We start from the raw sequence: 62,500 nt of genomic DNA on the forward strand, positions 1-62,500 counted from the left end.
TTCATTTCTGTTAGCTACCCGTCGTGGCTCATCCCGTGTCCTAGGTTTAATTTAGAATGTTCTCTTGTAATTTACTGTACTTACTGTACTAACGCCATGTTGAATGGTTCATTAAACATGGAGGAACACTGGAGGCAGATTTTTCTTTACAAAAGCTCTGCAGATTTCTGTGTAATGAGATTGGCAGGAAACGGTGTAGCTTAGCCGACATTAATGTGAAGACTTTGCAGAAGAGAGAGGTCATTATTTTGGGGTGAACATAGTATGGCGGTCATATCAATGTGTGTCGAAGGGGCGGAGCTTGCTTTTGGTACATGAGGTATTTTTAAAAAGATGTCAAAGAATGTTATTTTTATATTCCCATCTTGGATAACATGGAAGTTATTTTTGGCCGTAAAAACATTTGAATAAAATGAAGATGATGAACTTGCCGTGTCCCTGTCTTAACAGATTGCAGAATGGGTTCAATACAGTACGGCTCAATACACACAATTGTTAAGGGGATGCAGACCAGAGAAAGACTTTCGTCTTGTTTATATCAGGGTCCCCCATTTTCATTTCATCAGGACATTATGACATACATAATGACAGCGCCAGGGTACAAACAGACTCTACTCATTAGTCCCTGCGGTCACCGTTGTATTTCTTTTAATTATTCATTGTGATTTTTCGACTATTGTGTCCCTGTGTCTGATAAATGGTTACCGCTTGCTGTGCCATAAACTGCCACTTGGGGTCAATAAAGAGCAACTTGACAACTTGACCTAGATACTAGCACAGTAGACAGTAGTATAGGCATAGATGGTACATAATGATGTAGGCCAATATGTGGAGCTTTGTACAAATACACATCTTTTCATTTCAAATTGTATTGTTATAGGCCTACGTTACTGTCTTTATTCATGCTATAAATACCTTCAGGTAAACATGACGACCTTTCCGTCCAGAACTAGAGCGACTGCCATGCACCGGTCAGGAAACAATTATGAACGGAGTGAACAATGAATATCATCAACAACTTTGCTTCAGGCACGAGACACCCTTACTGCACAATATACACAACATATAACACTGCATGGCAGCATGTATGGTGTATATATATATATATTTACTGTATACATCTGTCCACATCCGTCTGTAAATACCTGCATACAATCCTTTTTATATATCTAGATACCATATCTGCACACATCCTTTGCCTTACTATAGCAGTCTTTATACCTGTATCACACATTAATACAACTCTGTACATAAATCTGATTAGCACTATACTCCATAGTACTCATTTATATATTTTATACCTAGTTATATATCATGTGTCTGAATATCCTTCTATATATCTACATATAATATAACCCATGTAACTCTGTATGATAGCATGTACAATACTGCTGTATATATTTATTCTTAACGTATAATACACACACATCTATCCACATACCTGCATATATAATCCTACATATCTGTACTAGTTACTATATATATATATATAAATATATTTGTACATATCCCTTACCTACTCATACTCAATCGTTTTAACATAGCTATAGATACTATATCTGTACAGAATATCCTTTACCTACTACATAGTGTCTTAATACCTGTATCAGTGTACATAATACCAAAACTATTTACATACATCTCATAAGCACTACACTCAGTCCAGTTTAATCACCTGTACATTGTATATTACTATTACACTTTACTGTTACATTTGCACTCTGGTTGGATGCCACACTTCTTTTCGTTGTACTGTACTTGTGCTGCATGATGACAATCCATTTGAATCTAATCTAAAATGTTGGCCAACAGCTCAATAAACCAACTGTGTCCATCTTCAAAATCCTCAACACCTCCTATTTTTACATGCACCACTGCTGCCATCTGCTGGTGAGACCGAGTTAAATAAAGTTTTCAATCAATCACTGCAGCTCCCAGCGCGGCGTGCTGCACCTGGATTCTGGATCCTTCTCCACGCGGGACGACCAGGTGGCCCTATGACTCATAGATGCTATGACTGACAGGTGGCCTTGTGCGCACGTGTTGGCTAGCGGACCTATCACCGACAGGTGGGCGTGTACGGTATGAATAGGTCTCTCGCGAACCGAAACGAATTATCCATCTTCTTGTACCGTCTCGTTGGTAAGTCATGTTGATGCTAACTCTGAAAAGTTTATACATATTATAATTTGAGCAGCTATAAGTTATATATAAGTGTCAAATTATTTACAAAGTAACGTTACCGGTCATTAACATGAGTTGACTTGATAAATAGATGGATGTATATATGTTTTACACGACAAGTTAGCTAAGTTAACCATCGTTTCTCTTGCTAGTTCAACTACAGACTGTTCAACCATCTTGTGTAGAATGACATCGTATCAGGAGGTGAGTCAATAACATTACATTATAGTAGTGCTATTCTTCTTTTAGTAACAAACACCTAGACTAGTTAACACAATCCAAGTGAAATGAGAGACATTCACAAATGTTTCGCTTTTTAGACATTTTATTTGGGGCAAAAGAAAACCCCCATTCAACTATATTATTACTGGGTCCATTGGTATAGTTTGACTATCAGAGTACACGCATTCAGACAGCGTTTGACACGATTCCCAGCGTCGTGTTTAGCCGCACTGTATTATTGTACAATTTGTACCCATTCTGCGAAGTTTTCAAGCCATATGAACGCCATGGCAGCAGGGGGCCGCGCGCCACTCGGAACTAGTGTTGTGACGTCACGTCGCGTGGTTCTCCCGCCTCGACCATGATGACATGTCCTATTTGAATATTCATGACGTTCCTTAACCTTAACCTTCTGTGTGTGGTAGTGAAAGGGTTAACCTTCTGTAGTGTGGTAGTGAAAGGTTAACTTTCTGTAGTGTGGTAGTGAAAGGTTAACTTTCTGTAGTGTGGTAGTGAAAGGGTTAACCTTCTGTAGTGTGGTAGTGAAAGGTTAACCGTCTGTAGTGAAAGGTTAACCTTCTGTAGTGTGGTAGTGAAAGGGTTAACTGTCTGTAGTGTGTTAGTGAAAGGTTAACCTTCTGTAGTGTGGTAGTGAAAGGGTTAACCTTCTGTAGTGGTAGTGAAAGGTTAACCTTCTGTAGTGAGGTAGTGAAAGGTTAACCTTCTGTAGTGAAAGGGTTAACTGTCTGTAGTGTGTTAGTGAAAGGTTAACCTTCTGTAGTGTGGTAGTGAAAGGGTTAACCTTCTGTAGTGGTAGTGAAAGGTTAACTTTCTGTAGTGTGGTAGTGAAAGGGTTAACCTTCTGTAGTGTGGTAGTAAAAGGGTTAACTGTCTGTAGTGTGGTAGTGAAAGGGTTAACCTTAGTGAAAGGTTAACCTTCTGTAGTGTGGTAGTGAAAGGGTTAACCTTCTGTAGTGTGGTAGTGAAAGGTTAACCTTCTGTAGTGTGGTAGTGAAAGGGTTAACTGTCTGTAGTGTGGTAGTGAAAGGTTAACCTTCTGTAGTGTGGTAGTAAAAGGGTTAACTGTCTGTAGTGTGGTAGTGAAAGGTTAACCTTCTGTAGTGTGGTAGTAAAAGGGTTAACTGTCTGTAGTGTGGTAGTGAAAGGTTAACCTTCTGTAGTGTGGTAGTAAAAGGGTTAACCTTCTGTAGTGTGGTAGTGAAAGGTTAACCTTCTGTAGTGTGGTAGTAAAAGGGTTAACTGTCTGTAGTGTGGTAGTGAAAGGTTAACCTTCTGTAGTGTGGTAGTAAAAGGGTTAACCTTCTGTAGTGTGGTAGTAAAAGGGTTAACTGTCTGTAGTGTGGTAGTGAAAGGTTAACCTTCTGTAGTGTGGTAGTAAAAGGGTTAACTGTCTGTAGTGTGGTAGTGAAAGGGTTCATGCTCACTCAGATCAGATTTTTTTTGTTTGTTTGGCTGTTCACGTTATTAATTATTATAATTTTGTTCCAGCATGACCATGCCGCAGTATTTGCCTGCGTCCACCTCTTGTTTGATGTGGTCGTTTAAATAGAGAAGACATGTGTAGAACATGAAAGGAGAGTAGAACATGTTTGTTCATTTAAAAGTATTACAAAATTGTATGTACTTATGTCATGAGGTGGTGAGCAACTTAACATTACACTCTGATTATTGCTGTGATGTACTTTTATAATTAAATAAATACATTTCATATACATTTGAAATTCATGGTTTGTTGTGTTCTTTATCAGTAGTTTATATAAATGTATTATGGCAATTCATGATGTATTTTTGTAAGTTTGGGTCCCCGGGGAAACACCAAATTTCTCTTTTGGGTCTCGAGCTGAAAAAGTTTGGGAACCTACTTATCAGACTGTAGAGACTTTATTATTCATGGCTGGGAAGATTCCATGTGACATAATAAAACACAACACTAGGTGGCGATGATGATCCGCCTGGTTGCAATTGACCATGAAATGGAAAACAATAGGAAGAAGAACTTGGGTCGTGGTGCCAAAGCCTCCGTGTCTCAGCGTGTGTGAATAAATGAATATAGTGTCAATAAGTAATGATAATTATGTCTGAGGTAATGGGAAATAATGTTTTCCGAGGAGACTGAGAGGCGGTAGGTGTTATCTGTGTATTAGCTAGGCGTGTATCGGAGAAGAAGCGGACATTTTGAAACAATGTTATCCCCACTAATGTTACTGACCCACGTGGCGACGACGCTGCTCTTTAGTTTTATAAACTGTATAAAACCTTGTATATCTTCCTGTACATTTGATATTTGACTGTATATTTTAGAAAGTAACTTGTTATATATACATATTTTAGAATGTATATCTTTGACTATTACTTTTGAGTTGACTAGCTAAATGTTTATCTGTGTGGACCGGTGCTGAATTTCCTTCGGATTAAAAGTGCTTCTATTCGTAAACGTTACGTTGCAATTCGAAACGGCCCTCGTGTAAATGTACAGTAAATGTCCTAACTCAATAATACCTGAGACCCTCTTCTTGGGACCAACTTAGTATGGTTTTGTCGATATTCCAATGGCAATGGTTTTGCTTGTACAGTTTCCCCACCCCACCTACAACCAACCAATGTACAGTTTCTACGTCAAATGTATATACTCTCTTCTCTGGACTCTTTTTGTATCACAAACTGTACTGTATTTGTAAATCTGGTATGTCATAAATGTATAGATGTACTGTCTATCTGTATGTCATGTGTGTCATGTTATGATGAATTGAAAATGGGGGACCCTGATGTAAACAAGACTAAAGTCTTTCTCTGGTCTGCATCCCCTTAACAATATTGTGTGTTGAGCTGTACTGTATTGTATCCATTCTGCAATCTGTTAATAAAGTTTTCAATCAATCACAGGATAAGACTGTTGCAGCGATGGCAAATGACAACCTGGACCTGCCCCCAGCCTTGGACCTGCCGCCAGCCCTGGCACCTTTGACCGTCTATGATGCCGAAGACGCCACCCATTCATTTATTACGGACCAGGTACGTTTCACTTTTCAGGGTCGAACGTTTCGTATGCACTCCTCTGCACACATTCGCGTTGCTTTGCACGTTACCCCTGCACATTTTGACAACCTAGGATGGCTTAGAGTAGACAACAGAGTAACAAGAATACCTTGAAGACTCTGGCAGGAGCACTCATTCAAGGATACTACGACTATGCTTGCACCTCATGGTACCAAAGCACCTCAAAGGCACTAAAAACAAGACTACAAACATCACAAAACAAACTGGTCAGACTACTGCTTGGCCTTACTCACAAAACCCACCTTACCCCTGCAAATTTTTGACAACCTAAGATGGCTTAGAGTAGACACTAGACAGAGTACAGCAACTTGCAATAGGCCTGGTCTACAAGATGCACTACACCACTGGGATACCCATGTACACGTCGAAATACTTCCCAAAGGTCGGTGAATTCCACGCCCACAACACCAGAGGGAGTTCCACAAATCATGTTCAACCCAGATTCGGCTTAAACAAGGGACTAAACACGTTTCGTAATTATGCAACAATAATGTGGATTAATTTGCAGGGGTAAGGCAGGGCTGTACGTTAACTTTTTTTGCACATAGCACTGGTGCTACAGAGGTTGATAGTTTTGTAGCACAGGCCAAAATCTTGTAGCACAAGTATAAAACGTGTTATATTTGTAACAGTCACAAATGTGCCTATTGTATTTGTGTTATTTAGTTGCAGTGCCATGTTTGGCTGTCATTTAGTATATCGCCATGTGTTATTATTACTATGATACTCATATGCTATTTTCAATTAATATCATAAACAACATAAGGAATATTAGCATAATTTTGAGTGGACTGAAGGAATGAGTCAGCGTTAATAGTTTTAAATGCAAATAATTTATTGAAACATAGAAGTGGGGTCGGTTGGGACACACACACACACACACACACACAATGGGGGACCCTGATGTAAACAAGACAAACGTCTTTCTCAGGTCTGCATCCCCTTAACAATTGTGTGTATTGAGCCATACTGTACTGTACCCATTCTGCAATCTGTTAAATAAAGTTCTCATTCATTCATTCACACACACTGTTTCAACTCACCACCCCCGCATCATATTGTAGTCTAGTCTGTCTTCAAATTTCCACTCCTCTCGAAACTTGTTTATTTGAATATCAACATTATCTGTCCATCCTCAGTTTACTATAATATACTCCTGTCCTGACTAGTGACTTCATCATCTTTCCAAACGCACGCACGCACGCACACACACACAGGGAAGGGGAGAGAGTGCCCCCCCATTTCCCTTTCCACACTGTGTCTGCTGGCTCTGCCTGTGATCAGGATTAGCTTGTTAGCTTGCTAACGTTGTAGTGATTGTAATGGTACATAAACGTTAATTTCGGGCGATGTGCGCATAAAGGAATGGCGACGGTGCAAAGCATGTAGATGCATTTGACCCGTTGCGAGAAGAAAAAAACACCACGGACTTATTTCGGGACGTGTAGGCGCACTGCTGTGTTAACGCAGCAACCGACCAACGCGCTGCTCTGCTTGCAGAAGGCGCACGGATAGGGCGGATATGACTCGTCGAGTTGTCACAAGAGTTTTTTCAAAATAAGATTATCATATGCACCTGAACGTTGCTAGCTTTCGGAGCCTAGCTGGAGCTGCGCGTGGGCAGAAATGAGACCCGCTACAGGATTTTCAAAATAAGAGTATCTATATGAACCGAATCCCTATCGCACCAGTGCTACTGAAGTAAATCCATCCATCGCACAGACCGCTGTTGCTGTAGCACGTGCGAGATATATGTCGCACTGTACAGGCCTGACCAACGCGCTGCTCTGCTTGCAGAAGCACGGATAGGGCGGATATGACTCGTCGAGTTGTCACGGAGTTTTTTCAAAATAAGTATCATATGCACCTGAACGTTGCTAGCTATCGGAGCCTAGTTATTATAGCTGGAGCTGCGCGTGGGCAGAAATGAGACCCGCTACAGGATTTTCAAAATAAGAGTATCTATATGAACAGAATCCCTATCGCACCAGTGCTAGTGAAGTAAATCCATTCATCGCACAGACCGCTGTTGCTGTAGCACGTGCGATATATATGTTGCACTGTACAGCCCTGGGGTAAGGTGGGTTTTGTGAGTAAGGCCAAGCAGTAGTCTGACCAGTTTGTTTTGTGATGTTTGTAGTCTTGTTTTTAGTGCCTTTGAGGTGCTTTGGTACCATGAGGTGCAAGCATAGTCGTAGTATCCTTGAATGAGTGCTCCTGTTAGAGTCTTCAAGGTATTCTTGTTTACCAGAGAGGAGATCCGGTACAAGAATCTTGTTCGTTGGTTGACTTTTTTTGATTACATTGGATGCCATTTTGTCACATGCAAGATTTACCTCTAGGAACCTAGGTATGTAATTTCATCTTTCCTTGTGACAATAATGTCCCCCACTGTAACAGAGAAACCGTTTGCCTTGCTGAGTTTGTTATTTGATCAAAAGATAATGGATTCTGTTTTACCCAGGTGTAATGATAGTAGGGGTGGTGGTATAAACGGTATACGGTATGAATTTGCGCTACGGTATGGATTTTGACTATACCTTGTAACCGGTAGAGCAGCTCTAAAATAGCAATGACGTGACATAACCACAGCCAGGGCTCCCCTAAAAATAGATATGTGCGAACTGGAAAATATTATTTAGGAGCAAGTTTCAAGTTCAAGTTTCTTTAATAGTTGTCATACAGAAGTACAGAATACTTTTATACAAAATGCTTCTTACTGTTACGCTCCAGAGACTGTGCAAGACAAGATAGTATGAAATAAAATAACATAGTAAAATTAGAAGTAAAAAAAATGAGGTCACAGTGTTCAGTTTAGACATATGTACAATGTTCGATGCAGAATAGACATAACTGAGTTACCATATAATATACAATACTGTGCAGTGTACTAATATACAATACTATATAGCACAGAGGCTTTGTGTAGTGGGCCTGTCAACGCGCAATTGTCATTTCATTATAGACGCAGAGCAGAGTGGACCTTCAATTCTAGAAGCAAACTAGCTCTTCCGCCCTGCGTTTGAAGGCTGTGTGACAACGCGCAGTTTCTATGTGTAATGTAAACTCTGTGACGAGTCTAATGGTCTAACATGCTTTGCATCCTCGCCATTCTGGAATGCCCACGTCGCGCTAAAACCTTATGTAATGTTAACTGTTGATGTAGACTCAGAAAGCTAACGTTAGCTCCACTCATAGCAGCCCCCTCCCTCTCTCACTCTCTCTCTCTCTCCATCCCTCCCTCTCTCTCTCTCTCTCTCTCTCTCTCTCTCTGCTAACAATCCTGATTCGATTCTTGAACCCATTTCATTAAAAAGGAAGATATTGATGGACATTAGCTATAGCAGGGGTGGCCAACCAGTCAGAGACTAAGAGTCACAAAAATTACTGTGGTACCACAAAGAGCCACACCATATACCAGCGTTTCTCAACCTTTTTTTTCAGTCACGGCACCCTTCATGTGTTTATAGGTCTCACCCTCTGGCCTCTGAAGTTGCTAATGTCTTTTTTATTTGGGCCTCACAGGGTTAACCTCTTAAGCCCGAGATATACAGTAAAAGTGTATATTTTCAGCATTACGTTTGTTTACCAATTATTTTAACTGTTATTAGTGAAATATAAGATTATAGAAATCTCAGGGCATTGAGTCGGAAACCGGCGCATATTGACAGGAGGAAGTGGCACAGCCAAAAGTGAGTAGTCTTTTGAAGGAAGAGACTCAGGGCTTTCAAATTTAGAAAAACTACCCTACCCAGCTCACACCAGCCCCTGTCAATCATCTGACTTCTGGATTTACTTTTTAATTTCTCTTATTTTTTGGGATTATCTCCCACAAACCTGAACGTTATTGCCATAAAACGGAACGCAGTTAGTTTCTCTACCTTCTGTGAACGTCTTGCAAAAAACGGTGTTGCAATATGATGAAAAATGGTGGAGAAATTTACATTATAAAAAAGATGGCAGAATTCAGTACTGTATCTACAAAACCTGTTTAATCATCTTCCCTTTATTCATTTACTTAGATTTTTCAGGTCTGGTCAATTTTAGCATGGTGTTATTCACAGTCAAAGATAATTTTTTTAATTTTTTTGATATTCTCCTTTGGTTCCTTACAATTTACTCAAGCCTACTAACAGACACACTATTTCTGACACTGATCCATATATGTCCCTAGATTCAGATACCAAGAACATGCAAATGGACCATTTAAAAAAAAATTGTAAATGTTTATTCTACGTCCTTATGGAATGAGTGACATATTTTTTTTTTTTTTTTTTTTTTAAATGGATGGAAGAGCCGCACATTGACGGGCAAAGAGCCGCATGCGGCTCGCGAGCCGCGGGTTGGCCACCCCTGAGCTATAGTATAGCTCAGCAGCTGTAACAGAATCATTTTATAATTTTTTATAATTTATGTTTTAAGTTAACGACAAAAAAAAGCCAGCGGTGGACCGACATAACAAACGCTGTCACTGTTTACTTGTGTAACTAACTAAGGACATGATTCCTTTTCAAACTGTCGATCAAAAGGGCTTTAAAGACATGGTCAAAACTTATAATTCTTTTTATTTAATTTTATTTATATTTTTTATGTTGTGGGACTTGTACAGCACTTTGTTCAACTTTGTCAGTGCTGTAAAGTTTAAACCTTTTTAAATCTTAGACAAACAAAACACTTTGCTTTCATGAAATATTGTAAGCTGTCATTTGAGGCTTTATAAAAGCAGCACAATGAACACAAATCTGTCAGTGCCGAGTCCGACCTCATCTTAAATAACAAACGGCATTGCTTGTTGTAGTTAACAAAGAGAGGCAGAGTTGATTTTGCAAAAAATAAATCATGTATATAAGTGTATATGATCGGTATACATTATGCTTCATCATGCGTGAAGGAAAGGGGGGGGGGGGGGTCGTTTATAATTCCTTGATCGTCAGTAACTGCTTTATTTAGTATGGGTTGATATATTGATCAGATGGTTTGCAGTGAAATGAATAAACAATCGGGCTGAAAATAACGTTACTGTCCTCTTACCGTTCGCCGATGAGATTGGAGGAAAAAGATCCCAATTATTTGACGCCGATCTCCTAGATCCATTTCCGGTTTGTATGGCGCAATAAACGCCGAAATCATATCGATTATTAAGTTTAGAAAGCGAATAGCGATCCAAATGCACTATAGTGTTTGTCTGGATCCACGTAACAAGATGTTACTGCCGGAGGGATTTCCTCGATGCACCACTTCCGGTTTTGGCGAGAGTGTAACTCGCCCGACCATCCACCAGGCGGCGGTATTGAGGCGTTGCAATTAGAGTTGTTCCGATACCAGTATCGGAAATGCCGCCGATACTGCCTAAAATGCTGGTATCGGTATCGGCCGATACACGTAAATTGTAGCCTCCGATCCCATGACGTAATTTATCTCCTGCGGAGAGTGAGGATTATAAAATGAAGGTGTTTTAAAGTGTGATGCTGTTTGTCATTTTAACAGCAGATACACTTTCTTAAATTCCATTGTCCTCGACAGTGCGGTGTGACGGGGAGCTCGGACGGGATGTGTTTTGCTGGTGTTATGATAGCATTAGCTGAAAAGCTAGCTAGTTGGAACAACATCCGCCCGTTACATCAAATCAGATGATTGCCTGTCCTTTCTCCAGGACCTGACACTGTCCGTGACCGTCTATCAACAATAATGCACCCACGGTGAATCGTATTTAAGTTGAGTAGCTACTGACTAGCGTTAGCTGACTAACGTTATCAAATGTCAATGCGGGAAGACGAGCTAGGTCAGCTAGCTTAGCTTGATAACGATACCGTGTCTAAAGTTGGTGCTATTCATAATCCAGCAATAATGTCTGCAGACCTGCAAGCAAAGTACAGCAAGTTCCAAAGGATAAGAGTCTGAGGCGGAGTCTCAAAAGAGAATGTTGAATATTTATTTTGCATAGAAAATCACAACATGAATGCTCTATCTGCTACTAGCTTACAGACTGAGTATATCTGCAGAGCCACTGGGTAGCGAGTGCAACACCGTCTAATGTCCGTGCGGATCATTGGAGTAGGGTATATCTGCAGTGCTGCAGCCCCATACTCATTGATTAATGATACAAATCTATACAATCACCTGTTGTTGAATAAATACCATTACTTTCTAGTTATTACAAAAAACAGTATATATAAAACGGTATCTGTAATAAAAAAAAAAAAGTATAATTTATAATATATATATTTTTTTATATATAATGTATGCACTGGTATTGGATAAGTATCGGTATCGGCCGATACCCAAAGCTTAGGTTTGGAATCGGATCGGAAAGGAAAAAATGGTATCGGAACTCGGGGTCCCGCTGCAGTCCGGAGGATGGCTGGATGAATTATGAATGCCATGGCGAAAAAATTAAATATTGATCCCAAAAACGGCGTAAGTTGTTCTTGACGTTCAACTCATGACGGGCAAAAAAACGGCGTAACTCGTTCTTGGCAACCAATGTTTTAACAAAGAAAGGCAGAGTTGATTTTTCAAAAGAAAAAATCATATATATATATTTTTATAATCGATTTTTATTTTCATATTTGAATCCCATGCCCATCGAACGAAGCTTTGAAGTATTTAAGACAGCCCTAGTAATAGCTGCCATACCAGTGTTTACCCCTTCAGAAGAATACAATTTTTTTTTAAAGATAAATGAATATACCGTGATATATACCGTTACCGTCTATGCTTCAAATTATACCGTGATATACATTTTAGACCATACCGTCCAGCCCTAAATGATGGTTTGTTTTTGTTATCAGCGAGCCAGGTGCAGATTCTACCGAGTTCCGAGCTGAGGGCTTTTTCAACTTGTCAGAGACCAGCAGGGCTGAGTCGTCTGTGAACAGGAACAAGTTGCAGTCACAAGCTGATGACATGTCATTTGCATAAATTACGAACAGTAAAGGTCCTAGTATGCTTCCTTGTGGAACACCACAGCTCACTGGGGGGTGAGGGGGGGGGGGGGTAGTGTACCCTTCACCTCCACCACCTGTTCTCTCCCCTCAAGGTAGGATTGCATCCAGCACACTGAACTATCAAAACCAATTGCTTTTAGCTTATCAATCAGAATGGAGTGATTGACAGTGTCGAAAGCCTTTTGTAGGTCCAGCATGATCATGCCGCAGTATTTGCCCGCGTCCACCTCGCGTTTGATGTGGTCGTTCAAATAGAGAAGGCATGTGTCAGTGGAATGGGATGTTCTGAAGCCAGATTGGAATTTGTAGATGAGCTTTTTTTCCGCCAGGTACTTTTCGACCTGTTCGTAGACAATTTTTTCCATGATTTTCGAGATGGAGGTAAGAATAGAAACAGGGCGGTAGTTGCCTGGGTCTAATTTGCTGCCTTTTTTGTGCAGGAGGGTCACTCTCGCAATTTTGAAATCTTTGGGTACGTGTCCCTGTTTTATGGAGAGGTTTATTATGTGTGTGATGACTGGGGTGATGGCGGCTGCTGAGTCTCTGAGGAATTTGGAGGGGATGTTGTCATGGCCAGTGGCCTTGTTAGGTTGGAGGGCACTCAGTTTTTTGAACACCTCATCTGTTACCATTTCTAGTTTGAAGTAGTCTTTGCGAACCCCTAGATTTTTGTAGTAGGCTAGGATGTGTTCTACTCCAAAATTCCCAGAGTGGGAGGGTAGTTTATTAACCAGTGTTGTGGCTATGTTCAATCAGAGGTTGGTAATTTTTTCTTGGGTAATGGAAATTCTTGTGTGCAAAATGGTCAGTGTTGCTTTTTGCTTCAGCCTCAGGCGAATATAACACATGCAATGGTCTTATACTTTCATTTTATGTTTAATTCACATCAGCCTGCTAATTTCAACATGTCAAACAATTTAGCTTTTGGCAGTTATTCATTGAATTGTTTATTGAAAACCTTTATTTATCCCCGAGGGGAGATTCAGATGTCCTTTACAGCATAACTGCAATTTAAAAACAGTTACCGGTAATACATAACATACACTTATTAGTATGTGTTAAAAACAAGATGGACAAATACATAGGGATAGAAATAGATAAAATGGAGCTAAAAGTGGTAAAGAAAAAGAAACCAGTACAATCATGATGTTAAATAATTAAATTAATTGGTTACAGTCCACAACCCAGCTTCTCCAGTCCACGGCAGTTGGCCCGTCCTGGCCCTGCCTGGTTGTGGAGCCTGAAGCGCTTTGTGGTATGTTTTTATCCACTTTTTCTCCCATCCCAATTTCGTGTCGTCCAATTCAACCCTCCCCTGTCTCGAACGCTGTTTCTTGCCTCCCACAAGCCGGCTGCAATGTGGACGAAGTCATACATTGCACTAGGCCTGCCACGATAACACATTTAGCTGGGCGATTAATTGCCCCCGAAAATATCGCGATAAGCGATATTATTGCGACCGGTTAGAGAATTTTTTTTGAGAAATTTATTTCCCAAAACTTTTATTTTGAAGCCCACCGCTCTGTCTTTTCCGGTTTTAGACTTTTATTTTGAAGCCCACCGACCGGACCGGAAGTATTGTTGCGATTATCCTAAGCAGAACATATGAGCCGACAACATGTCTCGTCCGGTTGTTTTTGAGCTAATAACAAATGTTGAGATTGTTGGTGAACAACTAACTTTAGGTTAGTTTTAACGTTAGCTACTAACGTTAGATGCAGCTACTACAGGCAATCAACGATGAGGAGGAAGCGTCAAAGCAGTATATAATAGAATAGCTGTGGTGCGTAGGCACTGCAGCACGACTCGAAACTACCGGAGTGTTATAATAAATTAATTCATGTTTAACTTGTCCCCGTGTCCAGTCCTTTGACCAGCCCCACCCGTTCATTGTAAACAATGATGCATGTAATTGTATTAACGTTATTCTGTGTTGTACTTGTAGCTATGCTATACGTTGTATTTCGTTTGTTAGCTAATGTTGTTAGCATGGAATGAGAATCAAAGCTCTATCTTTCATCTTTATTTAGCAGTCCAGTTTCTCCGGGCAGTAGCGAGTAACTACTTGGGTCTAAAAATAGCTAACGTTACACTACAAATAATGCTACTTGGTTAAAAGGAGCCACACTATTGAGAAATGTAGTTAAGCTGTGGCGTTGCCCCACGGGGCTCCCGTGCTGTACTCTAGTAACGTCAGCGACCCGCCTCCCAACACGGACAGTGACTGACAAGCGGCACTGGTTCCGCCTCATTAAAACAAACGCGCAAATAGCAATTAATCGCGCCCGTCAAAATCATTGCATTCATTTTAATTATCGCAGCAATTAATCGATTTATTGCTTATCGCGGCAGGCCTACATTGCACGAGTCCCCTCCGATACTCGAGGTAGCAGCCGTCGCATATTTTCACCTGCGCAGCGCGGTCTTTCAGGGGTCTGCGCTTTGGAGGGGCACCGCCCCCGTCGCTTCTTGATTCTACTGCGCAGGCGCACCAACCGAATGAAGGAATGAATAAACTTTATTTAACAGATTGCAGAATGGGTACAATACAGTCGGCTCAATACACACAATTGTTAAGGGGATGCAGACCTGAGAAAGACGTTTGTCTTGTTTCCATCAGGGTCCCCCATTTTCAATTCATATAGACATTTATGACATGCACAACATGCATGACATTTATGGCATAGGGACATATAGGTATTTAGTACTGATACATTTGTGACATAAACGGTATTCCAATATACAGTACTGTTACCCCTAGATCCTGACAGAGTATATACATATGATGGGGAGGGGACTGTACATTAGGGGGGGGTGGGTGGGTGGGAGAGAAATATACATACGACGGGGAGGGAATATATATATGCGGTGGGGAGGAGACTGTCTATTAGGAGGTGGTGGGGGTTTTGGGCATTTACGGTGGCCAGTTTCGAATTGCAGCCTCCCGTAGGTGCTCTTTAAGAGCGGTTTTGAATGTGGGCAGGGATTCACATTCCTTTACAGCGTTGGGTAGGGCGTTCCACATTGTTGTGGCATAATTGCGAAACGTGTTTAGTCCCTTGTTTGAGCCGAATCTGGGTTTAACATGATTTGTTGAGCTTCCTCTGGTGTAGTGGTTGTGGTATTCACTGACCTTTGGGAAGTATTTTGACATGTACATCCCGGTCGTATAGTGTATCTTGTAGACCAGGCCAGGGCTGTACGTTAACTTTTTTTGCACATAGCACTGGTGCTACAGAGGTTGATAGTTTTGTAGCACAGGCCAAAATCTTGTAGCACGAGTATAAAACGTCTCTAAAATCTCAAACAACCACAAGTAGTGCAGTTCATTACTTAAATAGTTATGTGACTGGCAAGGGACATGAATCTTGCATACAGGGCACACAAAATCCAAACTTTAACAAGAAATGCTTTTCAGACAAATTCTTTCTTTATTTGCCCATAATCTGTAAAACAAAAAAACAAGGACATAACCATATAACTGATATAACAGAAGCAGTCTGAGACCAGGCAGCGCTGGTGTGGATTACAGGGAAAGCTAGAAACCAACCTAGAAACAACTAGAAACCAACATAACAAATAGATATAATACATACAAACACCTGTGTACATATTTGTGGAACCAAATAAATAAATCTATTATAATTATTCGTGTGTGTGTGTGTGTGTCACAGTTCCAGCATGTCTGCTGGCCACTTTTTCAGATTTGGCCTCCTGGCCCTCTTGGAAGACGCCAACCATTTTGCTGCTACATTAGGCTTGTTCAAGATGGGATAGGCGGACGCAGATCTGCGCAGGTTTTACTACGGCCTCGCCAAGCGTGTTGCATGACGGTTAGAATGTTGTCCGATTTGCTCTGAAAACCTGACTAGGCGAGGCGCGGAACTCCCGCGGGAGCGAGCCACGCACAGCCTTCAGAGCGAGGCTCCACAGTACCTCTCAGCCGGCTGCTCCCGGCTGGGAAGCGACTTGCTACGGTCGCGCAAAGCGCCTATTGGCTCAGAAAAGTTGTCAGTCACCAGCCATGTGACAGCCAGGGAGTTATGAGACGTTTGATTGATTGAAGACTTTATTATGTTATGCGTTATCAACTTATCATCATATCATCATGATAAACTTCAAGCTGTCAGACACACACACACACACACACACACACACACACACATACAGCAGTGTGTTGTGTGTGCGTGCGGCCAGGAGCGCGCAACAAGATGGTATACATTATGGTATATGAATAGTATATTCCACTGTAGCAGTATATGGTGTGCTGTACATTTGAATCTGATCTAATTTTGCACACGGCCATCGCATTATAATGAGCTGGACAGGTGTGTAATGTGTGTGTGGTGACGTGAAAGCGTATCTGCCGCGTGAGACTAGGCGAGGGGCTCTCGTGAAATCGGCAGTGTCCGCCCTCTTAACTCCTCCCCCGGCTTCACTCGGCTACTCTCGTCTACTAGTCCAGGGGTTCCCAAACTTTTCAGGCCGGGGCCCAGAAAATAAGGCGTCAGAGAGCCGCGGCCCAATGCACATCGTCAGGCTTTTTTTTTTTTTTTTTTTTTTTTGTCAGGCGACCGATTTTTTAAGCCAAATATCACTTCAATCCTATTAAGTTAGTTCAAGTTAGTTATTCATTTATATGTGCTATTTATGAGAGGGCTAACTTGTTGCAAAATAATAATGATAATAATAATAGCCTCATTAAAATACTATTGTTGCTTCGGTTGTTTTCAACGTTTATGTGCATAATCTGTTATTTAGTTTGAAATGTTCGTTGAAATAAGTAGATTTTTCGTTTTTGTTTATTTATTAAGTTAATATAAAACCATATAGTCACATTTTAGAATACAATAGAATAGAATTTTAGAATACAACTAGAAACACTGTCCTGGCCTGCTTCTAAGTTCAGTGACCTGACAAAAAAAATTTAAATAATTTTTTTTAATTTTTTTTTTTTAATTTTTTTTAATCATCTCGCGGCCCATCCGTGGCTGCTCGCGGCCCACCTTTGGGTCGCGACCCCGACTTTGGGAACCACTGTACTAGTCGAGGCAAACCGAAATCCATCTTGAACAAGCCTATAGCTAGGGTTGAATAGCTCCAATGGACAGCCTTCCGTGCTGATGCGGATCAAGTCTTCAGCAGTGGAGACATGGAGGCTGCTGCGGGTACTGTTCTTAATCCGGTTTTGGGCTGAAAATCCACGCTCACACTGAGCGGAGGAGATCGGCATCACAAGCAGTATTTCAGCCAAGTGCAGGAAGTTCTGAAATAAAAAATAAAAAGGAGTAAATCTCAATTAATTTATTCTGTAGAGTACACATGACTTTGTAAATTCTGAAGAATATTAAATATTACAAACCTTAAAGTCTGAACGATATGGCTCCTTGGTGAGCAGTGTCTGCCACAGCCCTAGGTATGACTTGTCTGCAAAAGTTGTACTGATGAGAGTCTTCAGCTGCTGCCATTCCTAAAGGACCTGCTCCGACTGGCATCCACCACTAGGTGTCAATAGAGATACAGGGAGAGAGATTAGGGGAGAAATAAGGTGTAGAAACATTTAGACATATACGAAATGTGTGAAACTTAAAACATTGAACATGTTATAGATTAATTCAAATAAATATTGGTCATACCTCTTACTAAAATGAGAATTTGCAATATTGGCCTATCTACTCACTTTCTGAGAAGTTCTGCAAAGTGTTGGAGAAGAGACTGAACCTCTGCCCTGCCGTAGTCCAGTAGTGCAGCTCGACTCTCTGGCCATGCGTCATGGTTACATTTTGAAGCAGTCGACTACACCTTCCCCTGACTGACTCATCACGCAGCTGAAGCGTGATCTGATCTCCTCGACTGCCATGTCAACAGCTGCTGCCACATGCAGATTACTGAAAACACCGGCATCCGTCAAGGAAACTTGCCCTTTCAGCTCCATGCCCTGAAAAGCATGTTAATGTTAAAATTGAAATACCAATAACAACTGAAAAGATTATTTTCTAAATATGTTCTTGTATTTGCTATTGTATCACACCTGAAAGGTAACACTCTCTCCCTCAGACTGACTGCTCAGAAACCTCTCCAACATCCCTCCTGGCTTGTGCCTCAACTTCATCCCTTCCAGTTCAGACACTGTTCTCTTTAGCTCAGCAGAAGCCTTTGGTAGGATCAAGTCGTTTGCCTGAAGGATCCGGCTGAGGCTCCTTAGTTCTGCAAACACGTCAGCCATGAAGTGGCTGAAGGCGCAGAACTCTGCACGTTCCATCTCACACTTGACCTAAAAAATAATTTCAGAGATTGCAGAAAATTACATTATTTCTAGAAACAACATGGTTAAGAAAAGATTCAGCAACCCGAAGCAAGCATTTATTTTGAAATATATTACCTTCTTAGCCCTTCCTTTCACCTCAGCAGAGGGAGAGGATGCAGCCAGGTGGGTCATGTGCTGCAGGGTTGCAGCATATTGGCCGCTGTCCTGTTCATCCTGTCCTGGTTTGAGAAGTGCATGCAATGCAGCTCAATATGAGGAAGCCAGCGTGTGCCTTTGACGCTGGAAGGGTTACTGATATTGACTCCCAGCATGTTGCCCACTGCCTGCAGCTCCCTCTGAGATGTTGGGCTATAGTGGTATGTTTTCCACAGCAGGTGGAGGAGGTCATAGAGTTTAGCTACCATTGGCTCCTTTTTTTGGACAGTCAGCAGCATGGCCAATTCCAATCTAAATGAATGGCAGTGTAAAAGTAGGTTTGATTAAAAAAACAAGTGGTGTGGCGCTTCAAAGTCTGAATGTTTCTATAATACAATTTACCATGTAGTCTTTAGCCTAATTAGAGAGGAAAAATATTACTGTTCTGATGAGGATGATTTAACAAGAATCAATCATGAAATTATACCAATTCTTGATTTTATGTACAGTTGGATCACATTCAATGTATCAAATGTACCTGTGAGGCATGCAGTGCCACGGAATGACATGCTCCCCGACCTCTTCTTTGAGCAGGGCAATGACACCTCCACGATGTCCCATATTCACCGCAGCTCCATCTGCTCCGAAGCCAACGAGCTTTTTCATCCATCCGGTCTCCTGTCCCAGCTGCTCAAAAGCAGTCTTGGTGGCTTGTAGTGTTCCTTGAATGAGATCCATGCACGCACACGCACACGCACACACACACACACACACACACTTAATCAGAAATACAAGGAACTCTGCATGAATGAAAAGTGCTTTATAAATAAAATGAATTATTATTACCTTATTTGCATATTGTCTCGTTATTAGATAGATAATTAATACTTTATTGATCCCGGAGGGGAATTTAAGTAGCCAGTATTTAAGTATTGAAAAACGTCATAATAGTGTCTACTCACCTAATGCATGGGCATGCTCTAGCTCCTGTTGGCCGATCAGTTTGTTCACTGGTTTTCCATTTTTGATAATCCGAATGTAGACCATCTCGCATTCTTTGTTTGAAGCGTCAGTGTCCCCATCAATCATCACGGACAGGTAGCGGCTTCCTCCAATTTCATCCACCAGGTCCGACTTCATTTCATTTGCTATTGTCTCGACCATCTCTCCACATCGGACGTGGTTGTCATACGATGGAGTTATATCGGCTCCGTTCTTTTTACTAGAGTTCCGATACCGATACCAGTATCGGAAATGCCGCCGATACTGCCTAAAATGCTGGTATCGGTATCGGCGAGTACACGTAAATTCTAGCCTCCGATCCCATGATGTAATTTATCTCCTGCCGAGTCCTGCGGAGAGTGAGGATTATAAAATGAACATGTTTTAAAGTGTGATGCTGTGTCATTTTAACAGCAGATACACTTTCTTAAATTCCATTGTCCCCGACAGTGCGGTGTGACGGGGAGCTCGGACGGGATGTGTTTTGCTGGTGTTATGATAGCATTAGCTGGAAAGATAGCTAGTTGGAACAACATCCGCTTTAACGTTACATCAAATCAGATGATCGCCTGTCCTTTCTCCAGGACCTAACACTGTCCGTGACCGTCTATCAACAATAATGCACCCACGGTGAATTGTATTTAAGTTAAGTAGCTACTGACTAGCGTTAGCTGACTATTACTAACGTTATCAAATGTCAATGCGGGAAGACGAGCTAGGTCAGTTAGCTTAGCTTGATAACGTTACCGTGTCTAAAGTTGGTGCTATTTATAATCCAGCAATAATGGCTGCAGACCTGCAAGCAAAGTACAGCAAGTGCCAAAGAATAAGAGTCTGAGGCGGAGTTTCAAAAGAGAATGTTGAATATTTATTTTGAATCAAAAATCACAACATGAACGTTCTATCTGCCACTAGCTTACAGACTGAATAGGGTATATCTGCAGAGCCACGGAGTAGCGAGTGCAACACCGTTTAATGTCCGTGTGGATCATTGGAGTAGGGTATATCTGCAGTGCTGCAGCCCATACTCATTGATTAATGATACTAATACAAATCTATACAATCACCTGTTGTTGAATAAATACCATTACTTTCCAGTTATTACTAAAAACAGTATCTGTAAAAAAAAAAAAAAAAAAATTTATATAATTTTTTATTTTTTTTTGTATGCACTGGTATCGGATAAATATCGGTATCGGCCGATACCCAAAGCTTAGGTATCGGAATCGGATCGGAAAGGGAAAAATGGTATCGGAACATCTCTACTTTTTACACAGTAAAATTAGTGGCTTAAATTTTGTGAACGGTATTTCTTCCTTGGCGATGCAATATGCCACATTCAGCTTCACCTCGCGCAGATCAGCATCATCCGCTCTGGTTGCCTGTTTAGTCAGTGAGTGCAATAGGGTCCCGGCCCGCTCGGGGTTGTGTTTAGAGTTGAATGCATCCCGGGCAAGAATGTGTCGATGGGACGTATTATGCTTGCTAACATTATCCCTTTTTAGGATATTGTTACCCACGACATATGGATTTTCTGATCTAATCTTTTCGGGAGCCTCTCGGCACCAGTGACGGAACAATAGCTGCTCTTCCTCGTTAAAAATTAGCCACGGAAAGTAATTTTTCCACTCCGCGTTATATCTGTAAACCTTAATCTTCTCCTTCTCCTGTCTCGTTTCTATTAACGGTGGTCCCTCTCGGGCTCGTTTGGGGTTTTGTACTTCTTTTGGATTTAAAACCTTAAAAAAGCGCTTCATCTCGTCAGAAACTGTCTCTGTCACTGTACATTGAGCTCGCACCTGGCTGCTGGCTCGCGGGGATATTGTTCGCTAGGGATTATGGGATTTGGTGTTTTGATATGGACTCTACGCGAGACGGGACATTGTTTTTAATCGCACGAGACTACAAATACCAAGTGGATAGCGTGGCGCTGTGGTCCATTTATATACGTCACACTTTTTTTTTTTTTTTTTTGCTTGTCCACGGGCCATCGCACCCGTGCTAGTGAAGTCAATTCATTCATCGCACAGACTGACGTCAGTGTCGCACGTGCGACATATATCTCGCACCGTACAGCCCTGGACCAGGCCCATTGCAAGTTGCTGTACTCTGTCGTCTACTCTAAGCCATCCTAGGTTGTCAAAGTGGGCAGGGGTGAGGTGGGTTCTGGGGTTCAGGTCAAGTAGTAGTCTGACCAGTTTGTAGGAGTCGCTGTCCACAACGTCCGATCCCCACCCCTCAGTTTTCCCTCCCCCTAATACTGCCAATTGTATTAGTACGGACGACCAGCCAAACTGAAAACAATGTGGAGAGCTGGGCTCGAACCCAGCATCTCCAGCATTGGTGGTGAGTGCCTTGCCCACTGCACCACCTAGCCGCCCAAAAGACTATTGTGTAGTCTGATCCCGGCATAAAATACTATCACTGATGTCATTACACATTAACAATTTAATGCTCTCTTTCTTTACCTGCAATTCGAAACTGGCCCCCGTAAATGTCCAAACCCCCCCTCACACCCACCCACCCCCTCCCAATGTACGGTTTCCTCCGCCTCGTATGTATATATTTTCTGTTAGGATCTCTGTTTAACAGTACTGTATATTTGCATATCTTGTATGTCACAAATGTAACAGTACTGCATACCTGTATGTCATGTTTGTCATAAATGTCATGATATCTATGTTTCGTATGTCATTATGAATTGAAAATGGGGGACCCTGATGTAAACAAGACGAAAGTCTTTCTCTGGTCTGCATCCCCTTAACAATTGTGTGTATTGAGCCGTACTGTACCATTCTGCAATCTGTTAATAAAGTTTTCAATCAAACCTCACACACACACACTCTTTTCTTTCCTTCCCTCTCTCTCTCTCTCCCTCTCCCCTCTCCCTCTCTCTCTCTCTCTCTCTCTCTCTCTCTCTCTCTCTCTCTCTCTCTCTCTCTCCTCTCTCCCCTCTCTCCTCTCTCTCCCTCTCTCTCTCTCTCTCTCTCTCTCTCTCTCTCTCTCTCCTTGTAGAAGGACGTTGAAGATATCAGGCGGTACTTCACTGTGACTGAGTGGACCGGCCTCTGTACAGCGGAGAAGCAACGCTACCATCAAGTGAAGGAGAACCACCTGTTTCTTAGATCCCTAGGTATTAATAGTTGTTATAGTAACAATATTATTATAGAATGAATGATCTTTATTGTCATTGTTACAGTGTTACAACGACATTTTAAATGCAGCCCTAGGTGCTAGCCGTCACACAGTCCTAGACAGAGGTGCGTTCCTCATATCAACTCTGATACGCTAATTAGGGCTGCACGATTTTGGGAAATAATCTAATTGCGATTTTTCTGACAGATATTGCGATTACATTTGCGATTATAATTTTTTTTTAAGCAGCCCCACAGAGGTTTATTGTAAAATGCGGCTTGCATCTGGCCTACGCGGTGGGTCTGTTCGAGACACCGAGTCTGAAAATGTTTCTTTTTACCTGGGAATCGATACCGGTACGGTACCCAACGGTACCTTTTTTTCTGTACTTTACTCTCCCTCTCTGAAGTAAACTTCACAACACACAATCTAAAACCCCTTACCTCCCTCTCCCAAACTGTTCCTACAACAATTATTTTTATGTTTCATGATCATGTATATTTATTTTGCATTATAATTCTTTTTGTGTTTTTAAATATCAACATTATCTGGCAATACTATCAAACTCCTCTGATGTCAGACCAGATATGAGACGCGTGCACACACACACAGAAAAGGAGAATGGCTTAAATTATTTTAGAATACTTCAGCTAATGAAGTTAAATGTTTATTATCATCAACTATCCAGTTCGTTTTTATAGTGCAACGTTTTTCTACATTAATTGAACCAGTAGAGAGGGAGAGATCCCCCCCCCCGAGCCCCGCTCCCCCCCACCCTTTCCTTACTCAGCTCAGATGTTTTCTCTGTCTTGAGCAGGGTTAGCTAGGAACAGCTTCCTCAAGCTTCGCACCTTGGGCATGGAATGGGCTACAGGACAATTACTCTCTTGGTGAATTAAAATCTGTATTACATAACTTCCTACAAGAAGAATGTTGCTGCTTTCTGTAGTCGGGTCTCAACTGCAAAATGACTATTACCCTGTATTATACACTTTTACTATCATGTAGACTATTCTGCTTTGTGTTTTTGTGTTTACATGTGATGTATTGTATATTGTATACATGCACATTTATTATGTTCTTGTGTGATGTATCACACATTTTATTGCTGTGATGTATTGCAAATGTTATTGCTGTTATCTTGGCCAGGTCTCCCTTGCAAAGGAGATCTTGTATCTCAATGGGACTTCCTGGTTAAAAAAAATAATAATATATATTTTTTTAATTGCAGGCTTGGCGATTTGATAATTGCATCATTCCAAATCGCGATTTCGATTAAAAAACGATTAATCGTGCAGCCCCAACGCTAATGACGCCACGTGCACGCACGCTCCCGCGCATGCGCATAAATGTTCCCTCGCTTAAGCACAGACTAAAGACAATGCCTAATTGCCTCTACGAATGGAATGTAACACATTTCATTCACAAGTTTTGTGCGATTGTATCTGAGAACGTATTTAACACACCTGACGACCGGTGCTATTGATATGCAAAGTAGCCCAGGTGGGTACTTATGGCGAGTGAGTGCAGCGCATTCCTGTGTGCACGCGCTTCTGCTCAAATCTTTGGGTGCACGGAGTGCAACCCCGTCCCATGAAGAACGCATCCCTGGTCCTAGATCATAAAAACACAGTCCTAAACACAGTATTAAATATAAAAACAAGAGTAAGGCATAATAGACATAACATAAACATAAACAGGGGGGTATAAAAGATAATTGCACTATCCCTTAGTGGTGGGGGGGGGGGGGGGGGGGAGATTGTTGTTTGAAATAAACTTCAGTCTGTTATTCCGGGTGGGCATGACGCTGAAATTAATAGTAGTAGGTAATATTTGTGGTAGTAACAGTATTATTAGGAGCAGTAGTGATGGTAGCTAGTAGTTGTTGTAATAGTAGCAGTAAAAGACTTAGTAGCAGTTGCATTAGTAATGTTAGTAACAGTAGTTGTAATTAGGGATGCCCCGATCACGTTTTTTGACACCGATACCGATCACCGATCGTCTTGAGCCATATCGGCCGATATCGATCGTTTTTGATTAAAAAAAAAAAATTATATATATTTTTTTATATAATTATACTTGTAGTTGTATTATCTGCGAGACATCGCCACCACGCAACAAGTCAAAATGCTCGCTATCGCCACTGTCTGTGTATACTCTGCTTTGATCAAATTACATTATTGGGCGCTTCGCGCGCTCGGTTGAAACACACAAAGGTATAGTGCCCTTTTCAGCCTCTGAGCACCTGCCCCTCTAAAGTCCTGTGCACTTCCCTGCTCCTCCACACGACACACCTTTGGCAAAGTATCGGCAACACTTTGACCTTTAAATGTGACTTTAGGCTTCTGTCTGTCTCTCCTGCAGCCCTCAGTCCCTCTGTCTTTCTATCTCAGGATTCGAGTCTAAACCTCCAGCCTTCATGGCTAAGTCCCACAGGGTGATGCTTCCTGTACCTGAGTCTTCAGGGGAGGAGGAAGACTGGACCCCCCATCTGGAGAGACAGCATGGTGAATACAAAGTGGAGAGAGAACCCATAATAACATTGTTAAAGCTAATTAGCCTAATCAAAAAGAGTAGCCTATAGTACATTTACACACACAGGGAGAATAGTTTATAGCAGACTTAATGATTTTAGAATATTTCTGCTAATGAAGTGAAATATTTATTATCAACTATCCAGTTAGTTTTTATAGTGTAAAGTTTGGCTACTTCAAATCATTGAACATACAGAAAGAATTGGGGGGGGGGGCTCAGACTCAGCCCCTCCCATTCTCACCCTTGCAGCTGGAGTGGACGTCAAGATGTAAACTCAAGTCCAATGCAAGTGAAACACTGGAATCCTAGCAGAATCACTAACTGGTTTAAGTTATTTATATTTACTCGTTAGATGCCATGTTGTGCATGTTATGACTTTGAACTTTGAAGACGGCATATAAGTAACTACGATGCGTCGGTCATGAATATGCAAATAGATGAAATGTCACGGTCGACATCGACGACGTTGACTCATCGTTGCAGCCCTATTGTGATATGTTATATGCTACGATATATACTATGTGATATGATATGATATATGATATTATGTATGATCTATGATGTAATATGATATGATATATGCTACAATATGATATGATTCCTATAATATTAACAGGTCCTATGGTGAGAGCCCCTGTCAAGGTCAAGAGGTCAGCCGGAAGGAATTCTGCTGCACAGTCTGCTACTCAGGTCTGCATTGACTCTACACAGTTATATGTATAACAGTTTTATATTGCTGATAGACAACAAATAGACCATTTTGAATTAAATAGCGCCAGGACAAGTGTATTACAATAACAACATAAACAATATGTCATATCACAGCCAAATGTGTACTGGAAAACTAAATGCAGCCAAATACTGTTATACCATCAAAACTGAAAAATATGGTGATATGAAACTTGGGCCACATCGCCCAGCCCTAATCTTCATTGGTAAGACATAGGGCTAGGTTTCCAAAAATCAGACCTATCCCTTTAATATAAGATCTAATTATAATTCATTACATTTATATAGCTCTTTTCTCACACTCAAAGCACTTTACAACATAGGGTTAGGGAAATTGCCTCCTTCACCACCACTGGTAGCACCCAACCTTGGGCTACGCAGGCTCAATGGCTGCCATACACTGGCACCCGGCACACATCACACTACACAATGACTACCATACACTGGCACCCGGCACACATCACACTACACAATGACTACCATACACTGGCACCCGGCACACATCACACTACACAATGACTACCATACACTGGCACCCGGCACACATCACACTACACAATGACTACCATACACTGGCACCCGGCACACATCACACTACACAATGACTACCATACACTGGCACCCGGCACACATCACACTACACAATGACTACCATACACTGGCACCCGGCACACATCACACTACACAATGACTACCATACACTGGCACACATCACACTACACAATGACTACCATACACTGGCACCCGGCACACATCACACTACACAATGACTACCATACACTGGCACACATCACACTACACAATGACTACCATACACTGGCACACATCACACTACACAATGACTACCATACACTGGCACACATCACACTACACAATGACTACCATACACTGGCACCCGGCACACATCACACTACACAATGACTACCATACACTGGCACGCATCACACTACACAATGGCTGAACGGCTCAGGAGACAGGGAATGATATCGGCCAATTAAGGGGAAGGGATGATTAGGAGGCCTTGATGTCGGAGACCTGATTGGGAATTTGCCCAGGAACGTCGGGGAACCCCCTACTCTTTACGATTCTTTAACGACCGAATTCAGTCAGAATTATGGGATGTTGTTATATGTCCTGACTTAACGGACTCTCTCTCTCTCTCTCTCTCTCTCTCTCTCTCTCTCTCTCTCTCTCTCTCTCTCTCTCTCTCAGCAGCAGCAGAGAGGTGAGCCAGCTACACCCATCCTATCAGGGGAGGATCAGGGTTATACAAGAGGGAGGAATTTGAGGAACCTTCCGAGGGTCAGTTATGAAGAACCGGAGCTTCCTGAGGATGATCACTATTTCTGTAAGTAGAACCTGGTATATTTTATTTATTTATTTAACATTGAAAAAATATATATTTATGTATTGACTGACTATCTCTCTCTCTCCTTATGTCTCCGTCTCTTTTTCATCTCTCTCTCTCTCTCCTTATGTCTCCGTCTCTTTTTCATCTCTCTCTGTCTATCTGTCTGTGTAGATTGTTACGCGTGTAAGGAGTTCTACCTCCACCAGTGTGATGACCATGGTCCTCCAGTCTTCTACCCTGACGTGGAGGTGGCTCCAGGAGTGCGAGACAGGGCCAAGAAGACTCTCCCTCCAGACCTCCAGGTATTGTTTCCTTTAGATCAGGGGTGGCCAACCAGTCAGAGACTAAGAGCCACAAAAAAATTACTGTGGTACCACAAAGAGCCACACCATATACCAGCGTTTCTCAACCTTTTTTTTCAGTCACGGCACCCTTCATGTGTTTATAGGTCTCACCCTCTGGCCTCTGAAGTTGCTAATGTCTTTTTTATTTGGGCCTCACAGGGTTAAAAGTACCCTGTGAGACCCACGGTTGCAAAATTACAAAATCACTTTTAGCCATTTAAAAAAAATAATGTTTATTTAAAAAATGTTAAAGGGGAACTATTTTACTATTTCTTTCACTATTTGGGCACTTTTACACAATTCCTGTGAGTCTATGGAACACCTAGGTTTTTTTTTTTAAATGCATTGTTTTGTATTTAAGCATTACATCACACGCAGGAGTGGTTTGTGACCAATAAACCATGCCTAGGGGTGGTTGTTAGGCCCGAGGCGCAGCCGAGGGTCGTTAGACCCCCCTAGGCATGGTTTATTGGTCACAAATCACGACTGCACGTGGTGTAAAGCTTTTATACAACTGCCAGATTCATCCAACCTTATTTCTATACAATAAACACACATTAATCGAAGATTTATTGAAAAAACCATCCGCCAGAAAAAGTAGTTCCCACAACTCCATGTGGAAGCAGCTTGAAGTGCATCCAACCAAACTAACACATCCAACTGTGTATTATTGGAATGATTGAGAGAAGTTGCCTCATGTGGAAGCAGCTTGAAGTGCATCCAACCAACTAACACATCCAACTGTGTATTATTGGAATGATTGATTGAAAATTTTATTACCAGATGCAGAATATAAAGTAGGTAAAACAAATTAAAACGTTTTCTTTGCCCTATAGGAAAAAAACGTTTTCTTCGCCCTATTTTTTTATTTATTTCTTTTAGCCTAAACTTAACCAGTTGGAAACCAGGGGTACAGTAATAAAATTAGCAATCAACCAATCAATCAATTCAATAGACCATGCTCACTTAAAACAGCGCTGCTTCTCTCTCAGTCTGACTCCCCCGCTGTTGCAGACAGGAGTGTGTGTGTGTGTGTGTGTGTGTGTGTGTGTGTGTGTGTGTGTGTGTGTACGCCAGCGTCGGACAGTGAGAGTGAACGCTGCAGTGCAGTCAGTGGGGAGGAAGTAGAAATTTAAATCTATCAATTAATCAATCAAACAATCCGCGATTTTTCTTTTGTTCTAGATAGACTCAAGACCCATCAATTACATCATCCAACATTGTTTAAAGGGCTAACACATTCCCCTTGACAGAATCGCTTCATATTTAGTCGTTTAGTCGCCATTAACATATCCATTTGTAAAGATTTTTGGCCACCTTCTTGTGATCCGGCGGAGTGATGTGATGTGGGTCGGTTGTGGGCGGGTCCTGGGCCAGCAGCGTGGATTGTTGCCAATAAAGACGTGTAAAATGACTGTTTCAGCCAATCAGAATCGAGAAATTTGCATGCCGTTGTATAATTCTAATCAAGTACTAAAAACCGCATTTTTCTACCTCAAGCCGTTTTGAGGCTGGGCTCCAACCACTGTGTGGCCTGGTGCCAACTGCCACATCAACTGCCACATTATTATGCAGCTGAGAAATCTCTGACATCACAGATATGCACATTTTCAGATGACTCAGTTCAGTGAGGGTGAATATTGTGAGAGGAGAATTGGAAGAATTCGTCAATATGAGAATTAGAGACATATATCCTATTAATATAAGTCCACATAGCTAAGAAACAATGGTAAACACTGAAAAAAGCCATTTATAAGATAGTTCCCCTTTAAGCACATGTATAGTCAATTGGTCCTGTTGTTCAGCCTCACAATGCTATTTGATAGTAAATGTGTTTATATGTCCCACCATCTGGCCTCTGAAGTTGCTAATTTCTTTTTAATTTGGGCCTCACAGGGTTAACCTCTGAAGCCCGAGATATACAGTAAAAGTGTATATTTTCAGCATTATGTTTGTTTACCAATTATTTTAACTGTTATTAGTGAAATATAAGATTATAGAAATCTCAGGGCATTGAGTCGGAAACCGGCGCATATTGACAGGAGGAAGTGGCTTTGGTTCATTACAATTTACTCAAGCCTAGTAACAGACACACTATTTCTGACACTGATCCATATATGTCCCTAGATTCAGATACCAAGAACATGCAAATGGACCATTTAAAAAAAAATTGTAAATGTTTATTCTACGTCCTTATGGAATGAGTGACATAAAAAAAAAAAGGTAAAAAAAAAAAAAAAAATTATTTTTTTTTATGGATGGAAGAGCCGCACATTGACGGGCAAAGAGCCGCATGCGGCTCGCGAGCCGCGGGTTGGCCACCCCTGCTTTAGATTATCTTTAGGTAAATTGCAGTAAAACACAAACTACATTTTCTGGTATCCCTTCCCACTTTATCCAATCAGGAGAGAGAACCCTAGATATTCTTCTTTTACTTGTTTCAAGCACGTACTTGTTTTTATTTCTTATTTGTGTCAGACCACTTTTGCACTGGGAGACCCATGTTACTGACCAGACACTCAGCCCTGTTACTGACCAGACACTCAGCCATGTTACTGACCAGACACTCAGCCCTGTTACTGACCAGACACTCAGCCCTGTTACTGACCAGACACTCAGCCCTGTTACTGACCAGACACTCAGCCATGTTACTGACCAGACACTCAGCCCTGTTACTGACCAGACACTCAGCCCTGTTACTGACCAGACACTCAGCCATGTTACTGACCAGACACTCAGCCCTGTTACTGACCAGACACTCAGCCCTGTTACTGACCAGACACTCAGCCATGTTACTGACCAGACACTCAGCCATGTTACTGACCAGACACTCAGCCCTGTTACTGACCAGACACTCAGCCATGTTACTGACCAGACACTCAGCCCTGTTACTGACCAGACACTCAGCCCTGTTACTGACCAGACACTCAGCCCTGTTACTGACCAGACACTCAGCCATGTTACTGACCAGACACTCAGCCCTGTTACTGACCAGACACTCGGCCATGTTACTGACCAGACACTCAGCCATGTTACTGACCAGACACTCAGCCATGTTACTGACCAGACACTCGGCCATGTTACTGACCAGACACTCAGCCCTGTTACTGACCAGACACTCAGCCATGTTACTGACCAGACACTCAGCCCTGTTACTGACCAAAACATGTGACTCACCCACCAGTTACTATGACATTGTTTATCATTACATACAATTTATCTATGTATGTAGTCAATGTTTAATAATTTTCTTTATTTAATTTTTTTTTGTACCTTTTTTAATATGCTTGAATCTCAACAGCACGGTCTGTTTTTTGTAAGCTTGGTATCATTGTAAACGAGGGCCACCCTTAACACTTTCAGTGCCACCTGGTGGCGCCAGACTTGGTGCTTGAATGCCACCATCCACTTCAATGTTAACGTTAATATCGCATAATCTATGTTTTAAATTATGGCTATGTGTCTAATCTGCCCGTCGCTTATCAAAGAATCATTTTCCAGTCAGTGCTGTCAAGGCAGATTGGTTTTTTATCGCTTCATTTCCGTTTGAGAGCATTTTGAAAAGCACCCGTTTTGAGGTAAAAAACAGCCCATTCTGTGATAATCGTCTTTTACTGAAATATTCCAGAACGTAGATATTTGTCGGCCTATTTATGAATCGTTTTCAAATAAACGCTAGATGATCAATAGTATACGTACACGCACGCCCATTCGAGGCGCGCGCTGATAATAGCCGTGTTCATTTCCTCATGGATTTTACAGTGAAACCGATGGAGCACATTTCACAAAACGGCTTATATCTTCATCAAAACGAGTCTGATTATCCTAACACTGATAACATAGATTCCTTACCTGACATCAGATGGTATCCAACTGGTATATTCCAATTCCTGATCACCATTCGAAAAAATCGATAAGTGTATAGATCTAACGTGTATACAGTAGAACTCATACTTGCCGCGGCACAGAGTCTCCAGAATGAACTCTGGTAACCCCGGCTGCATCAGTGGACTGGAAAATGTGGAATGGAATAATTTTTTTTCCCCCATCCACTTTCATTGAGTCCATTCCAAAATCCCTGATGTCATCTGGGAGACGATGGGGGGCGCTTTTTTCACATCTGATCGCCGGCGGTCCTTGGGTAGACTAGGGTAGGCTTGCGCGTGATGCAATATGATTTCAGATTGCTAAAAAAAAAAAAAAATCCGAGAAATCTCGTGAGTGGCTTTCAACGTAACTATTATAAATCCGAGAACTCGTGAGTGGCAATCAAAGTGTTAATGATTTCCCGAGATCTAAAATAAAGGTGTATTTATTTATTTTTTATCTCAACTTATCTGAACAATGATAACATTCCATTGTATCTCAACCTGTCTGCTGGTATGTCTTCCTGTCTGTGTCTGTCCAGGTGAAGAGGTCTGGAATACCAGGGGCTGGTCTAGGTGTGTTCTACTCTGGGAACACAGAGCTGCCTATAGGAACACACTTCGGTCCATATGAGGGAGACAAGGTGGGGGAGGAGGAGGCTGCCAAGAGCGGCTACTCATGGATGGTGAGGAGGGAGGGAGGGGGAGGAGGGGAGGGAGGGAGGGAGGGAGGGGAGGAGGAGGCTGCCAAGAGCGGCTACTCATGGATGGTGAGGAGGGAGGGGTATTGTTGAATGAGGCCCAATGTGTCTGAAAGTGCTTGATTGATTGTCGATTGAAAATTGTATTAACGGATTGCAGAATGGGTACAATACAGTACAGCTCAATACATACAATCGTTAAGGGGATGCAGACCAGAGAAAGACTTTCGTCTTGTTTACATCAGGGTCCCCCATATCATGTGATCCCCCCCCCCCCCCCCCCCCCCCACCCTCCTCAAAGGTTGACGCATCATGAACCAAGTGCTCTTTTGTATTGAGTCTGTTATGGAATGATGTCTGTGTGAAATGTGTTGAACGTCTTGTCTCTCTATCAGATTTTTGACAACAAGGACAAACACCATGTCGACTACATCGATGCAGAGAGAGCGACTCATTCCAATTGGATGAGGTAGGAAACTCTTCTGTGGTTTAAAAGGTACAGACTAAGGGCCCGTGTCCACAGCCAGCTTTTTATGAGTTGCCAGCTCCTTTCTGTCATTAATTTCTATGCTAAAGACGCGACAGGCGCGCTCCTTATCCCAGCGCCTCACGTTTTAGCGCTCTCGGCGGCTAGCGTTTTTGGGCGGAGCGCTCCCAGTGTTATGGTTCGTAACCGACCTCAAACGCAACGGCACAGACGGGTAGTTCAGAGTTAGCCAAATACTAGGGCGTATTTATTTACTGAGTCAAAAAAGGGTAAAGTACAATTATCAAACAAACAGGGAGACTGCCTTCGGCAGAGTCATCTGCGGCTCTGCAGAATCCTCCTAGTGATAGCGGTGGGGAAATGGCATGTGACGTTGTAGCGGCTCTGCAGATACTCCCAGCTTTTACTCAAGGTGGAAAATGGAGAGAGAGAGAGAGAGGTATCAGAAACAGTCCAACGAAACACAGAGGCAGTGTGGTTCCCTCCTCCCTTAGCTGTGTCCAGAACCAATTGACAGTGACAGTCTTCAGTGTTCCCCACAACACACAATTAGCCAATCCAGAGGGGTAACGAAATCTTCAGTGTCTCTTCTAAAACACACAATCAGAATAATACAGAGGGGTTTGGTTCCACTCACCCAAGCGCAACGCGTAAAGCGGGAAAACGAGGCGCAGCTCCAAACGGGGAACAAGGTTCTCAACAGCGGTTCTCCACAGAAAGGTCCTGGAGAGAAAGTAGACCAGGAACAGCAACGGGGAAAAAGCAGGCAAATGCAGTTGTATTCCAGAACGACCCGACAACGATAGAAGGAAGGTCCAGGTATATAAAGCCCTCTGGGGCGCTAATCACAAACTATGACAGCTGCGTGATGAAAGTGGCAATCGCTCAAAAAGCGTGTGGCGGGGATTGCACCAAACCTCACACCCAGCGCATAAAGTTGAAAATGGTTCAACTTTTGGAGAGGAGCGCCGCTCATCAAGGTCACTTTTTTCGACCGACCAATCAAAATCGAGCAAGTGGCGGAGCCGCGGGAGTCGCGAGACTAAAGCAGATTGAGGTCGGGAGTTCTGGCAACGCTCTGAGCATATTTTAGATTTTCAAAGCGGTCCGCCTTGAAAAAAACACTATCTGTGGACACGGCCCCTAAGACTATCAATTACAGTAGTAGAAGTAATCTCTCTCTCTCTCTCTCTGTCTCTCTCTCTCTCTCTCTCTCTCTGTCTCTCTCTCTCTCTCTGTCTCTCTCTCTCTCTCTCTCTCTCTCTCTCTCTGTCTCTCTCTCTCTCTGTCTCTCTCTCTCTCTGTCTCTGTCTCTCTCTCTCTCTCTCTCTCTCTCTCTCTCTCTCTCTCAGATATGTGAACTGTGCCCGTAATGAGGAGGAACAAAACCTGGTAGCGTTCCAACACCGTGGCCTGATCTTCTACCGGTCTTGGTGTCATGTGGCTCCAGGAGATGAGCTCCTGGTGTGGTACGGGGACGAGTACGCCGCACACCTGGGGCTCATCTTCGAGGAACTTTGGCACAGGAAGAGTTCTACTGAAGGTAATCTGTCTGTCTGTCTGTGTGCATGTCCTCATCCTTACGTCTATTCATCTGATTTGGGGTGTAACGCATCAGAGATCTGTAAATCACATGGTTCCTTTGCCAGTCTGGAATAATATAGACCCCACCAACAAGAATCCTCCTGTCCGCCTAGGCCTGCCGCGATAAGCAATAAATCGATTAATTGCTGCGATAATTAAAATGAATGCAATGATTTTGACGGGCGCGATTAATTGCTATTTGCGCGTTTGTTTTAATGAGGCGGAACCAGTGCCCCTTGTCAGTCACTGTCCGTGTTGGGAGGCGGGCCGCTGACGTTACTAGAGTACAGCACGGGAGCTCCGTGGGGCAACGCCACATAGTTTAACTACATTTCTCAATAGTGTTGCTCCTTTTAACCAAGTAGCATTATTTGTAGTGTAACGTTAGCTATTTTTAGACCCAAGTAGTTACTCGCTACTGCCCGGAGAAACTGGACTGCTAAATAAAGATGAAAGATAGAGCGTTGATTCTCATTCCATGCTAACAACATTAGCTAAATAGCTAACAAACGAAATACAACGTATAGCATAGCTACAAGTACAACACAGAATAACGTTAATACAATTACATGCATCATTGTTTACAATGAACGGGTGGGGCTAGTCAAAGGACTGGACACGGGGACAAGTTAAACATGAATTAATTTATTATAACACTCCGGTAGTTTCGAGTCGTGCTGCAGTGCTTACGCACCACAGCTATTCTATTCTATACGGCTTTGACGCTTCCTCCTCATCGTTGATTGCCTGTAGTAGCTGCATCTAACGTTAGTAGCTAACGTTAAAACTAACCTAAAGTTAGTTGTTCACCAACAATCTCAACATTTGTTATTAGCTCAAAAACAACCGGACGAGACAAGTTGTCGGCTCATATGTTCTGCTTAGGATAATCACAACAATACTTCCGGTCCGGTCGGTGGGCTTCAAAATAAAAGTCTAAAACCGGAAAAGACAGAGCGGTGGGCTTCAAATCAAAATAAAAGTTTTGGGAAATAAATTTCTCAAAAAAAATTCTCTAACCGGTCGCAATAATATCGCTTATCGCGATATTTTCGGGGGCAATTAATCGCCCAGCAAAATGTGTTATCGTGGCAGGCCTATGTCCGTCCTAGTTGTATTGATTCATTACACATCATTTCCATTACTCATCTGACTTCGCTCCTAATCTGCTCGATTTCTCCATCTCTCTCTCTCTCTCTCTCTCACACTCACACTCACACTCACACACACACACTCAGGAGTGAAGAACCAGTCTCCAGTGTTTCCATGTCCGGCTGAGTGTCAGTACGGCTTCACCTCTCAGATCTTCCTCCACAAGCACCTGAAGAGGAGGCATCATGATCTGTACTTTCAGCTGCTGACAAGTGGACAGATCCGCCCAGAGAGGCTCCTCCCCTCCACAGCCTCTCAACCAGGCACCTCCTCTGGGACCCCGTCTGCCCCGCCCCCCTGCCAGGTAATGAAATGAAAGAAGGTCATTAGTCAAATAGTATCTGCAATTAATTTTAAGTGTTTGTTTTATCCTGTTTGGAGCACCAGGTATGTGGGGTTTACAACGCAGGACAATACAACCATGACTAGGAATCTGACTAGTTTACCAGTATAACTTTCAGCTTACTGACAATATCTGAAATATTATGATCATAATCGCCAGCAGTTATCTGGTCCAGGTCCATCATCTGTGGCTTTGTTTCTCTACATGGAACACCGTGAGCTGGCTACTTCTACTATGTGTGTCCACTAGTCTCTTTCAGAGAGCTATTTCTTTCCTGTTGTTTTAAGATATTACCCACTCTGCCCCTAGTGGTGACTGCTGCTCCGAGCAGTCTGACCCCTCCTTGTTTTCTGCTCCTAGCAGTCTGACCCCTCCTTGTTTTCTGCTCCTAGCAGTCTGACCCCTCCTTGTTTTCGTCTCCTAGCAGTCTGACTAGGGATGGGTACTGAATTCGGTACTTTTGAGGTACCGAACCGAAACACGTCGGTACTACCGAGTATCGAATCAAGTGAGAAACCTAAAAAAAAATATTTTTTATTAATTCTTTTTTTTTTACTTTTTTTTTTCTCTTTACTTTTTTCTTTTCATGTCAACGTTCACACGCACAATATATGCTTACCTAGGATTTGACTTGATTCAACAACAAAGCAGTCGGAGCAATGACGAGCCGAAAACTGTCGAAATTGTAGTTATTTGAAGTTTGGATTTTTTTTTTACGACTGAGGTAGGTAAATTAAATTTCGACAGTTTTCGGCTTGTCATTGCTCCGACTGCTTTGTTGTTGAATCAAGTCAAATCCTAGGTAAGCATATATTGTGCGTGTGAACGTTGACATGAAAAGAGAAAAAAAATTTTTTTTTTAAGTACCGAAAAAAGGTACCGTTGGGTACCGGTATCGATTCACAGGTACCGGTATCGGTTCAAATGTGAAAGGTACCCATCCCTAAGTCTGACCCCTCCTTGTTTTCTGCTCCTAGCAGTCTGACCCATCCTTGTTTTCTGCTCCTAGCAGTCTGACCCCTCCTTGTTTTCTGCTCCTAGCAGTCTGACCCCTCCTTGTTTTCTGTTCCAGCTGACTCACACAGGAGAGAAGCCCCACCAGTGTGAGCAGTGTGGGAGGAGCTTCAGTTTATTACATCACCTGACGGGCCACAAGCGGACCCACACTGGCGAGAAGCCCCACCAGTGTGATCAGTGTGGGAGCAGCTTCAGTAGGTTAGGTAGCCTCAAGATACACCTACTGACCCACACTGGAGAGAAGCCCCACCAGTGTGATCAGTGTGGGAGGAGCTTCAGGAACTTGGGTGACCTGACGCGCCACAAGCGGACCCACACTGGCGAGAAGCCCTACCAGTGTGATCAGTGTGGGAGGAGCTTCAGTGACTTGGGTAGCCTGACCCGCCACAAGCTCACCCACACTGGCGAGAAGCCCTACCAGTGTATACAGTGTGGGAGGAGCTTCAGTAGGTTGGATACCCTCAAGCACCACCTGCTGACCCACACAGGACAAGACACACAAGTGTGAAGGTGAGCACTCACACCTCTAGGTTCTGTATATATATATATATATCAATATCATATTTAAGTCTTTTTAAGGCCTAAAATTCTGATTAAATTTAAGACTTTAGGACCCTGCAGAAACCCTGCATAAAAGCCGTTCCTAAAGGCCGTGTTCCAACGGTTTGACTAGTGCCGTCTTGAATGGTGCTGTGGTCATGTGCTCCTGTCTTCCCAGCCAGCGGCACGGTAGGCAGGGTTGGCACAAGGTCCTTGAAGTGCTCAACTCATTCAGCGCCAATCACGAGAAAAGTCGGGTTAACTCGCCAACCGTTGAGCGCCAATCACGAGAAAACTGGTTTTAATCGTTATTTCTTTTATTAGCTATATCCATACATTTTTCATCCATCCAGCCTGATGTTATCATGAGAAACTATGTCGTTTCTTTTCTGGGCCGATCTGAGCCGTGCGGGCGGGGTTTAAATACCCCCCCCCCCCTTCATACGCAATGCCGGACAACGTGGGACGGACCTCCGCAAGCAGTATTTGGAATGGTGATCAGATAATTGGATAATTCTTTTTGCAGAATTACAGAATTACATCATGGGTGCACGAGGAAGGATAATAACTATAATCTAGCGTTGATTTCAGGAAGATTCGATAATTGGGCGAAAAATTACAACGTAATAATAAGTGGATTTCACTAAAGGGCTATTATCGTGTCTTTTCCTGGGATTACTAAGAATCACCCAAACTATACTCGTATTCAAAACGGAAATGTACGGATGAAAGTACAATCTGTTTTTTGCGTGTTGACCAGAAGCAACTCACTGACAATCGACTGTTATTAGACCCATAGCTATAATATAAGATATATTTTAAGCACTCGCAAGTTTCTTAGTCTCCCCATTGACTTACAGCGATGGCATTCTACCCAGAAGGTAGACAGCGACCCCTGGCGCTGAATGAGTTAAAGTGCTTGATACATTTTTTTTTAAAGTCGAGGCCTGGAAGTCCTTGAAATTAAAATCAACCATTCGTATTGAACGTTTTGTTCATCCATGATAAAAAATGTCAAGAAATAGATTTTTTTTTATTTAAAGTCTAACTAATTGGTTTTAAGTCATAAATATTGGATCATATTTTTTTCCTATAATAAAAAAACAGCATTTAAAAGTTAATTGAATAAAAATGTTTAATGAAAAATAGTGCTGGGAAAAGTACTTGAAAGTCCTTGAATTTCATTTTGCAATGTCTGGGAACCCTGTCTTCTAAAGACACATCATCACATCCTAGTATCTTCTAAAGACACATCATCACATCCTAGTATCTTCTAAAGACGCATCATCACATCCTAGTATCTTCTAAAGACACATCATCACATCCTAGTATCTTCTAAAGACACATCATCACATCCTAGTATCTTCTAAAGACACATCATCACATCCTAGTATCTTCTAAAGACACATCATCACATCCTAGTATCTTCTAAAGACACATCATCACATCCTAGTATCTTCTAAAGACACATCATCACATCCTAGTATCTTCTAAAGACACATCATCACATCCTAGTATCTTCTAAAGACACATCATCACATCCTAGTATCTTCTAAAGACACATCATCACATCCTAGTATCTTCTAAAGACACGACATCACATCCTAGTATCTTCTAAAGACACGACATCACATCCTAGTATCTTCTAAAGACACATCATCACATCCTAGTATCTTCTAAAGACACATCATCACATCCTAGTATCTTCTAAAGACACATCATCACATCCTAGTATCTTCTAAAGACACATCATCACATCCTAGTATCTTCTAAAGACACATCATCACATCCTAGTATCTTCTAAAGACACATCATCACATCCTAGTATCTTCTAAAGACACAACATCACATCCTAGTATCTTCTAAAGACACGACATTCCCAACCGGTGACATTCCACTTTTTCATAATCTCATCAAACCTAATCAACATCATTTGTAGGAATCCCGGTAGCCTTCTTTCACAACCAAAACATCTCTGGAAAATCACCAGACTGTATCACTAGCTGTGTGTTGGCTGTGATTAAATGAATATCAAAGGATGAACAAATAGGCTTATTATCCACGCAGCTATTTCTCTCCTCTGGGCCACAGGAACACACCAACATTACGGGAAAGGTGCTCACCGTCTTCTCCAGAGAGAGACAAGAAGATGGATACCAATTTATTCTCTGTGCGACTGTGCGTTCAGTAGAAAGCTATCCGGCTGCAAGCTAGCCTAGCTTAGCACAAATTAATAGAAGCAGATACGGACCATTAGCCTAGCATAAAACTCAGTAAGAGGTGTTTTGGCCAACAGCTGGGCTAGTTGGTCCGTATCCGCTTCCATTCATTTGTGCTAAGCTAGGCTAGCTTGCAGCCGGATAGCTTTCTACCGAACGCACAGAGGAAATGTATTTCCATCTTCTTGTCTGACTCTGGAGAAGACGGTGAGCACCTTTCCTATGATGTTGGCGTGTTCTTTTAATATGCATGACATGTAGCCTATTAACCATTCAAAGGGCATTTCCTGTTTCATGTCTACTATAATGGTAAAGGGCTGCATTTATATAACCGCTTTTATCCAAAGCGCTTTACGATTTGTTCCTCACATTTGACCCGTTCACTCACACATTCACACACCGATGGCGGAGGCGACCATGCAAGGTGCCAACCTGCTCATGGGGTTAGTTAGGGGTTAAGTGTCTTGCTCAAGGACACTTCGACACACTGCCCGGGAGGTGCGGGAATCTAACCGTGAACCTCCGGATCTACCTCCTGAGTCACTGTCGCTCACTCACCTGGCTTCTGTGTGTTTGTTTGTGTTTGTGTGCGTCCAGGATGTGGACCTGAGGAAGACGGTGGACCAAGAGCGACGACTTCCACCTGACCACCAGGGGGCGTACAGGCTCTACTTCCACCTGACCACCAGGGGGCGTACAGCCTCTACTTCCACCTGACCACCAGGGGGCGTACAGCCTCTACTTCCACCTGACCACCAGGGGGCGTACAGCCTCTACTTCCACCTGACCACCAGGGGGCGTGCAGCCTCTACTTCCACCTGACCACCAGGGGGCGTGCAGCCTCTACTTCCACCTGACCACCAGGGGGCGTACAGCCTCTACTTCCACCCGACCACCAGGGGGCGTACAGCCTCTACTGTTACCTGACCACCAGGGGGCGTACAGCCTCTACTTCCACCTGACCCCCTCTGTGACCCCCGTCGGAACACTCTCTCGGTCCTGACCCCTCTGACCCCCGTCAGAACGCTCTCTCGGTCCTGACCCCTCTGTGACCCCCGTCAGAACACTCTCTCGGTCCTGACCCCTCTGTGACCCCCGTCAGAACGCTCTCTCGGTCCTGACCCCTCTGTGACCCCCGTCAGAACGCTCTCTCGGTCCTGACCCCTCTGTGACCCCCGTCAGAACACTCTCTCGGTCCTGACCCCTCTGTGACCCCCGTCAGAACGCTCTCTCGGTCCTGACCCCTCTGTGACCCCTCTGTGACCCCCGTCAGAACGCTCTCTCGGTCCTGACCCCTCTGTGACCCCTCTGTGACCCCCGTCAGAACGCTCTCTCGGTCCTGACCCCTCTGTGACCCCCGTCAGAACGCTCTCCCGGTCCTGACCCCTCTGTGACCCCTCTGTGACCCCCGTCAGAACGCTCTCTCGGTCCTGACCCCTCTGTGACCCCCGTCAGAACACTCTCTCGGTCCTGACCCCTCTGTGACCCCCGTCAGAACGCTCTCTCGGTCCTGACCCCTCTGTGACCCCCGTCAGAACGCTCTCTCGGTCCTGACCCCTCTGTGACCCCCGTCAGAACGCTCTCTCGGTCCTGACCCCTCTGTGACCCCCGTCAGAACGCTCTCTCGGTCCTGACCCCTCTGTGACCCCCGTCAGAACGCTCTCTCGGTCCTGACCCCTCTGTGACCCCCGTCAGAACACTCTCTCGGTCCTGACCCCTCTGTGACCCCCGTCAGAACGCTCTCTCGGTCCTGACCCCTCTGTGACCCCCGTCAGAACGCTCTCTCGGTCCTGACCCCTCTGTGACCCCCGTCAGAACGCTCTCTCGGTCCGACCCCTGAACGCTCTCTCCCGGCTCACCTCTCTGTCCCGACACCACGGGTTGAGTACCATCGGTTTAATACATTCCTCGTCTCCTCAGCCCTTCCTTTCTGTTAGCTACCCGTCGTGGCTCATCCCGTGTCCTAGGTTTAATTTAGAATGTTCTCTTGTAATTTACTGTACTTGCTGTACTAACGCCATGTTGAATGGTTCATTAAACATGGAGGAACACTTTACTGTACTAACGCCATGTTGAATGGTTCATTAAACATGGAGGAACACTGTACTTACTGTACTAACGCCATGTTGAATGGTTCATTAAACATGGAGGAACACTTTACTGTACTAACGCCATGTTGAATGGTTCATTAAACATGGAGGAACACTGTACTTACTGTACTAACGCCATGTTGAATGGTTCATTAAACATGGAGGAACACTGTACTTACTGTACTAACGCCATGTTGAATGGTTCATTAAACATGGAGGAACACTGTACTTACTGTACTAACGCCATGTTGAATGGTTCATTAAACATGGAGGAACACTGTACTTACTGTACTAACGCCATGTTGAATGGTTCATTAAACATGGAGGAACACTGGAGGCAGATTCTTCTTTTCAAAAGCTCTGCAGATTCCTGTGTAATGAGATTGGCAGGAAACGGTGCAGCTTAGCCGACATTAATGTGATGACTTTGCAGAAGAGATGGGTCATTATTTTGGGGTGAACATAGTATGGCGGTCATATCGATGTGTGTCGAAGGGGCGGAGCTTGCTTTTGGTACATGAGTTATTTTTTAAAAGATGTCAAAGAATGTTATTTTTATATTCCCATCTTGGATAACATGGAAGTTATTTTTATATTCCCATCTTGGACAACATGGAAGTTATTTTTATATTCCCATCTTGGACAACATGAAAGTTATTTTTGGCCGTAAAAACATTTGAATAAAATGAAGATGGTGAACTTGCCGTGTCCCTGTCTTAACTCGGTCTCACCAGCAGATGGCAGCAGTGGTGCATGTAAAAATAGGAGGTGTTGAGGATTTTGAAGATGGACACAGTTGGTTTATTGAGCTGTTGGCCAACATTTTAGATTAGATTAAAATGGATTGTCATCATGCAGCACAAGTACAGTACAACGAAAAGAAGTGTGGCATCCAACCAGAGTGCAAATGTAACAGTAAAGTGTAATAGTAATATACAATGTACAGGTGATTAAACTGGACTGAGTGTAGTGCTTATGAGATGTATGTAAATAGTTTTGGTATTATGTACACTGATACAGGTATTAAGACACTATGTAGTAGGTAAAGGATATTCTGTACAGATATAGTATCTATAGCTATGTTAAAACGATTGAGTATGAGTAGGTAAGGGATATGTACAAATGTATTTAAATATATATATAGTAACTAGTACAGATATGTAGGATTATATATGCAGGTATGTGGATAGATGTGTGTTTATATATATACACGTTAAGAATAAATATATACAGCAGTATTGTACATGCTATCATACAGAGTTACATGGGTTATATGCAGATGTAGATATATAGAAGGATATTCAGACACATGATATATAACTAGGTATAAAATATATAAATGAGTACTATGGAGTATAGTGCTAATCAGATTTATGTACAGAGTTGTAGTATTAATATGTACAGTGACACAGGTATTAAGACACTATGGTAGTAAGTCATACTGGCCAGCAGCCTAACTAGTAAGGGTAGGTAAAGGATATTATGTACAGATATAGTATCTATAGCTATGTTAAAACGATTGAGTGAGTAGGTAAGGGATATGTACAACGTATTTATATAACTACAGATATGTAGGATTATATGCAGGTATGTGGATAGATGTGTGTGTGTATATATATATACACGTTAAGAATAAATATATACAGCATTATTGTACATTCTATCATACAGAGTTACATCGGTTATATGCAGATGTTTAATTAAGTAGATATATAGAAGGATTATATTCAGACACATGGATATTAAATATATAAATGAGTACTATGGAGTATAGTGCTAATCAGATTTATGTACAGAGTTGTATTAATGTGTGATACAGGTATAAAGACTGGTATAGTAAGGCAAAGGATGTGTGCAGATATGGTATCTAGATATATAAAAAGGATTGTATGCAGGTATTTACAGACGGATGTGGATAGATGTATACAGTAAATATATATATATACACCCTACATGCTGCCATGCAGTGTTATTTGTTATATGTTGTGTATATTGTACAGTAAGGGTGTCTCGTGCCTGAAGCAACGTTTTTGATGGTATTCATTGTTCACTCCGTTCATAATTGTTTTCTGACCGGTGCATGGCAGTCGCTCTGTTCTGGACGGAGAGGTCGTCATGTTTACCTGAAGGTATTTATAGCATGAATAAAGACAGTAACGTAGGCCTATAATACAATTTGAAATGAAAATGTGTATTTGTACAAAGCTCCACATATTGGCCTACATCATTATGTACCATCTATGCCTATACTACTGTCTACTGTGCTAGTATCTAGGTCAAGTTGTCAAGTAGCTCTTTATTGACCCCAAGTGGCAGTTTATGGTACAGCAAGCGGTAACCATTTATCAGACACAGGGACACAATAGTAGAGAAATCACAATGAATAATTAAAAGAAATACAACTGACCGCAGGGACTAATGAGTAGAGTCTGTTTGTACCCTGGTGCTGTCTAGACCAGGGGCGGCTCTAGCGTCAGACCTTTAGGGGGGCTCAGCCCCGAGAGCCCAAACTGATTGGCCAATGTACACACACAACAGCGTGTCAGTGTGTGTGTTCAAGTTCAAGTTTCTTTATTAGTTGTCATACAAAAATACAGAATACTTTTATATGAAATGCTTTTTTTCTGTTTTTGCTCCGGAGTGCTAGATAAAAAATAGATAAAGTATAAAATAGAAAGTCAAAAGTACGTAAACAAGTGTAAACAAAAGTGTTCAATATACATATATATATACAATACAGAGTAGAACAAATTAGTAACTGAGTTACAATATACAGTACAATGCAGAAATGGGATGCGGTACAACTTAGGGTAAGGTGCAATGAGGTATGAGTTGTAGTGCAAATCTCTACCAATAAAATGTATAAATATAGTATATAAGTGTGTTAAAGTGTCTAAAGTGGGCGCTACAGTGAGTTGTTTATTTAAAGTGAGTGTGGATGTGTGCTGTGAGTATTTGATGGTTAGTTACATACTGTTATTGTCATTGAGCATGAGGGCCTGGGGATAGAAGTGTGTTCATGTGAGAGTTGTCCATTTGTTCAGCTACACTCTGCTGACCATTTTAGACCTGTTAATAAAAGCATTTACTCATATAAATCAACCTCAGTCTCAATTATATGACTAGAAAGACACAATCAGATTTTGAGAAAACGTACTTTAATGTTGAACCACAACGCCATAACTTGGTTTATAAAGGACAGTGCATTGCATGTCTTATTTTGTCTTTTGTGTGGACCCCAGGAAGAATAGTTCTTACTGATGTAATAACTAATGAGGATCCTAAATAAACATAACATGATCAGTCATAACGTTTAGGATCATGTCTATCTGTATGTCATAATGTCCTGATGAATTGAAAATGGGGGACCCTGATATAAACAACACGAAAGTCTTTCTCTGGTCTGCATCCCCTTAACAATTGTGTGTATTGAGCCGTACTGTATTGTACCCGTTCTGCAATCTGTTAATACAGTTTTTAATCAATCACTGCATATATCTAGATACCATATCTGCACACATCCTTTGCCTTACTATAGCAGTCTTTATACCTGTATCACACATTAATACAACTCTGTACATAAATCTGATTAGCACTATACTCCGTAGTACTCATTTATATATTTTATGCCTAGTTATATATCATGTCTGAATATCCTTCTATATATCTACATATAATATAACCCATGTAACTCTGTATGATAGCATGTACAATACTGCTGTATATATTTATTCTTAACGTGTATATACACACACACATCTATCCACATACCTGCATATATAATCCTACATATCTGTACTAGTTACTATATATATAATATATATATAAATATATTTGTACATATCCCTTACCTACTCATACTCAATCGTTTTAACATAGCTATAGATACTATATCTGTACAGAATATCCTTTACCTACTACATAGTGTCTTAATACCTGTATCAGTGTACATAATACCAAAACTATTTACATACATCTCATAAGCACTACACTCAGTACAGTTTAATCACCTGTACATTGTATATTACTATTACACTTTACTGTTACATTTGCACTCTGGTTGGATGCCACACTTCTTTTCTTGTACTGTACTTGTGCTGCATGATGACAATCCATTTGAATCTAATCTAAAATGTTGGCCAACAGCTCAATAAACCAACTGTGTCCATCTTCAAAATCCTCAACACCTCCTATTTTTACATGCACCACTGCTGCCATCTGCTGGTGAGACCGAGTTAAATAAAGTTTTCAATCAATCACTGCAGCTCCCAGCACGGCGTGCTGCACCTGGATTCTGGATCCTTCTCCACGCGGGACGACCAGGTGGCCCTATGACTCATAGATGCTATGACTGACAGGTGGCCTTGTGCGCACGTGTTGGCTAGCCGGACCTATCACCGACAGGTGGGCGTGTACGGTATAACTAGGTCTCTCGCGAACTGAAACGAATTATCCATCTTCTTGTATCGTCTCGTTGGTGGTAACTGGTAAGTAGTATTGATGCTAACTCTGAAAAGTGTGTATATACTATAATTTCAGCAGTTATAAGTTATACAAGTGTCAAATTATTTACAAAGTAACGTTACCGTTCATTAACATGAGTTGACTTGATAGATAGATGGATATATATGTTTTACACGACAAGTTAGCTAAGTTAACCATCGTTTCTCTTGCTAGTTACAGCAGACTGTTCAACCATCTTGTGTAGAAGAATGACTTCGTATCAGGAGGTGAGTCAATAACATTACATTATATTAGTGCTATTCTTCTTTTAGTAACAAACACCTAGACTAGTTAACACAATCCAAGTGAAATGAGAGACATTCACAAATGTTTTGCTTTTTAGACATTTTATTTGGGGCAAAAGAAAACCCCCATTCAACTATTATTACTGGGTCCATTGATATAGTTTGACTATCAGAGTACACGCATTCAGACAGCGTTTGACACGATTCCCAGCGTCGTGTTTAGCCGCACTGTATTATTGTACAATTTGTACCCATTCTGCGAAGTTTTCAAGCCATATGAACGCGATGGCAGCAGGGGGCCGCGCGCCACTGGGAACTAGTGTTGTGACGTCACGTCGCGTGGTTCTCCCGCCTGGACCATGACATGTCTTATAATATTCATGAGGTTACTTAACCTTAACCTTCTGTAGTGTGGGAGTGAAAGGGTTAACCTTCTGTAGTGGTAGTGAAAGGTTAACCTTCTGTAGTGTGGTAGTGAAAGGGTTAACCGTCTAGTGTTAGTGAAAGGTTAACCTTCTGTAGTGTGGTAGTGAAAGGGTTAACCGTCTGTAGTGTGGTAGTGAAAGGGTTAACCTTCTGTTGTGAGGTAGTGAAAGGTTAACCTTCTGTAGTGTGGTAGTGAAAGGGTTAACCTTAGTGAAAGGTTAACCTTCTGTAGTGTGGTAGTGAAAGGTTAACCTTCTGTAGTGTGGTAGTGAAAGGGTTAACCTTCTGTAGTGTGGTAGTGAAAGGTTAACCTTCTGTAGTGTGGTAGTGAAAGGGTTAACCTTAGTGAAAGGTTAACCTTCTGTAGTGTGGTAGTGAAAGGGTTAACCTTCTGTAGTGTGGTAGTAAGTAAGTAAGTAAGTATTTATAAAGCACCTTTCATACATGTCATGTAGCTCAAAGTGCTGTACACAATTATAGGCTTAACCTGCTGTAGTGTGGTAGTGAAAGGGTTAACCTTCTGTAGTGTGGTAGTAAAAGGGTTAACTGTCTGTAGTGTGGTAGTGAAAGGTTAACCTTCTGTAGTGTGGTAGTGAAAGGGTTAACCTTAGTGAAAGGTTAACCTTCTGTAGTGTGGTAGTGAAAGGGTTAACCTTCTGTAGTGTGGTAGTGAAAGGCTTAACCTGCTGCCGTGTGGTAGTGAAAGGCTTAACCTTCTGTAGTGTGGTAGTAAAAGGGTTAACTGTCTGTAGTGTGGTAGTGAAAGGTTAACCTTCTGTAGTGTGGTAGTAAAAGGGTTAACTGTCTGTAGTGTGGTAGTGAAAGGTTAACCTTCTGTAGTGTGGTAGTAAAAGGGTTAACTGTCTGTAGTGTGGTAGTGAAAGGTTAACCTTCTGTAGTGTGGTAGTAAAAGGGTTAACTGTCTGTAGTGTGGTAGTAAAATGGTTAACTGTCTGTAGTGTGGTAGTAAAATGGTTAACCTGTAGTGTGGTAGTAAAAGGGTTAACTGTCTGTAGTGTGGTAGTGAAAGGTTAACCTGTAGTGTGGTAGTAAAAGGGTTAACTGTCTGTAGTGTGGACGTGGTAGTGAAAGGGTTCATGCTCACTCAGATCAGATTTTGTTTGTTTGTTTGGCTGTTCACGTTATTAATTATTATAATTTTGTTCCAGCATGACCATGCCGCAGTATTTGCCTGCGTCCACCTCTTGTTTGATGTGGTCGTTTAAATAGAGAAGGCATGTGTAGAACATGAAAGGAGAGTAGAACATGTTTGTTCATTTAAAAGTATTACAACATTTTATGTACTTATGTCATGAGGTGGTGAGCAACTTAACATTACACTCTGATTATTGCTGTGATGTACTTTTATAATTAAATAAATACATTTCATATGCATTTGAAATTCATGGTTTGTTGTGTTCTTTATCAGTAGTTTATATAAATGTATTATGGCAATTCATGATGTATTTTTGTAAGTTTGGGTCCCCGGGGAAACACCAAATTTCTCTTTTGGGTCTCGAGCTGAAAAAGTTTGGGAACCTACTTATCAGACTGTAGAGACTTTATTATTCATGGCTGGGAAGATTCCATGTGACATAATAAAACACAACACTAGGTGGCGATGATGATCCGCCTGGTTGCAATTGACCATGAAATGGAAAACAATAGGAAGAAGAACTTGGGTCGTGGTGCCAAAGCCTCCGTGTCTCAGCGTGTGTGAAGAAATGAATATAGTGTCAATAAGTAATGATAATTATGTCTGAGGTAATGGGAAATAATGTTTTCCGAGGAGACGGAGAGGCGGTAGGTGTTATCTGTGTATTAGCTAGGCGTGTATCGGAGAAGAAGCGGACATTTTGAAACAATGTTATCCCCACTAACGTTACTGACCCACGTGGCGACGACGCTGCTCTTTAGTTTTATAAACTGTATAAAACCTGTACATTTGATATTTGACTGTATATTTTAGAAAGTAACTTATACATATTTTAGAATGTATATCTTTGACTGTATTACTTTTGAGTTGACTAGCTAAATGTTTATCTGTGTGGACCGGTGCTGAATTTCCTTCGGATTAAAAGTGCTTCTATTCTATTCGTAAACGTTACGTTGCAATTCGAAACGGCCCTCGTGTAAATGTACAGTAAATGTCCTAACCCAATAATACCCGGGCCGAGACCCTCTTCTTGGGACCAACTTAGTAATTAATGGTTGTCGATATTCCAATGCCATTGGCAATGGTTTTGCTTGTACAATTGTACAGTTTCCCCACCTACCAACCTCCTCCAATGTACAGTTTCTACGTCAAATGTATATACTCTCTTCTCTGGACTCTTTTTGTATCACAAACAGTACTGTATTTGTAAATCTGGTATGTCATAAATGTATAGATGTAGCAGTACTGTCTATCTGTATGTCATGTGTGTCATGTTATGATGAATTGAAAATGGGGGACCCTGATGTAAACAAGACTAAAGTCTTTCTCTGGTCTGCATCCCCTTAACAATATTGTGTGTTGAGCTGTACTGTATTGTATCCATTCTGCAATCTGTTAATAAAGTTTTCAATCAATCAATCACAGGATAAGACTGTTGCAGCGATGGCAAATGACAACCTGGACCTGCCCCCAGCACTGGACCTGGACCTGCCGCCAGCCCTGGCACCTTTGACCGTCTATGATGCCGAAGACGCCACCCATTCATTTATTACGGACCAGGTACGTTTCACTTTTCAGGGTCCAACGTTTCGTATGCACTCCTCTGCACACATTCGCGTTGCTTTGCACGTTACCCCTGCACATTTTGACAACCTAGGATGGCTTAGAGTAGACAACAGAGTAACAAGAATACCTTGAAGACTCTAACAGGAGCACTCATTCAAGGATACTACGACTATGCTTGCACCTCATGGTACCAAAGCACCTCAAAGGCACTAAAAACAAGACTACAAACATCACAAAACAAACTGGTCAGACTACTGCTTGGCCTTACTCACAAAACCCACCTTACCCCTGCACATTTTTGACAACCTAAGATGGCTTAGAGTAGACACTAGACAGAGTACAGCAACTTGCAATAGGCCTGGTCTACAAGATGCACTACACCACTGGGATACCCATGTACACGTCGAAATACTTCCCAAAGGTCGGTGAATTCCACGCCCACAACACCAGATGGAGTTCCACAAATCATGTTCAACCCAGATTCGGCTTAAACAAGGGACTAAACACGTTTTGTAATTATGCAACAATAATGTGGATTAATTTGCAGGGGTAAGGCAGGGCTGTACGTTAACTTTTTTTGCACATAGCACTGGTGCTACAGAGGTTGATAGTTTTGTAGCACAGGCCAAAATCTTGTAGCACAAGTATAAAATGTGTTATATTTGTAACAGTCACAAATGTGCCTATTGTATTTGTGTTATTTAGTTGCAGTGCCATGTTTGGCTGTCATTTAGTATATCGCCATGTGTTATTATTACTATAATACACTCATATGCTATTTTCAATTAATATCATAAACAACATAAGGAATATTAGCATAATTTTGAGTGGACTGAAGGAATGAGTCAGCGTTAATAGTTTTAAATGCAAATAATTTATTGAAACATAGAAGTGGGGTCGGTTGGGACACACACACACAATGGGGGACCCTGATGTAAACAAGACAAACGTCTTTCTCTGGTCTGCATCCCCTTAACAATTGTGTGTATTGAGCCGTACTGTACTGTACCCATTCTGCAATCTGTTAAATAAAGTTTTCATTCATTCATTCACACACTGTTTCAACTCACCACCCCCGCATCATATTGTAGTCTAGTCTGTCTTCAAACTTCCACTCCTCTCGAAACTGTTTTACATTTGAATATCAACATTATCTGTCCATCCTCAGTAATCCTCAGTTTACTATTATACTCCTGTCCTGAGTCCTCCTGACTAGTGACTTCATCGTCTTTCCAAACGCACGCACGCACACACACAGGGAAGGGGAGAGAGTGCCCCCCCATTTCCCTTTCCACACTGTGTCTGCTGGCTCTGCCTCTGATCAGGATTAGCTTGTTAGCTTGCTAACGTTGTAGTGATTAATTTCGGGCGATGTGCGCATAAAGGAATGGCGACGGTGCAAAGCATGTAGATGACCCGTTGAGAGAGAAAAAAAACACCACGGACTTATTTCGGGACGTGTAGGCGCACTGCTGTGTTAACGCAGCAGTGCGCACCAAACGACCAACGCGCTGCTCTGCTTGCAGAAGCACGGATAGGGCGGATATGACTCGTCGAGTTGTCACAGAGTTTTTTCAAAATAAGAGTATCATATGCACCTGAACGTTGCTAGCTATCGGAGCCTAGTTATTATAGCTGGAGCTGCGCGTGGGCAGAAATGAGACCCGCTACAGGATTTTCAAAATAAGAGTATCTATATGAACAGAATCCCTATCGCACCAGTGCTAGTGAAGTAAATCCATTCATCGCACAGACCACTGTTGCTGTAGCACGTGCGATATATATGTCGCACTGTACAGCCCTGGGGTAAGGTGGGTTTTGTGAGTAAGGCCAAGCAGTAGTCTGACCAGTTTGTTTTGTGATGTTTGTAGTCTTGTTTTTAGTGCCTTTGAGGTGCTTTGGTACCATGAGGTGCAAGCATAGTCGTAGTATCCTTGAATGAGTGCTCCTGTTAGAGTCTTAAAGGTATTCTTGTTTACTAGAGAGGAGATCCGGTACAAGAATCTTGTTCGTTGGTTGACTTTTTTTGATTACATTGGATGCCATTTTGTCACATGCAAGATTTACCTCTAGGAACCTAGGTATGTAATTTCATCTTTCCTTGTGACAATAATGTCCCCCACTGTAACAGAGAAACCGTTTGCCTTGCTGAGTTTGTTATTTGATCAAAAGATAATGGATTCTGTTTTACCCAGGTGTAATGATAGTAGGGGTGGACGGTATAAACGGTATACGGTATAAACGGTATGAATTTGCGCTACGGTATGGATTTTGACTATACCTTGTAACCGGTAGAGCAGCTCTAAAATAGCAATGACGTGACATAACCACAGCCAGGGCTCCCCTAAAAATAGATATGTGCGAACTGGAAAATATTATTTAGGAGCACAGAGGCTTTGTGTAGTGGGCCTGTCAACGCGCAATTGTCATTTCATTATAGACGCAGAGCAGAGTGGACCTTCAATTCTAGAAGCAAACTAGCTCTTCCGCCCTGCGTTTGAAGGCTGTGTGACAACGCGCAGTTTCTATGTGTAATGTAAACTCTGTGACGAGTCTAATGGTCTAACATGCTTTGCATCCTCGCCATTCTGGAATGCCCACGTCGCGCTAAAACCTTATGTAATGTTAACTGTTGATGTAGACTCAGAAAGCTAACGTTAGCTCCACTCATAGCAGCCCCCTCCCTCTCACTCTCACTCTCACTCACTCTCTCTCTCTGTCTCCCCATCCCTCCCTCTCTCTCTCTCTGCTAACAATCCTGATTCGATTATTGAACCCATTTCATTAAAAAGGAAGATATTGATGGACATTAGCTATAGTATAGCTCAGCAGCTGTAACGGAATCATTTTATAATTTTTTATTATTTATGTTTTAAGTTAACACTTTGGGTGCCGGGAGCCGTCTTTAGACGTCTTTGCTGGCCATGCTAAAGTTGCCGGGGGACGCTGTACGTCGTCTTTATATCAATATTTCAAAAATCTGCGATCGGATTCATAATGTCCCTCCGCTGGCCTGAGATCCACCAGCAGGACCCACTGAGCTCTCTGGCGGTTCAGGAGCGCCATCTGGTGGCCGATCGGCGCAAGCGCTTAACAGGAAGCGCACTAGAGGTTTTGCTAGACGTCCGTATTGCTTCCGGCCACTCGGTACATGTCCCGTGACTCTAGCTCGTCACTCTACATAGCGATCGATTGCCAATAACTCGATAAACAACATGATTTGGACGTATATACCATTATACAAGCTGGAGATGGACCGGGTAATAATATATCCCATAATGATAACATTTCTACTCGACGATGATCGCCCAACGGCGCGCGGAGACTGGGGTGAGTTTCAGCGTGTAACGTTACCGTCTTCGATAATAACTGATATTATCAACATTTGACCCACATTAGATGATTGGTATAACGCTGCCCACGGAATTATAAACGCCCCCTCGCCCATCCGGTCAACATCAGATGACGTGTAGTAACTTCTAGAAGTACGTCTAGTTGGAATTTTTTATATCGCGCTGATTGCCATCAAACTGTATTTCATCATCAATATAATGCATTTGGGGCTATATCACGTTCTGGAGAAAGCTGCAGAAAGAGATGAAAACATACTTATACATTAGACCATACTTTACTATGAATATGTGAATGAAAAAGTTTAATGTTGCTACACAATGAACAATACATATAGGACTTTGAATGGGCCCTAATAATGGCAATGTAGCAATAGAATTTAAAAAGTTATAGCCCTGCAAAGAAGGGGACTTTCTCCATAGACAAATAGCGCTGGCAATCTATGGTATATCATTAATTTAACCTTAGGCAACCAAAGTGTTAACGACAAAAAAAGCCAGCGGTGGACCGACATAACAAACGCTGTCACTGTTTACTTGTGTAACTAACTAAGGACATGATTCCTTTTCAAACTGTCGATCAAAAGGGCTTTAAAGACATGGTCAAAACTTATAATTCTTTTTATTTAATTTATTTTATATTTTTTATGTTGTGGGACTTGACCAGCACTTTGTTCAACTTTGTCAGTGCTGTAAAGTTTAAACCTTTTTAAATCTTAGACAAACAAAACACTTTGCTTTCATGAAATATTGTAAGCTGTCATTTGAGGCTTTATAAAAGCAGCACAATGAACACAAATCTGTCAGTGCCGAGTCCGACCTCATCTTAAATAACAAACGGCATTGCTTGTTGTAGTTAACAAAGAGAGGCAGAGTTGATTTTGCAAAAAATAAATCATGTATATATATTTTTATAATCGATTTTTATTTTCATATTCGAATCCCATGCCCATCGAACGAAGCTTTGAAGTATTTAAGACAGCCCTAGTAATAGCTGCCATACCAGTGTTACCCCTTCAGAAGAATACAATTTCTTTTTTAAGATAAATGAATATAGTTTTTTTTCCTATACACGCTATATTAAAAAATTCAAGTGTATATGATCGGTATACATTATGCTTCATCATGCGTGAAGGAAAGGGGGGGGGGGGGGGTCGTTTATAATTCCTTGATCGTCAGTAACTGCTTTATTTAGTATGGGTTGATATATTGATCAGATGGTTTGCAGTGAAATGAATAAACAATCGGGCTGAAAATAACGTTACTGTCCTCTTACCGTTCGCCGATGAGACTGGAGGAAAAAGATCCCAATTATTTGACGCCGATCTCCTAGATCCATTTCCGGTTTGTATGGCGCAATAAACGCCGAAATAATATCGATTATTAAGTTTAGAAAGCGATCCAAATGCACTATAGTGTTTGTCTGGATCCACGTAACAAGATGTTACTGCCGGAGGGATTTCCTCGATGCACCAGCGCCACTTCCGGTTTTGGCGAGTAACTCGCCCGACCATCCACCAGGCGGCGGTATTGAGGCGTTGCAATTAGAGTTGTTCCGATACCAGTATCGGAAATGCCGCCGATACTGCCTAAAATGCTGGTATCGCTATCGGCCGATACACGTAAATTGTAGCCTCCGATCCCATGACGTAATTTATCTCCTGCGGAGAGTGAGGATTATAAAATGAAGGTGTTTTAAAGTGTGATGCTGTTTGTCATTTTAACAGCAGATACACTTTCTTAAATTCCATTGTCCTCGACAGTGCGGTGTGACGGGGAGCTCGGACGGGATGTGTTTTGCTGGTGTTATGATAGCATTAGCTGAAAAGCTAGCTAGTTGGAACAACATCCGCCCGTTACATCAAATCAGATGATTGCCTGTCCTTTCTCCAGGACCTGACACTGTCCGTGACCGTCTATCAACAATAATGCACCCACGGTGAATCGTATTTAAGTTAAGTAGCTACTGACTAGCGTTAGCTGACTAACGTTATCAAATGTCAATGCGGGAAGACGAGCTAGGTCAGCTAGCTTAGCTTGATAACGATACCGTGTCTAAAGTTGGTGCTATTCATAATCCAGCAATAATGTCTGCAGACCTGCAAGCAAAGTACAGCAAGTTCCAAAGGATAAGAGTCTGAGGCAGAGTCTCAAAAGAGAATGTTGAATATTTATTTTGCATAGAAAATCACAACATGAATGCTCCATCTGCTACTAGCTTACAGACTGAGTATATCTGCAGAGCCACTGGGTAGCGAGTGCAACGCCGTCTAATGTCCGTGCGGATCATTGGAGTAGGGTATATCTGCAGTGCTGCAGCCCCATACTCATTGATTAATGATACAAATCTATACAATCACCTGTTGTTGAATAAATACCATTACTTTCTAGTTATTACAAAAAAACAGTATATATAAAACAGTATCTGTAATAAAAAAAAAAAGTATAATTTATAATATATATATTTTTTTATATATAATGTATGCACTGGTATTGGATAAGTATCGGTATCGGCCGATACCCAAAGCTTAGGTTTGGAATCGGATCGGAAAGGAAAAAATGGTATCGGAACTCGGGGTCCCGCTGCAGTCCGGAGGATGGCTGGATGAATTATGAATGCCATGGCGAAAAAATTAAATATTGATCCCAAAAACGGCGTAAGTTGTTCTTGACGTTGAACGCATGACGGGCAAAAAACGGCGTAACTAGTTCTTGGCAACCAATGTTTTAACAAAGAAAGGCAGAGTTGATTTTGCAAAAGAAAAAAAGAAAAAATCATATATATATTTTTTTATAATCGATTTTTATTTTCATATTTGAATCCCATGCCCATCGAACGAAGCTTTGAAGTATTTAAGACAGCCCTAGTAATAGCTGCCATACCAGTGTTTTACCCCTTCAGAAGAATACACTTTTTTTTAAAGATAAATGAATATACCGTGATATATACCGTTACCGTCTATGCTTCAAATTATACCGTGATATACATTTTAGACCATACCGTCCAGCCCTAAATGATTGTTTGTTTTTGTTATCAGCGAGCCAGGTGCAGATTCTACAGAGTTCCGAGCTGAGGGCTTTTTCAACCTGTCAGAGACCAGCAGGGCTGAGTTGTCTGTGAACAGGAACAAGTTGCAGTCACAAGCTGATGACATGTCATTTGCATAAATTACGAACAGTAAAGGTCCTAGTATGCTTCCTTGTGGAACACCACAGCTCACTGGGGGTGAGGGGGGGGGGTGGGGGGGTAGTGTACCCTTCACCTCCACCACCTGTTCTCTCCCCTCAAGGTAGGATTGCATCCAGCTCACTGATGAACTATCAAAACCAATTGCTTTTAGCTTATCAATCAGAATGGAGTGATTGACAGTGTCTAAAGCCTTTTGTAGGTCCAGCATGATCATGCCGCAGTATTTGCCCGCGTCCACCTCGCGTTTGATGTGGTCGTTCAAATAGAGAAGGCATGTGTCAGTGGAATGGGATGTTCTGAAGCCAGATTGGAATTTGTAGATGAGCTTTTTTTCCGCCAGGTACTTTTCGACCTGTTCGTAGACAATTTTTTCCATGATTTTCGAGATGGAGGTAAGAATAGAAACAGGGCGGTAGTTGCCTGGGTCTAATTTGCTGCCTTTTTTGTGCAGGAGGGTCACTCTCGCAATTTTGAAATCTTTGGGTACGTGTCCCTGTTTTATGGAGAGGTTTATTATGTGTGTGATGACTGGGGTGATGGCGGCTGCTGAGTCTCTGAGGAATTTGGAGGGGATGTTGTCATGGCCAGTGGCCTTGTTAGGTTGGAGGGCACTCAGTTTTTTGAACACCTCATCTGTTGTTACCATTTCTAGTTTGAAGTAGTCTTTGCGAACCCCTAGATTTTTGTAGTAGGCTAGGATGTGTTCTACTCCAAAATGCCCAGAGTGGGAGGGTAGTTTATTAACCAGTGTTGTGGCTATGTTCAATCAGAGGTTGGTAATTTTTTGTTGGGTAATGGAAATTCTTGTGTGCAAAATGGTCAGTGTTGCTTTTTGCTTCAGCCTCAGGCGAATATAACACATGCAATGGTCTTATACTTTCATTTTATGTTTAATTCACATCAGCCTGCTAATTTCAAAATGTCAAACAATTTAGCTTTTGGCAGTTATTCATTGAATTGTTTATTGAAAACCTTTATTTATCCCCGAGGGGAGATTCAGATGTCCTTTACAGCATAACTGCAATTTAAAAACAGTTACCGGTAATACATAACATACACTTATTAGTATGTGTTAAAAACAAGATGGACAAATACATAGGGATAGAAATAGATAAAATGGAGCTAAAAGTGGTAAAGAAAAAGAAACCAGTACAATCATGATGTTGTTAAATAATTAAATTAATTGGTTACAGTCCACAACCCAGCTTCTCCAGTCCACGGCAGTTGGCCCGTCCTGGCCCTGCCTGGTTGTGGAGCCTGAAGCGCTTTGTGGTATGTTTTTATCCACTTTTTCTTCCATCCCAATTTCGTGTCGTCCAATTCAACCCTCCCCTGTCTCGAACGCTGTTTCTTGCCTCCCACAAGCCGGCTGCAATGTGGACGAAGTCATACATAGCACGAGTCCCCTCCGATACTCGAGGTAGCAGCCGTCGCATATTTTCACCTGCGCAGCGCGGTCTTTCAGCGTCAGGGGTCTGCGCTTTGGAGGGGCACCGCCCCCGTCGCTTCTTGATTCTACTGCGCAGGCGCACCAACCGAATGAAGGAATGAATAAACTTTATTTAACAGATTGCAGAATGGGTACAATACAGTACGGCTCAATACATACAATTGTTAAGGGGATGCAGACCTGAGAAAGACGTTTGTCTTGTTTCCATCAGGGTCCCCCATTTTCAATTCATATAGACATTTATGGACGGTATGGTCTAAAATTTATATCACGGTATAATTTGAAGCATAGACGGTAACGGTATATATCACGGTATCATCGTTTTTTGATAAATTTTTTTTTTTATTTTATATATATATTCTTTTTTATAAAATATATATATTATATAATTAGACTTGTACTGGTATTATCTGCGAGACATCGCCACCACGCAACAAGCTCCACTGTCTGTGTGTACTCTAGTAGCCTCCAGCTACGGCCAGAATTCTCCGGAGCTGCACCTGGACCTATACTCAGTAGCCTCGAGCAGAGCTACGGCCAGGATTCTCCGGCGCTGCACCTGGACCCTATTGTATTGGTATTATAACGTTAGCAAGCCCTCAGCTCGAATACGCATCGAATCAGTGTTATAAGACATTGATATCATGAGCTATCTGTAGCTACTGCATATATAACGTTAATACAACGCCTCAGTGAATTATTTAGTTCAATGGGACATTTCGTTTTGAACGGTGAACTAACTTGTGTTAACGTGAGCTAACGGGTAGCATACACGTCTCTAGTACTAGACTTTGTGGAGCGTTTGTTGATGTCAGGAGCTATCGGTAGCTGGCCGACTAGATACCGTTCGGTTAGACAATGCCCCATCATGTATTAAACTAAAAGTGAATAGTTGACTGGGTCATTTTGTAACGGTAGCTAAGCTAACGTTAGCTCAGGGAGACGCCGACAGCTCCCGTGTCCCGTCCCACTAGACTACTAGACCCGTGTTTACATGCGTGCGGTAGGGGCTGGCACGCCCACTGCGCGAAGCCTCCTAAATAACTTTTTCCAGTTCGCACATATCTATTATCTATGACTAATTCTATCTATTTTTAGGGGCAAATGCCAGTGAAATAGTCGCGCTGTGGTTACATGACGTCATTGCTATTTTAGAGCTGCACTACCGGTTACACGGTATACTCAAAATCCATACCGTAGAGCAAATTCATACCGTTTATACCGTATACCGTTTATACCGTCCACCCCTAGGCATAGGGACATATAGGTATTTAGTACTGATACATTTGTGACATAAACGGTATTCCAATATACAGTACTGTTACCCCTAGATCCTGACAGAGTATATACATATGATGGGGAGGGGACTGTACATTAGGGGGGGGTGGGTGGGTGGGAGAGAAATATACATACTGCGGGGAGGGAATATATATATGCGGTGGGGAGGAGACTGTCTATTAGGAGGTGGTGGGGGTTTTGGGCATTTACGGTGGCCAGTTTCGAATTGCAGCCTCCCGTAGGTGCTCTTTAAGAGCGGTTTTGAATGTGGGCAGGGATTCACATTCCTTTACAGCTTTGGGTAGGGCGTTCCACATTGTTGTGGCATAATTGCGAAGCGTGTTTAGTCCCTTGTTTGAGCCGAATCTGGGTTTAACATGATTTGTTGAGCTTCCTCTGGTGTAGTGGTTGTGGTATTCACTGACCTTTGGGAAGTATTTTGACATGTACATGGGCACCCCGGTCGTATAGTGTATCTTGTAGACCAGGCCAGGGCTGTACGTTAACTTTTTTTGCACATAGCACTGGTGCTACAGAGGTTGATAGTTTTGTAGCACAGGCCAAAATCTTGTAGCACGAGTATAAAACGTCTCTAAAATCTCTAAAACAACCACAAGTAGTGCAGTTCATTACTTAAATAGGTATGTGACTGGCAAGGGACATGAATCTTGCATACAGGGCACACAAAATCCAAACTTTAACAAGAAATGCTTTTCAGACAAATTCTTTCTTTATTTGCCCATAATCTGTAAAACAAAAAAACAAGGACATAACCATATAACTGATATAACAGAAGCAGTCTGAGACCAGGCAGCGCTGGTGTGCATTACAGGGAAAGCTAGAAACCAACCTAGAAACAACTAGAAACCAACATAACAAATAGATATAATACATACAAACACCTGTGTACATATTTGTGGAACCAAATAAATAAATCTATTATTATTATTATTATTATTATAATTATTCAAGTGTGTGTGTGCGTGCGTGCATGCATGCGTGTCACAGTTCCAGCATGTCTGCTGGCCACTTTTTCAGATTTGGCCTCCTGGCCCTCTTGGAAGACGCCAACCATTTTGCTGCTACATTGCTAGGGTTGAATAGCTCCAATGGACAGCCTTCCGTGCTGATCAGGGCTGTATACTGCGATGATATCGTCGCGAATTGCCCCTTTAATTGGCCGTTGCGATTGGTAAATATTATCTGGGGGCGGGCTTGCGAGTAGTGCTTTCAAGCCTTGGATTCGCATTTCACTCCTAAATTATCCAAGGCGTGTGATGACGCGATGACGTCACTCACGCGAGCTGAGCAGTGAGCACTCAGCAGGTATGATCAGCGGGAACAATCGACTGAGCACTCACTCTGATAGACTGGCTGACTGTCTGATTTAGCTATGAAAAAAAGTAAAGTTAGTATTGCTTCATATTTTCGACGCGTTGTTCGACCTCTTATAGTGAGCCGAACTGAACTGAACTCAGACACACGGAGAGAGCTGCGGCGTCTGCTCCTCCTCCAGCCCTCTCGCACCCGTGGCTGTTGTAAACACTGGGACCTCGGTGAGCCTGCCAGCCGGCTAGCTACTGATAGCTATCAACAAATGCTCCAGTAAGTCTAGTAGTGCATGCAGGGACCGAAACTAGAGAGCGCCACCCGCCATTTGCGCTCAGTTTTTACGTTTGGCGCCTCCCACTGAGACGTCTGAGCGCCGTGTGGCGCTCAATCAAATAGTCATGTGAAAATCGAAAATCATGATCCAATTCTTTAGCGGAGTTCTCACTCGCTGTCTCAGCACACATGAAGCGCGCACCGCGCACTGCTGCTGCTGCTACCCCCTCCCCACCTGTTGCATGTAAACAGAGGCTATTGCCTCACCGTGACGTTAGTCTAGTCAGTGTGGGACCTTCGTGAGATAACGTTAGCTACCGTTACAAAATGACCCAGTCAACTATTCACTTAGTTTAATACATGACTTTGAGGCATTGTGTAACGTTATCCAGCCGGCTAGCTTCGGATAGCTCCCGACATCAACAAATCCATCAGCAATAGTCCAGTGCATAATACCTCAGTTGGCTAGGTAACTAGTCACTACGAAATGTCGCAGTAAACTAAATAGTTCACTGAGGCGTTGTCCCAACGCCATCCAGCAGTAGCTACAGAAAGCTCCTGGCATCAATGTGGCTACAACAACAACATGCGTATTCGAGTCCCTGGTTTACATCGCATGAGTGAGGGCAGGGTCCAGGTGCAGCGCCGGAGAATTCTTTTGCATGCTGAATGTAGCGTTTAGGGTCCAGCTGCACCCCCGGAGAATCCTTGCTGGAGAGTATACACACAGACAGTGGAGCTGTTTGCAGACAGCGAGGTGGCGATGTCTCGCAGATAACACAATCACAAGTATGATTATATAATATATATATATTATTAAAAAAAAATTATATAAAATAATTTTTTTTTCTTTTTTTTTTATCAAAAACAATCGATATAAATAATGGTAAAATTGTTATTTAAAAATTTGCCCCTAAAAAATATTTTTTGCCCCTAAATTTCTCATTTAGGGGCAAGTGTGCCCCTAGTGAAAAAGCTTAGCGTACAGCCCTGCTGATGCGGATCAAGTCTTCAGCAGTGGAGACATGGAGGCTGCTGCGGGTACTGTTCTTAATCCGGTTTTGGGCTGAAAATCCACGCTCACACTGAGCGGAGGAGATCGGCATCACAAGCAGTATTTCAGCCAAGTGCAGGAAGTTCTGAAATAAAAAATAAAAGGGAGTAAAACTCAATTAATTTATTCTGTAGAGTACACATGACTTTGTAAATTCTGAAGAATATTAAATATTACAAACCTTAAAGTCTGAACGATATGGCTCCTTGGTGAGCAGTGTCTGCCACAGCCCTAGGTATGACTTGTCTGCAAAAGTTGTACTGATGAGAGTCTTCAGCTGCTGCCATTCCTGAAGGACCTGCTCCGACTGGCATCCACCACTAGGTGTCAATAGAGATACAGGGAGAGAGATTAGGGGAGAAATAAGGTGTAGAAACATTTAGACATATACGAAATGTGTGAAACTTAAAACATTGAACATGTTATAGATTCATTAAAATAAATATTGGTCATACCTCTTACTAAAATGAGAATTTGCAATATTGGCCTATCTACTCACTTTCTGAGAAGTTCTGCAAAGTGTTGGAGAAGAGACTGAACCTCTGCCCTGCCGTAGTCCAGTAGTGCAGCTCGACTCTCTGGCCATGCGTCATGGTTAAATTTTGAAGCAGTCGACTACACCTTCCCCTGACTGACTCATCACGCAGCTGAAGCGTGATCTGATCTCCTCGACTGCCATGTCAACAGCTGCTGCCACATGCAGATTACTGAAAACACCGGCATCCGTCAAGGAAACTTGCCCTTTCAG

General features: G+C 42.2%; 1 protein-coding gene across 2 annotated transcripts; it reads left to right on the forward strand.

Annotated features, from left to right (window-relative positions):
* Positions 1 to 5,315: 5,315 nt before the first annotated feature.
* LOC311234371 (histone-lysine N-methyltransferase PRDM7-like) lies at positions 5,316 to 41,096 on the forward strand. Of its 2 annotated transcripts, none has more exons than XM_084321528.1 (12): positions 5,316 to 5,439; positions 22,852 to 22,969; positions 25,365 to 25,478; positions 26,123 to 26,196; positions 27,448 to 27,583; positions 27,758 to 27,888; positions 32,339 to 32,482; positions 32,893 to 32,966; positions 34,337 to 34,527; positions 35,807 to 36,024; positions 37,136 to 37,590; positions 40,437 to 41,096. In XM_084321528.1, the coding sequence occupies exons 1-11, from the start codon at positions 5,329 to 5,331 to the stop codon at positions 37,586 to 37,588; spliced, it is 1,764 nt and encodes a 587-aa protein (XP_084177654.1). In that variant the 5' UTR covers positions 5,316 to 5,328; the 3' UTR covers positions 37,589 to 37,590; positions 40,437 to 41,096. The 2 variants fall into 2 exon arrangements, with proteins under 2 accessions (XP_084177654.1, XP_084177655.1); XM_084321529.1 differs by having other exon boundaries at positions 27,451 to 27,583.
* Positions 41,097 to 62,500: the final 21,404 nt, after the last annotated feature.

This window comes from Notolepis coatsorum (genome assembly GCF_963971535.1).
Source record: "Notolepis coatsorum genome assembly, chromosome: 9".
NCBI classification, from domain to species: domain Eukaryota; kingdom Metazoa; phylum Chordata; class Actinopteri; order Aulopiformes; family Paralepididae; genus Notolepis; species Notolepis coatsorum.

Excerpts from the sequence above, each read along its gene's own strand:
- LOC311234371 (XM_084321528.1), top strand. The coding sequence starts at position 5,329 with ATGGCAAATGACAACCTGGACCTGCCCCCAGCCTTGGACCTGCCGCCA. Across the intron at positions 25,479-26,122 it reads CCATCTGGAGAGACAGCATG|GTCCTATGGTGAGAGCCCCT; the intron begins GTGAATACAAAG and ends TAATATTAACAG. Across the intron at positions 27,584-27,757 it reads TGAGGATGATCACTATTTCT|ATTGTTACGCGTGTAAGGAG; the intron begins GTAAGTAGAACC and ends CTGTCTGTGTAG.